Here is a 68,822-nt window from a genome sequence, read left to right on the forward strand (position 1 = left end):
AAATATCTTTCTCGTCGAGAAGAGCCATAGCTCTTTGAGTATCCAAGGAGTATTTCCCGATCACCTACAAACTCGATTGTTAGTTTTTAGATAAAGAAGAACGACATGAACATCCGATTACCTTCAAATTCATATTCTCTTCGTCGTCATCATCTTTGCGTATGAAAGTTTTCTTTGTGTCCTGTCTAGGCCGAAATCGAAGCATCTCAACACAATCCTCCAAGTAATGTAATTTCACAGGGTGAACTCTGCCAGGAATATCAACTACTGGACAATTGCCAAAGTAGCGACTGAAAAGCGAAGTATCAATAGTTGCTGACATCAAAATGATGCGAAGTTCTGGGTGCTGGGTCACCAAATCACGCAGCATAATGAGTAAGAAATCAGTATTTGTATCGCGTTCGTGAACCTCATCAACAATAACCTAGATATTTTAAATAAGCCATTATTTCCGGGCGTTAGTAAATATGGTAAACATCACATAACGTACATGAGATACGCCTTGAAGACCCCGTTCTAATCTCCGGAGAAGTACTCCAACAGTACAGAAGAGGATTGATCCGTATGGACGAGGCAGTGTGCTTTCAAACCGGACGCTAAATCCAACTGATTCTCCCACTTCTTCCCGACGCTCCGACGCTACACGTTCGGCGACGGATATGGCTGAAATTCTTCGTGGTTGCGTTACAATAACAGAACACTGGGCGCCTTCCTTACAACGTAAATAATCGTCCAGAATGTACTGGCATACCTATTTACAGAAAAATTGCTATAAAAATAATTGCATCCTAATTTAACTTGTGGTATCACGCTGACCTGTGTTGTTTTGCCAGAACCCGTATTACCACGAATTACGACGACAGAATTATTGTAAAGAGCATCCATAACATCATTCTTGAAGGCATAAATAGGTAAAGATTTGCGCTCTTCTAGTGCCTTTTGAAAATTCTGATCTGATTGTAAAAGACGCTCTTGTCTCTGCCACAAGTCTTGACTAATCGTATCCAATGAATTCTAAGGGGGAAAAATTATACTGTACATTCAGAACCGAGATAATTTGAATAATACCGTAGCGTAATATCCTCGTTCGATTCTACTAGCGGTCCATGTGTTCCAGTTGGCAGTAGGAGGAGACCACGGAATGTCAATTGACCCATGGCGGGAATCAATATCACCAAGGCGCATAGATTTTGGTGCAAGTCGCTCATCCCACAGAGTTTGCGGTTCGGATAAACCCTGTTTCTAAAATATACCAAAAACTAATCGTGAGCTTTGTTTTCTAAAGCAAAGACTATCGTTTTCTATGATAATTATAAATGTAGATTGAACAACAAAAAAGATCTCGTTCGCAAATAGTACCGCCATTCACAAACTAGTTTCTGGCGCACCAAAGTATAAAGGATTGTAAAACACATTTTACTGTTTGTCCTTATCAAGTGGGAGGCCAATACTCAATGAACGAATGGTGAGAGTATTGCTGCTGAAACCATTAATAACCAACGTACCCGGCAATACGTCCGCGGTACAATTTTTGGAAAGCCCTCCTTACTTAACAGGAGGTCGAAAGAAACCTTATAAAACTACAATGAAAAAATAATACATACTACTATTTTGGGTAGCAGACGGTGTTCCAAAATGGTGCGATTGAGTTCCCTCTCCAATTCATCGCGAACAATGACGGGGAAGGGTCTGGTTTCCAATTGGTTTTTTTTGCTACCACTAACCAGAGACCCAGCCGGTCCGATAAATTTCATTTGGAATAATTGTTGGACGATCGAAAGGGCGCAAGCTTTAGAAGCCAGAACCTTTGTACAAGCTCTTTCACGAGCATATATTTCTAGAATAGATAAACATTAAGTATTAAAATAAGATAAGTTTAAGGCAAATGATTTCAATTTACCTCTGCCACGGAAGACAAAATGAAGTTCGGCGAAAAAACTCCTGTAAAAATATTTGATTTTTTGTGCCTGTCTAGGTTAATTCAAACACACCCAATTTCAAGCATTAAAAATAATTACTTTTGATGATCAGGCCCATAAGATTGGTACACATAATCTGTTTTGATTCTATTTTCCGTTAAAAAGGGATGCAGTTTAGCTTTCGCATTTTCTACAGAGTATCCTCCAGGATTGAATGGAGCTGCTTCCCTCCCTAATTGGGAATCTCCATCTGTTCTCTGAACATGTCTTCCACTGATGACTGTGTTACCTTTTCCATGAAATGTTGACATTTTGACAATTCAAACTTTGCTGTGTGTACATGTTATATGTATTAGGATTATTTATCCAAGGAATGTACATACCTGAACATCCATATGGTCCCATTTGTTTTATTATAGTAAGTGTATTCCTATTTGGAATTTCTTCTTCTCTCATGATTTGTTGGCAAACCAAATGTGCAACAAAGCTGTTGGCAGCATTGGCTTGGGCATTTCTTTTCGAACTTGACCTTCCAGTTGCAACAAAACTGAATCCTTGAATGAAAAACCAAAGAAATGTAATTAAAAGAAGATCCACACACTTGTATAGTGCTCACCTCTCACACGCAGCTCACAGTAGTATCCACTCTGATCTCCTGATGACACAGCAAAAATTAAGCAAATCATTAGACCACTGCTGTTTTATTCTAGACTGTAAATATAGGGTTACCCATTGAATTAACGACGTAAACTGGTGGAATTCTAAACTTTTTCATCAGGTAAGCATACAAAAACTCTTTAATATCTCGTTCCCCTTTGTTCTCCATCTTTTCTCAAAAATGTATGTATATCCAAGAATCGTTACAAGTTTGAACCACTAATCACTCTTCAAAACACATTAAATAGTTTGATAACGAATTCCTTCTTAACCGAAAACTACAACTGTCACAAGTGTAGAAAAGATCAAAAGAAAAGAATGCTTTGATTGTTCTCTAGAGTCGTCTGCAAGACTGCAAGCAAGTCAGTGTTTAGGGTTTAGGGCTAAACAGCAGAAGAGAGTGGTAAGTTAACTTCCCTCCCTTCTAGTTCTCGTTCTCGTTAGAGTAAAGAACCACTGCCATGTTAACTCCCCCTCTCGGAAATTTTCTCAGAGTCAAAGCTGTTCCCAATATCGCGACCGATAAGTGAAAAACGTTGCTAAGATATCGATATTGACACTAACCCTACCTCCGCGTTGCCCTACCCCTCGGCTACTCCCAACACCCTCTATTCCCGCTGCCCTACACACCGCTGTGGCGCCTTTCACGAAGCGTCTGGGCAGGCTTCTAGAGAAAAAAGGCAATGGCTTTTGGCTTAGGCTTATGGCAATGGCTGAAAATGACAATGAAGGGCTCCTCATCGCGCTCGCCAAATGAGTGGTTATGCCAGTATTCTATAGAGTCTCCGCTACTAGGCTCGTCTGAACGAGGCCATAATTACCCGCCCTTGTTTCTGATATGATTAAATAGTTAAAAATAGAGGGGGAAATAAAAACATATCACATAAAAAAAAGTATTTTAAAAAATTTATAAAAGGTCGGACCTATTGAGTTATAGAGTTGCAAGGGCGCTGCACCTTAGCCGTCATTGCTACAGATATACTTAATTAAAAACAGGGAGGGAAATAACAGCATATAACAAAAGAACAAAATTATTTTTATTCATTTAATAAATAAAAATAAATAAATAAAAAAAGTAAAAAAAAGGTAGGACCTAGAGGAAATTCGCGAGCAAAAGCGAGGGGTCGGATTTTCTGGTCCTATATAGGGATTGCAAATGAACATGCTGAGAAGAAGACCAAAATCCAGAAAAAGCTGCCGAGGCAACACAGGCATACCTAATCAATCAATGTAATTAACCTTGAAAAGAAGGGATAATATCAAATCCCCCCCCCCCCCCGAGCTGGTGTTATATTCTCGGTAACCCTTGTTACTTGCCAAAAAATCGATTGCTGTACAGTTTTCGACTAAGTTGCTAGATGCAGTAGGTTATGATTATTGCTTCCGGGGAAGGCTACTAATTTATTGACGAAGGTCTAACACCAGTCTCTCTCAACACAGAAGGTTATAAGAAAACAAAAATTATACGCTGTCTGTTCCGGGTTGTTCAACAGTTTTTCATTTTTTTTTGTTTTATCGAATCACACAGAGCCTTCTGATGCATTGAGGTATTTTAAGTTTCTTAGGAAAGAGTAGACGAAGTCAGAGCATTCACGCTTTCATTTAGCGGCAGTGGGATAGCCACGTTATCAGTTGCGGGAGCCGGGGCAGCCAGGGCTGGAATAGAAGTCGCTTCACGGGTTCGTTCGTTGGGAAACTGTGAATGGCCCTTTGACCGCCTTTGACTAGAAAATGGTGAGTTCAAGAGCTTTGAAAGCAAGGGCCTCTTTGTCCACCCACAAAGGCACAAACCATCAAGATTCTTTTCTCTGAATTTCTAAACAGTTCAATAAAATTACAGTTTAATAAAATTTACAATTGTCTTCATCATTCTTAAATTGAAATATACCAATTGAGTTTATAAGAAGGCTCCAACGGCAGCTGGTTCATGTCTTGCCACATCCTGTCTTTAAATATCACGTTAATTGAAACGGAAATTTGAAATTTGAAACTGATTATCTGAATTGAAGCCAATTCCCGACCATAGTCTCACCCAAGGAAAAACAATACAAAACAAATAATAATAAACCAGCAACAAGAATCCCATGATCCGAATGTGTTACACAAATACAGCATAAGTGGAATGATGTGCCTTATTGTAGCCTGAATCATTGGGTGTAGCACTATGGCACAACCCAATCCGGCCAAGCGCTGGAGATTAATAGAACCGTACCGTGCCCACTTGAGATTGACGACATTGAAACAAGTCTGCATCCTGTTTATGAACGTGGAACGGTCTAATAAGGCTGGAAATTGACTTTAAATATATTTTGCTATGGTTGATTAAGGATCATTCATAGCAAATATTAATTATCCCAAATAATTAATATAATTTGCTAACCCCCTAAAATTTAATTAGGAATATATATGTTTATGAATTAATTTCGGTGTTCTGTTTTATTACGATTATTAACCCAAGACCAGTGCCGACTTAGTTATAGGTTTTTTTTCAATAATGTTAATCAGTTAACAGATATTCCAGAAATGTGCCATTTGCATTAATGTTTTTTTTTTCACCCTATCCTATTTCTATGGTTTGTGATTTTTAGATTTTCATCTTGCTAAGTACACACGTGAAGATTCATTGCTTGTTTTTTCTGGTGCGTTTTAATCATGAATTGATTACTGTATTGACGAGGTACATTTCGTTTTAAACTTACGGCAAAACTGTTTCGAAATAATTATTTCTAGTTCAAATATCGGGTATTTCTTGTTTCAGTTTTCTTGCGATCCATATGGCGAGATCCGATTTAAAAATTGTATTTATTACATTGCAAAAAAAAATCGTTTTGGGACATTATTCGTTGGATTAATTACGCATCGTAGATTTATTAGCAAATAAGGTTTAATTCATTTAACTGGAGATATACGTGAGAGGATACTGTATACTCTTTGGTGGTTTAAAAAAGGAGCTTAATTTTGAATCGATTAAGCTTGAACGACCCGAAATATTACCGTGAATACGGGTGAATAATAAGGATTCTCTCTCGGCACAAGTACACCATTTTTCCAGACAAGAACAAGGTAGTTGAGGTGTATACGTTGGTATATACAATGTATCCACTGAAAAGTATTACGAAAAGATATCCGGGAAAAAAAATCATGCGGGCCCGCATTGAACCCACGAATCAACACAAAGTCAAAGCGGCAGTATCCGCAGTAAAAACCTAAGGGACTTTAAGCAATGTCAAGCTTGAAATTGACCCATTCTTTTGCCGACTAACGTCATAACGAAACCTTGGTTCAGCCGTTTCGTTTTAAGCAAGAGTAGCTAGGTAAAGGATAGAGAAGAAACGTGATATGGGTAAACTGTTGGGCTACGTCCCAAGAATTTGTCGAGTGTACATTTTATTATAGAGGAGAAGCCTGGTTAATGTTACTGAAGGAGTTACACCGACCACTAGGCAGTGGAGCACTGAACCTCACAAAATTTAACCGAATCTGGATGTTGTATATATAGCTGTGCTATGCAAGAACTGTAAAATAAAGGTAAGTTCACCCAAACTACGCTTAAACTTCTATCAATTAAATAGTGACAGCAACAACAAAAAGATAGAAATGGCAGTATTTTTATATTATGAAAACAGTAACAACAGGAAGCCTTCGAGCAAGAAGTCAAGGAGCACATACCGGGCGTGGCTGATTTGGTTACTTGACAGTTATCACGTTAGATGTCTCTAGTGATTATTAGGTAACCACAAGTGTGTGTTTACAGTTCAGACACGATTCAGTCTCGAAAGTGACTGATTGTTATTACAGATATAGAACAATTAGATACAAATTTAGAAACAAAATACAGTGATGTGATTACAAGTTCCACGCGTGTAATAAAAGGTAAGGTTAGTTCATGTGTATGTGCATCTAGAGCAGCAAATTAGAAACAGATGGATGTAGTTAAAGATGAGCAGGCGCGACCATATTTTCACTAAACGTTTCTCGAAGCTATTAATTTATTTCGTTGTTATCGTTAGATATTATGTAGCTTTCAATAATTGTTACTATTGGTTATATTCTTCTCAGGTGGTGTTAGTAATTCTATTTATATTATTTACAGAATAGAAATGACCAATTATGACAGAAGCGGTCAGGTGGAAGTATGGGCTAAAGAGGAATGGCACCCAGCGACTGCAACTTTAAATGGTGATGCCGGGTGTTTGTTTATTACACTAGAAAATCCTTCAACAAACCAAAGAGATGGCGCAGAAACTCTCAACACATCAGCAATTTCAGCTGAACAATATCGAGATTCATTGGCCAATCAGAAACGAATCGTCCGTATAGTTAAATCGGACAATACTGGTTTAGGCATATCAATTAAAGGCGGCCGAGAAAACCGAATGCCCATTTTGATTTCTAAAATTTTCAAGGGATTGCCAGCTGATCGAACTGAACAGCTTTATGTTGGTAATATCCTTAAACTTTTACTGTTCTGGTTCTAAAGAGAGTAATAATCGTCTCAATATAATTTTTCTTCTTAAATAGGGGATGCTATTCTGTCTGTCAATGGAGAAGATTTGCATAACGCAACGCACGACGAGGCCGTTTCTGCTTTGAAGACCGCTGAAAATACTGTTGAATTGGAAGGTACCGTGTACATAGACGGATACTGTTGGAGTTATCCACATCAACTTTTCTTTTATTGATGAACTGGAGAAAGTTGTCGTGGATAGACTCATTTTCTTCCCTTACTTCTTTCATTCCGTTAGCTCTATCAGAACCTGTCCATCTCTCAACGACCATGTAATATCGTATAAAACAGGTTTGATCATATTGAAAGAGTGTCTGCTTGCATTGCTCTGGCATTTTTTTGCTCGGTTGCGTGTATTATTATTCCGTCACACCTCGCATTATCAAGTATTCCTTGAAAAGTAATTTAGTTTGGCTTTTTTCTTTCACATTTCTTGTTGGTTTGTTTTTGTTTTAGTTTTTGTGCAAGTTTCCGAGTTAGCTTTTTTTTTTCAGTTTCTACCCATTTCGTTTTTATTTTATTTTATTTTTATTAAGTTTCACCGCCTGCTTCCCTGCTAGGTTGATCACCAGTATCCGTCATATAGATGACTTGTTTGATGCATGATCCCTTTCTCGTTTTTTATTACCTCCACGATCGACTCCCTCGCTGGCCGTTTGTGTTGTGGCTTAGTGGTGACATCATTCTACATTGCAGTGAAGTATCTCCGCGAGGTGACGCCGTACATCCGAAAAGCTTCGCTTCTCAGCGACATCGGATGGGAGTTGCAGCGCCAATTCCTGGGCTTTTCCCACGTCGCCCAAACATCGACCAAACCGGATACGCGATCGGTCCCTCTCCTCTTTTGTTACCTAGCCAGGCGGCTGAAAGCGGCAAAGAAAAATGATCACCGTATTTTGGAAATTCATTCACCCGATGGATTACAATCTTGCCTTCTTCGTGCACCAGACACCACGCAAGCATCCCAATGGTAAAAAATTTCTAATCATTTTTTAATGATTGAATTTTGTTTTTTAAATAAAAACCATTATTACTGTCAGGTTTGTATCCTTGCACACGACCCTTTCGGTGTTATCTTCACGTGGTTTAGCCGAGAATGGGCATCGGATTGCCAAAGCATTGAACACGGCTTCCATACGGATGTGGGGTTGGCTGGCTCTCTTGGGTCACCGACCTAAAGACGCCCAGAATAGTGTCAATATGGATAATGGAAGTTTGAACAGTCATGGCAATGAGCCATCATCCCTGATGAGCGAAAATTGGCAACCGGTATTTGTGGCCTTGACCGATCGTGATGTCTTGCTTTATGACTCGGTACCGTGGAGTATTGATGGCTGGACAAAGCCGAGTGCTCGCATACCACTTCTAATGACCAGGTATTATTATTATTATTATTTCTAATTCCATCTCCTAATCTATTTGAACGATATTTATCTTTTCTAATTAGGTTGGTAAGCAGCAACAAGAGCAATTCGGAGGGAGAGTACTGCACCTTTTGCATTCGTACTGGAACATCAAAAGGAGTAGTCAATCGCGTATTCCGTGCGGAATGCGAACGCGATTTAACTTTGTGGGCCCGTGGCCTTGTTACAGGAACACATAACTGTGTCGTTGCCATCAGAGAAGCTGCTTGGGGTATTATAAGTTTTACATTATTATTACAAATTGTAGAATCGTAATTGATTGAATATTATTTAGATTGTTTGTGGCGAGGACAAGAGGCTCGCCTTTATCTGCACTATGAAGACGGCTTGAAACTGTATCCAGCTAGCGAGATGCAGTCTGCTGAACGATCTAACACGTTGCCTGTTCCATTTTGGAAAGCTTCCTTTGGCAATTTACGCCATTCAGCCGATGATGGCGTGCGCATTTTGTGGCTTGATATCGGAAATGAAGAAGGGGAAATGGTAAGTCATCAGAGAAAAATATTAGTTTGAAGAAAAGAAATGCTTTAATCCCGCCAAATTTGTTTTATCTCCAGGAGTTGGACATGTTAACATGCCCGAAGCCGTTTGTGTTTACTTTACATTCTTTTTTATCCGGTAAAATCAATCGTATGGGGATGATCACGTGATTCCCCGGCGAAAGATCTTTTGCAACTATTTCTTTCCATCAATCATAATTCCGTTTATGCCTGCCGAAGACAAAAGTTTATACCAAGAGCGAAGACGCCAGTTACGAGAAGTAAATATTCTATTTCTTGTCAGCTACCGTGTGAGAGAAACATACAGCTAAAGGACCAGTCTACCTGTCAAAGTTAGATTGGTCTATATCATTTTGTTTACAACACTTTATATCTTTAATACACTGTCTGAGAAAATTTACAAGTTTTTCTCAACACCTCTAATTAGGTTATCTTATATTTTGATAAAGAAAAAAGAGTGTCATTGGTAGTTTATTATATATGGGTCAATCACGCTCCTGATTTCCAGACATCTCAAGATTAAATCCCCGGTCACGTAGAGAAAATGAAGGGAATTTGACTTTGAGGCGTGTGTATGCATAGGAAAAAATATATAGTAAATAATATTCTTCGTGGAATGTTTTCTACGAACCCAAGCATTATTTCTACTACGAACTTGTAAATTGTTGTTGAATATTCTTAAAAATTTACATTATTAGTGTTGCTGGCCGTCTAACTAGATGGCATTTGTTGTCGAGTAGGTTTGAAAAGGAACAATTGTGAGCACATAGCTTGGAGAACCGCCATCACATCAGTTTTTGAAAGTACGTATACTTGGATTTCGGAGATTCTTGCTGTTTGATAGACAAGACGAACATTTCAAATGATTATGCAAAGTTGAAACAAGATGAAAACTGAAATGGAAAGGATGCGCCGACAAGCTATTGGGGCCTTTTAGCAATTCCTATCGCTTTTGGCGATATCACGCAAATGTTATATGAACCATCTAGAAACAGGAGCAAACCGGCTCGAGCTGATTTAATCGAAAAATTCGTATTCCTCAAACTGGTTTTTTTGCGGTTGATTTGATATAGACTTTTTTAAGATCATTTGTGCTGAACAAATATGAATTTTTCAACAACTGGGTAGCATGCTTGTTTGATTGCTCACTATTAGTTCAAACCAGATAGGACAAGCAGGAAGGTCAGCTCAGCTTATGAATAGAAACGAGCTACACGTGGCAGTTCCTTTTTTTTTTGTTCACCTAGAAATAGATCCGCATCATGTTAAATCGACGAGAACGGAAATACGAAAACGTGGAAGCGCCAGACATTTTATCGTCTGATGCCTAAAAGTAAAATAACTAAAAATACCAAAACCGGACAAAGACGGTACTATCTATAATGTGGAGAATCAAAATGCATTTGATCATTCCATGTATGTATTTCATATACCGACCAAGGTTTACTCATTTCGTGTGGTACTCATCCCGCCCCTTGATAGTCACGAACATCAGGCTCTATCTCGTGATTTCTAAATTCTGTTATACACAGTGAATGTCAAATCAAAGTTACGTACTCCCCCCCCCCCAGCAGTATCGTTCACGTGTCAGCAGAGCAGAGTTCAGCAGAGTACCTCTATAAACGAAATGAAAGAAATTTTGTTAAATTCGGGAATTTCAATGACGTCGACAGCAAGGCGACAAGTTTCCGTTGTGTCAAGCAACAATTCCTTTCAATTCGGAGGAACGCCATATATAATCGATCATCATATTTTTATTGGAATATTTGCACTCCTTTTTGCCATGCAAAATATTAAAATTAATTACCTCCAGTCATTCATTCCACATCCAATTCCCTTTTTTTTCTTTTTGCATTTCTTCCGAGTATATTTTCTGTCCAATCGGTCGTCTGACAGGAGAAAACTTTTGAGTACTAATATTATCCAGTCAAGGGGGTATATAACGTATAAGCGCTTGGATACAAGGAATTAAGGCGCCGTCATGACTGCTGTTTTGCGGCCATACCAGCGGTCGGGAGCCAGTCTGTTGCTGGGTCCCGTTTCTCCCGTTTGTCTGCTCTATGCATGTGTGTGTGCTGTGTGTGTATTGCCAACTTTGTTGCTAACTGTGCGAAAGTCCCGGTTACACCGTCTCAGCAATTTTGTGTTAACATGCTGCAGAATATTACTTGGTCGCCCCCCATTAAAAGCCATTGTTCGTTTCTTTTCAAAAATTTTTAAAAGGTCCGGGGGGCGAATGATTATTTCCCCGATTTAGAAATTCGGTTGTTTCAGATTCAACAGAACTTGTCTGCTGTTATTAATTGCCGTAGTTCGAAGAATCAGTTGCTGCAGGTTTTTGAACCATTATTCGAGCCAGTTGGTCCTTTAGGCCTAAAATAGGAAAATCAAGTTTGTCTTAGCATATGCAAGCAGTACAGCCTGAAAACAGAGAGACGGATCCCAAAGCGAGATAACAAACACACGAGACGGGTTCGGTTATACAGCCGGCCTGCTTACAGGTGATATGCTTGCCTATCCTTATTTGGGCATCTCTCTCTCTCTCTCTCTCTCCTTTTTTTCCGAGAGGGGGAGAAAAGTTCGTACCAAAGACTTTAGGTCAATAGCATCTCCATAAAAAGATGAAAATCATTCCGACGAGGGATGAGCCTGGAGTTTCTAGCGACGTTTGAATAAATAAATGCGTATAGAAGATGGTAATCGATATTCTAGACTATATTTTATTTTTCCATGGTTTGGGGTTGCTTGCCAGTGATTCAAAAAGTGGCGACACGTGCTCAAATTATTCTTCTGAACCCGTCGTCATCACATTGAAGTGATTAGCTTTTTCTTGGAATAACTCGATTATTGATATCGATATGCTGTAGTTGCGTGGAAGTCCGTTTTTCGGTTGTACGTGGTGATATCGCGCAAGGCGAGTCACGAGGGTCTTTCCAATTAAAAGGCAATCCATGCGCAACTTGCAGCAAGAGAAAGTCTAAAAAACGAACAGAAAAAGAACCAAATTATAAGGCATCATCGTATAGGACCAGAAAATATAGCAGTGTTTTGAGCTGGGAACTATTTCGGGGTTGGAATATAATCGATCCTTGTCCCGGCTGATGGATGAGCAAAATGGACCCAGCAAAAGAAGAACGTATATAACGGGTAACGGCTCGTCATTTTATGTCTATCGAACTAGAAATAATTCCATCAGCATCATCCCAGCTATTTTTGAAGCGCAGACGCATCTTGTATACTCTCCTCCGTCTATATCGTGTGTGGCCGTGCTGATCCTGCAGCACATGTGCTGATCGGTCACGTGTCGCAATTCAATGGCCCGGCTGGCACGGTAACAAAAAAGTTATATAGATTCAAATTAGGTTACGGGATCTATTAAATTTAACCAGCCGAAGAAGAAGAATAAGACTCTGATGAGTGTCCGTCCCTGACAGAGCGACCTTTTTTTCTTGTTTTTCAAATGGGAAAAACATAATAACCATTTGAATGATGAAGATCTTTCTGTGGTGGTGGGGGAGAAAACATTTTTTGGGTTGACCTCTTGATGACCTTGTTCTTCCGTTTAGACTCCCCGTGGTGGTTGGTAAGAGGAGCTAGGGAAAAGATGTGGTGGAGGAATGTTTTGACTTTCAAAGAGGCTTTGTCCAGAGGGCCGGGGGAAAGATTTTGTTCGGTCCCACCCAAATCCTACACCTCCAACCCCAACAATTTTGAATTTTGAATTTTGAATGCTGCTGTGATTTCTTCTCGCTGAGTGTTGGAAATTCTGTGCCTCTACCACCAGGCAACCCCACCAGCCCAGCCAGACAGACATCAACATATTTGGGATTTTTTTGAATTTGACTTATTTTCGTTCAAACAAACGGTTTTTCAACAATTCCTAATCGGGAATGTAATAGAACATCACGTGATTGGCTCCTGGTAACAAGACGGGTTGTGCAGAAAATTTGGAGGCCAAAAGGCTGGCTGGCCAAAAGATTCGGACGGCCTTGCTAATTCCGCAAAACGCCCAACACTGCTGCACATGAAAATCACGTGATTCAAACTATACTACTATTGGGATCAATTCCCCTAGTCTTGGCTTTTATCTTGATCATACATTTGATTCATTTGAGATTATCGGTTCGCTAACCCACGACGAGAGAAACTCGGCATCAGTACAATATTTATCAAGTGGGGCGGATTTCTCTTCTTCGGCGCCTCACACGGCGGACCACGGAGGGATCACGTGATCAATTGAACCATAGCAACAGCAGCTGCGGGAGAGACTTTCGCGCAACCGGTCCACACGTGCGTGTTTTTTCCTTTTTTCCCACCTCTTAATAGGGACGTTCACCTTCGCCAATTGGAGCCGACATTATTCGGTAGCGAAGAAATGCCACTATTTAGCTGTAACAACTCGACAGCATTGCTGCGTCAGGCAACGTGCTGTGTTATTGTTTTGAAATTGTCCAATCTATCAAAATCCACGTCATGTGCATGTGGTGATTTTCCGCTGAAAAATCTTTGCAGGAAATCTGCTTATACATCTTTTGATTCCGAACCGACGCTCAATTGTTGCACGGCAAGGTACGTGTAGTGCAGTAGTAGCTTGTTTTTATTTTTGGCCGAGTTGATTTTGTTTTTAATTTTTCACGAGCCAAGAAATTCCATAAAAAAGATTAAGAGAAGAGTTTGTTGCATTGACAATGGCAATACGCCTAAATTTACTGATTGTGTTTATACATTTATTTCATTTGTTATTTTCAAATAAATTGAGAGTTGATTCACACATGATTCAATCTGTTTAATAACACAATTATTGACATATTGTCAACAGATGTGTAATCTTATCGTGCGTTTGCTGGTCATTGGTCCGCGCAGCACATAACAACCGCGGCCCGCAGTAGGTACCTTACAACAACCACGACTTTAATATTATTTATTTTGTATTTTCTAGTAGATTTCGAAAATGTTTTCGGGTCCCTCGACTGGTGGACTCGACAATTGAAAAACGAGGAAGAAGTCTGGGAAGGGGGGAAATGTCCACGCATGTGAGACGCTCTCTGATTGGTCGACTGGCTCGGTTCACGTGATCTTCTCGTGTGACGTCACTGAACCTGAGGGCAGAGCCAAAACGAAACTTTTTTTTCGTGTGCTCTCAGTGTGTCAGTTCGTCTCCCGTCTTCGGGACGTGTTGGTCGTGTGTGTGTCGAATTGCGTTAGTGTCTTGGTTGTCAAAATTGAAAATTTACAAAAATCGGGACGCCATTTTTTCGTGTGCGACACACAAAATCACCGCGACAAAACACACACGGCAGACATCATCCCTCCCAACTTGTACTAGTCGACACCAGTGTGTTTGAATGGTCAGGACATTGTCCTTGCCCAGTTTTAAAACCCCAACATTCATGTGGATGTAAGTATTCTTTGACTCTTGAACAATAATAGTAGACTTTGATTTATTTGACGAGAAGTAAAGTTAAGTTAAAAAGATGCTGTTTGGAGGCCTACGTGTTTCATGGCTGGGCAGGAGGGGAGAGGGTAGATTCTGTGAAAAGAGAGGTAGGCGGGGGGGGGGGGGGTAGGGATATTTTTGCATGACCTTGACTGACATTTGTCAAATCCGGACGTGATAAGTCCGATTTTAGACAACCCAAGGTGCGTGAATTCATGTCACGGTCGACTGTGCGAAAACGGTAGAGAATTACGTTTCAGCCGGTCTACTCTTGTGTGTGTGTTTTTTTCCTAGAAGAGAATATAGTAGACAAGACACACACAAGAGAGAAAGTAGTGTGCAATTTGCTCGCCATGTCACATTTTCGGCCAGGGTCGGCCTTCGATATTCTAATAATCATGCTCAAAATATTGATCCATATTCTCTTTTGTCTGTATTGTGTTTTTTCTGGAAATAGATCGACAGTTGCCAAAAGGACGTGGAAGACGGGAAGTTATGCAAGTGGATGCTAAAATGTATCTCGCTGCTAGTCCCCCACTTTTCGTCAGTCCGCTCATGGGTCCGCTAGATGTCAGCACTGGTCGCCGTCGCCAACCCTTTACGTCGTCTTATCGCCTTCGCCAACCCGCCACCACCACCACCGTCGTCAGCTCGTTGAACGGAATCAACAGTCTTGGTTTCGATTTTAGCGCCATGACGCTGTCGCCGGCATTGATGAGGAGCGCAGCTGCTGCCGGATCCATTGGCCGCCGCAACTCACCCCTCATGTGCAGCCAAATCCGCGGCGCTTCGGTGGTGGCCAACGCTCCACTCCGGTCCTGTCTGGTGGTCCGGACTGATGCGGCGGAATCACCATCATCACCACAGGAGGATGCAGCCATTTCGGAGCCATCGTCGCCCGTCAGCGAAGATGCGGCCGAACCGGCGTCGCCCACCAAGTTGAAGAAACGGGTCGTCTTTGCCGATGCTAAGGGACTCTCGCTGACACAAGTCAAAATGATGACGGAACCCAGCGATTGCCCGCCAAGATGGACGGCCGAATTTCTGGAGCAGGTGACGGGTGGTGCCTCGGCGGAAGTTGCAGCCGATCGATGGGAACTGACTTTTGCTCAGCCGGCCTGCGATTACTTAGACTTCCGATCCCGGCTGGACAAGCAGAATATCTCGTTGGAAAATGTCCTAGTCCAGGAGGCGGACCAGCAACTGGTGGGCACCGTCAAAGTCAAGAATCTGTCCTTTTCCAAGCAGGTGACGATCCGAGTGACTTTCGATAACTGGGCAACACAGACGGACGTGGAGGCTACGTTCGTGCCCAGTGGGCCCCAAGGTGCGACCTCGCTGGCGGCCATCAACTTATTCGACACCTTCTCATTCAAAATCTCGATTCCGGTGGTGGTGCCTTCTAACCGTATCCAGTTTTGCATCCGCTTCAAGAGCGACGCGGGAGAATTCTGGGACAACAACATGGGCAAGAACTACGTGGTCATCAAGCCCATTATCGAGTCCATCAAGATTAGCGGAACCAACCCGGCCCTCAGCTTGAACAACGCCGGGTTCATTAACGGTCTGACGGCCAACTCGAGGCGGGCCGTTTCCGGCAAATACTCGGACCTGATGTCGCCCAATTCAAAAATCGACTACTGGGCCGAATTCGCCAGCTGGAACCACTTAGTCAACGATTCCCCCTATTGGTGAAATTTACAAAAAGAAAACAATTGCCAATACGGGGCTATTTAAGTGTTTTAACAATAGAAAAAGAAAAAAGAAAAACAATTAAGTTTCACGAGTGTATGTGTGTGGCCCGAGACCACGGAAATTCACACTTAACTAGCCAATGGTGTTCCCGGTCGAGGATCCCCCAACGTACCTGAACTCTTCACTTGAAAAAAACAACAAAACAAAAACAGCTCTCTCATCTTCTTCTCACCCCCGACACATCTTCTTTCATCACACACAAACACACACACACACAATGAAGCAAGAGTGCATAGTTTTCAACGACTTGGAGAGACCCTCTTCCTGCGCGGGATTCCGTTAGCCTTAGCCTCTGAATTACGAAATGAAAAAGGGAAAACAATTATTCACGTTATTCAATTGTGTTATGTTATATCCGTCGTGCCAAAAAAAAAAGTTATTTTGTTTTTTTGGCTCATGTATGTAAGAGGATGTCAGTGTGTGTGTATATGGCCATTTTCAAGTTTTTCCGTCTCTCCCTACCGCCCCATTTTTCGCTGAACCATCACAATGTCTGTGTGTAGGTGAGTGTATATTTCGTGCAGTTTGTGCTTGTTTTGGAATCCCGAAAATCTCTCATCCCACCTGCCTGCTGCTCCTGCTGTTAGTGTGTGTCTCTCCTTGTTTATACTTTTTTTTTTTTTTAAATACTTGTGTCTTGTAGATTTTGTTTTTTCGCCCCCCAATTTTTTCTTTTGGATGACGATGATTTCATTTGGTGGTAGATAATGTTCAATGAATTTGTTTCGGATTTCATGGCAGAAATGGTCTCCAATTGTGTGTCAAATATGGGCTGTTTATCTGCACAGGGCAATACCAACTTTACATATACATTCATTATAAATATTAATTTACATGCGTCATCATAGCAATCAATTTGATGTTTTCATCATCACCTATTTACAACCGTCCTCCCATGCTCATCTCTTACGCGTCTGAATATTGCGTGCTTGTGACCATGTACGAGGCTAAATCAACCAATCGGGATCATTTGTCGTTTTAAATCAGAAAAGAGAGCCTTATATTGACGATGCTTTTTTCCGTGTACAGAAATAATCTTCCAGCGAAGTGAAGCTCTTCTAGCGAATCAATTTACGTCTATTACGATACAAGCCGATCACTGGTGTATTTGTGGATTTTTTGGGGAGCCGACTCTATTTTTGTACGTGTCACACAGTGCGCTATCTAGTATGGATGGAGTATATATTATATATCGTTGTCATGATTCATTTTGTGATACAACAACAACATGTTTTTCTCTCCTTTCCCCCCGGGTGGATTGTTCTTGCACTTCGTTCAGCCCGCAATAATAATAAAAAAATATACAGTTACACATACCGAGTTTCTTTTTCTCTCTCGATGGAAAAGCTAATACCCTCCGAGCTATATTCACTTATTCGGAGAAGCAACGTCCTTTATATACAATACATATACGAGAGAAAACGGTTATCATGAAGCCTTGAAGCCTAATCTTGAGTGGTGGATGATAGATCGTTGTTAAGATAAAATTATACGGTATAAGGTGGGTGTTACTAATTACATCCGAACATGTTGAATCCCATACAAGTTTTTAAATGTATGCAACCATTTCCGTATAGATAATTTTTGTCTGGGGCCTTCAAAAACAAAAATTTTACCCTTGCGTGCTCATTTTCCCTATTAATCGATTTTTGATATCAATCGATATACTCAAACGTCATAAACAGCTGTTAAAAGAAAATAGCCTTTGGCAGATCGGCGCAGTTGACGCGTGTACAAAATCGAAAGCAAATTTGATGTAGATGGACGAACCTCTAAGTACCACCGTTCATCAGTGACGATCATGTTTAAAATTGAATCGTACGTCACGCCGCTCATTTTGAGCTACGTGGACAAGTACATAAAAAACATAAAACCCGAGGATTCACAGGTAAGATGTCAACATTAAGATAGCCAGTTTCAGATACAAAAAATATTTTTAATTGCCACAGGTTTCTCTATGGGGAGGAGACGCTGTGTTTCACAACTTGGATTTGAGATTGGATGTACTTGAGGCTGAATTACATTCTCCTTTCACGTTTTCTAGTGGACACATTCATGAACTGAGAATCCATGTTCCTTGGACAAAACTAGCATCTGAATCGATTGTCATTACTATAAATACCATAGGTAGCTTAAAATAAAGTTCCATTTTTTGTTTATTAAAATTATTAACTTGATTAATTACCCAGAATGTACACTCAAATTAAAAAGCACAGAGGATCGTGTGTCAGAAAAATCCAGTCAGAGCCAAAGAGTGAAATCAAAAAGGTCTGCCCATTAATACCTTCTCAATGCAGTTTTAAACTTTAATAACTTTTAAACTTAATTACAGGCAAGAAGTGGCTGTAAGTCCTCCTGGTTACATTCAATCCCTCATGTCAAAAATAATTAACAACATTAGTATTGTCTGCAATAATGTAATTCTGAAATATTTGGAAGAAGACATAGTCCTGTCACTCAATGCTCGCACAGTTTCCCTCACCTCCGTAGATGGTAAATGGGAGACGGCCTTTACAGGTGATTTCACGACCGTTATTTTAAAGATAGAAATCGAATTTGTTACATTTTTCGCCATCTTTTACAGAATTGGCCTCCCCAGATTTCACGTCGAGAAAGGCAATAACAGTGTCTGATTTGACTATTTGTTTGGGTAAGTTCTTATTAAATTGGTTTGTTTTGTACTTTATTAACTACATTTAAATTTGTAGACCAATGCAACGCTCAAGGAAAAATTCCCACATATCAGGTTTAATTTCTTTGATCAAGGTTATTTACCGACTTCCTCTAATTCAATTTATATTTGACAGGAACCGTTTCTGTATAGATGCTCGTTGACTGTGCGATTGAGCTCAACGTATCCGAATGCCATTGGAGCACGAGCATTAAAAACGCGCATAGATTTTCTTTTCCCCAAACTGGATTTTTCTTTGTCAGATCAACAAATTCCCATGTTCATCCGACTTTTCAACTTGGCCCTTGCATTATACCTTGGTGACTTCAAGAACAAACCGGACAAGAAAGAAGAAGCAGATGATAACACGTCCACCGTCGTCGATGACACCAACGTTGAAGAAGAAAACTCTGAAAATCAATCGTGGGCAGGCTGGGCTTGGGGTTATGTCCCGGCTATTTTACCCGTCTGGGAAAACGATGCGGCAGAGAGTGGCGAAGTCTTACCTTCTGATCGGGAAAGAATCTTTCAATTTGGCGTCTTTATTGAACGTGTCAACTGGACTTTCAAATGGGCCGAATTAATTCGCGACGTCTCCATCTCATCCGCACCAAGTCGGCTTCGATTCCAGCCTTTCTTGACAGCTCGAATGCAAGGTTGCTTTCTCCAAGTAACAGTGGCCGGAGTCGAGTGGGTCGACGTCCAAGGAGGTGTCAGCCATTTGATGCTAGAGCCTTCTTCATCGTACTGCCTGTGTGGAGTTCAAGAAGATACCACTCTCTATTACCTGCAAGGATGCGAACGCTCTGCTTTCCTTAACGAATCACTCTACGATCCAATTGAAAAGGTGGAACAGACTGTGGAATCCAAGCCCAACTTTCAATGGGAGGATCACGTTCAAAGAATTACAGAAGCAACCCTCCTGGAACGCACTCCAGCATTAGGATTTGATTACCTATATCAGTTGGAATTACCAGGAGACATAACGTCCGAATACCTGTCACAATTGGGATCAGAATTCGAGTACAGCAATCTGCCAGAAAAAGCTCTTTTCCGTCTTGCCGTCAGTCCACTGCAGCTTAAAGTTTCCTATGGATTAGTCCACCGTCTTAGCGCCTTACTTCATGCAGCTCATAACTACAACTATCCAGATTACGCTGACCCCGAATTGGAAATTATTCGTCGTTCATCAATCCCCCCGGACACTGACCAATTGTTAAACTTGGGTAGTAATTTGCCCAGCAGAACGTACCAAGTGGCTGTGTTGCGGCCTCTCGTTTTCATTTCGGTAACTCCGCCTCATCCGACTTTCGATTTACAGCGACTTGTTGAGCGCAGAGTCATCCGGATGAGAGATAACGTGAATTGCACTCCAACGGTATCGTTGCCCGTCTTGAAGTTTGCTTGTACCTGTGCTGACCTCCAAGTTGTCCGGCCGATGTATCCTATCCGCTTGACAATGGCATTGCAATCGCTTCCTTCACCTCCAGCCAGTCTAGTTCAGCAAGGCCACACCATGGTCCAGCTCAAATTCCAAGAACTATCAACTGAATTAGTGATGGAAGAGTTCCATCTTCCTCTGTTGAAGCCGTGCAACGCTTCCGCCAGTCTAAAACTACTGCTGTTGCCGGAATTGTGGCAAACGGAACGTGTCATTTTCTCCTGCAAGTTGGAATCGGAAAAACTGGAATTGCTGGCCAGTCGACCCCAAATCGATTTCGTGACATCAGTCTGGAAGACGTTGACGGATCCGGTTACATTAACTACCCCTAATAGAATTGTATTGTTCGAGGTTCTAAATCAGGCGGCCCATCCAACTTTGCAGCTGAACCTAAACGGTTTCAGAATGGACTACATCCGAACAGCATCTATGGTATGCGCGGGATCGTCCATCAGATCGCTGAATGCTTCCATCTTGCAAACGAATGCCGTGCCTTTTTTCTCTCACACTTCAGATCCGCATCGTAACAACTTCACCGAATGGTTGATTCAATTCCCACATAGTCTCATCCAGCGCAAGGTAGAAGCCCATAGTGCTGCACCGGTTTTTGTTTTCAAAATGTCCTCCTTCGATGTTCTGCTGGATGCCGGTTGGCTGAAATGGTTGAATTACCGTTCGGATGCGTTGGTGGAGAATGCCACTTCCATAGGGCCGGAAGAAGAAACTGAAACGCTACAACCGACTTCCTTCCGCAGTAATCAATCCAATTGCGCTCGCGATTCGGGATTGAGCAGTTCGATGGATGGTCAAACTTGGCGAGCATCCAGCTTCCAGCAATCGACTTTAACCAAATCGGCCGAAGAAACTTCATCAACTTATGAACCAGTCGACTGGATAGCCATCCGGAGACTACTTCAGCGTTCGATTCTCCACATCGACATCCAGCCCAGCAGTCTCGTGCTTTCGGGGGATTCAGGAGAATTGCGACTCCAGTTCCAGTTACCTGCCGTTTATGTCTCTTGTCCGCACATCCGCACATCGTCGTTAACATTGGAGGACCTTCCATTCCGAGAAAGTGGATCTTTAGTTTCTTCTTTTCCGTGGACAGTCAGCTTTCAACATTTTGGATTTTCTTCCGGCCTTCACTTCGACAGCCTACGTCCCATTTTGGAACCCATTTCTCTGAAAATGACGATAGCTTTGAATCCATCAACTGCCAATAGTCCAGTTGACCCAGTCAAGTGTACCGATATTCGACCACCAAGCATCGATTTGTGCATCCACATCGACATGAATGCCATTGAGATATCGCTCGACGTTCAGCAGTTGCAACTCTTATGCGATAAATTTGCTGATTTATCAAATTGGTTGGGTGTTTCCACGTCCAACAGTCCAACCATAACAACCAGTCGATCCAATTTCGAAATTGGGTTGTGGCTTCAGTGGGCCATGCCCAGGTTTGTCCTGGCATTAGAAACACCGTCCAGTAGAACTGTCCTCGATATGGAAGACGTCACAACTTCTGTGGATTATCAACATCGTCAGTACGCCAAAATTAAGTCGCGGTTGACATCGGTTTCGGTGAAATTGTTCACGAAAACCCAAGAGACTTGGATATTGGAAAGCAAGACGAACGGCATCGTAATGTCTTGCGTTGACGATATTACCCGTGACTTGTTACCATCCGGTGCAGTGGGGAAAACAGTGGCCGTTCCGTCGATATCGACCGCTCCATCAGATGCCTTCCAGCCGCAACCAGCCAGCAAAAATAGTGTGGGAGGAAATGCTGGAGGAATATTGACCCTGACATGGACCCGAGCTCAGCGTCAGGACGTACACTCAAAGTGGCATTCCAGAGGTCGCCGGAAGAGCAATCAAACTGAAGAGGAGGTCGAAGAGGTCGTATCGCCATCTGACCGTTATTTACACGAAGTTGATATCGCCTTGGAAGCTATCGATGTTGTATTGACGGAAATCCTCTTGGACCATCTTATACAGCTAGCCCAACCAGCACTTAACTCTTTATCTCGAATCTTGACGCCCACTTGTACTCTTCCGGCCAGCAGCCATACTCTTCCGTTGATTTTCGCCACCAGCAAAGGACTTCGAGTATTTTTGGTCCAAGAAAAGTTCCTTCTTTTGAATTTGGATGGTGCCGAACTATCCCCTCATGTTCAGAATCCCGTTGGCCGGAGTGTCCAGCTCAAACCGGATTTGTACGACGAAGCAGAACGACAAGGATTGCTTTTTATTCCTGGCCACGATGTTGAAGATCGTCAATATCAAATTGATTTGTCTGGCCTCTCTTTCAGTTCAGGTTATTTGCCAAAAATTATTTTTAAAGGAATGTACTATATTAATAATAAATTATTTGCAGGATGTTGGAGGGAAGTTGAACGAGCCAGCTGGGTTTGGCGGACGCTCAATCCAGCTTCCACTCTTCATACAATGGCGGAAAATCCAGCGCTGGAATGGAACGCTCGTCAAGAGCAACCATCGGAGCCAAGTGTTGGATTGACTCCAATTTTAGCTCGCTGCTCTTTGCGAGTTATCTACGCTCCTCCGATTGTCAGCCTGGAACAGCAATGTCTCGTTGCCGGGCAAGCCATTGAGGTCAACGCTTCCAGCGACATCCAGTTGTTAATTGATGCCAAGCAAATCGATTATTACATTCAATGGATGAATATTCTTCTTTCGGCAGCTACGAACTTGTCTTCGAAAGAGCAACAAGTGGCCGGATTTCCAGCTCATTCATTTTTTACTTCTAACCGAGTTTGTGTCATCATCTACACGTCGCAGCCAGACGAATTTCTGCCGTTTGCCTTGATCAATCTCATCCAGCCTCACGTATTGATCAAAACGGCTGATCAAGAAGTACACGAAATCGCCGTTTACGACATTCGGTTACAACTACCTTGCTGGGCCGATGGATCACCTGTCAAGAGTTGTTTGCTTCCGGATGAAAGCATGTATCCAATCAGTTTGATAGAAACGCGACTCGGTCAGCCGTCCATCATTACTGGAGTTCCACCTTCTCTTTTCCGCCTTGAAATCATTTCTGCTCGCCAATTGAATGTGGAACTTGGACGCCCTTTCAAATTCATTCTCCATGCAGACAATATTTCGAATCTCCAGTATTTGGCTCGACAGTTGGAAGCCTTCCAAACAAAACAAGAAGATTCGAAGCCATCATTATACCGGCAAATTTGCTTGAAAACGAGCCAAATGGTAGTGGAAATACCGGTTCCCTCCGCCGTAATCATCGCCGGTCTAAACGATATGCTACTGGATGTGACTTGCCAATTGGACACAAATGAAGAAAAACGAGAGAAACTAGAAGCTAATTTAATACTGAATGCTTTCTCTGTCAAAGCGGAAATGGATCAAAACATTAATTTGCAACTATGCGATCCTTTCAGTCTCGATAGTCGGATCCAGTTGTTGTGGCCACACTGGTTATCTAATAAGCGCGTCTTGGTACGTGCATTTTGTCGAGCCGACAACCTTCGACTTCACGCTGGGCCTCGCCAAGTGACTGTAGCCACGGCTCTTACGCAATGGATGTTGCAAAATTACTCCCCATCTCAAAATGACGATCCAGCTCCAAAGGATGTCGTCGTGGATACGGATGAACAACATTATCAGGATGATTTGAGAACTGGTACATTTGATTTCCAGGTTCGGGACACCACCTCCCGTCCTTCTTCCGGATGGATGCAAGCAGAAGAGAAACCACGTCCGTACCAGGTAGTTTTCAACGTTCAACCAGCCTCCATGTGCTGGGCATACCCTCAACCAAGAGCTCTGACTCGGGTTGATGTTTATCCGATTCCTCTAATGAAAGCGGATGGAGCCGGTCAAGATGCGGCACCTGGAGTCGAGCAGGTTGATTGTACCTTGGAGTTTTGGGATCACTGTAGTCAAGAATTTCGTATTCTGAGGCGTTTTTCACTGTCTGAAGTTCGTTTCACTCGAGTTCCTCTGCCCAGCATATCAACCAATCAAACAGCACGCAACGTCCAGGATGACGAGAGGAGAGCGGAGAGGGAACTTTTGGAGAAGCAAGTGGCTTTTTCTGACATGTGGCGAATCGTTATGCATTTTACCGAAGAAAATTTGCCGGAAAATCGGCCCAAGAAGATTATCGCTGCTCCGCCCAGTAATATTTCATCTTATCACATTGACTAAGATTCGTCATTTTATTAATATTAATTTATGAACTAGGTTTAGTGGCCTGCACTAGAATTGATTCATACTTCAACGCATCCATGGTGCCCGATGTCCAGCTGGGTTTTACTTTCAACCACATATCGTTATCACTCCGCAACCAGCTGATCACGCCGCCTTCATCTTCTCTTGATGGCCAATTCCATCTGGATGGAACGATGCCAACTGATTTTCCTTTCGCAACTATAAATTGCAGTTCCATTTCTGCCAATTTACGATGTCGATTGGATGAGACGGTGACTGCCTCTTTGGATTTGTCTACGCAAGTTCAAGCGAATCTCATCAATTTTCGTTTCCTCGTCGACGAGGCTATCCTCGAGCCAACAAGTATTTAATTTGATTAAAATTCTATTTAGTCTTTCTCTAAAAATATCTCATGTCTAGGTGTTGATGTCAAAATCCTGCTGGATGAGAGTAAATCCGTGACCGCTTTGATTTCGAGTCATAGATCTCTGGATTTCAATATTGGCCAGTGTAGCGTTCACACGTTGACGTCGTGTTTGAATTCGTGGAACGCCCTTTTGAACGCCGACAGCCATTTGTGCACATTGTACACGCACTACGTAATACGGAATGACACCCAAAATGTTTTGCGTATCGGTCAATCCGGGACGGGCGAATCTATTTTATTGGCCTCACGCCAAGCTCACCAGTACGCCTGGAAGGTGATGGGCGAAAATAATCAATTGCACGCATGTATGGAAGGTGGAAGATGGCGTTGGTGCCAACCTTGTTCTATTGACCGCCTTGGTACTAGTATCCGTTCGGTGGTTGACAGTCGACCTAAACTGCCACTCATCTGGACCGTGAAAGGGCTCAATAGTCTCCAAAAAGAGGTCACCATTCGTGGCCAGGTGCAAGTCGCAAATCTGTTGCCCCACGCCCTTGAAGTCAAATTGGTTCCATCCAAAATGGAACCAAGTGGTGCCATCGTAGTAGGAGAAATGAGAGGTCAAGTCAGCGCTTCGTCGATTGCTCCTTCATTTGTTTTTCCACTGGAACATCTGCATGCTGTTAAAGTACGCTTGCCGGGCAATACGTGGTCCGGATTGATTCCTCTCGTTCAGGTCGAAACCAAAACAAGAAATGTTTTATTAGTTCGAGGTATGTTTTTATTAATTTATTTAATCATAAAAAAAAAAAAAAAGATTTGAATGTTTTTTATTGATTGTAGTGGCTCAAAAGGACAAAGGTGATTCGCTGAATTTGTGGTGCCACATGTGGACAGAAAAAGTTGATCAGCATAATTCAAGATTATTGGTAAATTCTTTTAAGTTCTGAACCTAAAATTTAAAAATTTTGGCCTAAAGCAGAACTAAGAACAAAAGGTTTTTTTTTTAAACAGGTTCTCTTCTCTCCACTGTACATGGTACGATCGTATTTGCCACAACCGCTACGACTACATTTGCGAACGCCCGGACTCAACTCGTCAATTTTCTCAGAGATTGAAGGACGTGGTAGTCAATCCGTCCTTGAATGCCCGGGCAGTGTTGATCACGGCCATCAGCTGAGCTTTCAACTGAGCTCCACTCTGCCGGAATCTACTCCACCAGTTCCGCTGTCATGGACGATGGCCTCGCAAAACGTCACACTATCCGGTCAGCAAACTCCGTATATCAACGATTTGCTTGAAGAACTATTCACAAACGACCAACTTGAGAAATGGCCCTTCGCTGAGAATGTGGATTTTATCGACTGCTCGGCCGATATACCACAACCCAAAACGGACGTTCGAGTCACCTTCTCCAGCTTACACCAACGCTGCCATTCGCTACTTGTCGAACTGAAACCTTGGGCATTGGTGGTCAACCACTCTGGCATCGATTTAGTATTGAAACGAGTCAATGATTCCGCCGGATGTTGGACTCTTCCCAATCGGGCAGTCATGGCGCCACCACCTATGAACGACGACACCTTCCAGATTGGCTTCATTGAAGATGGACAACTTGATTCCGTGTTCTATTCCCAGCCACTACTTTTACAGGATCAGGATCACTTTCATTTCATGTACCGACCGAGAGTCGAAGGCGCCATCCCTTTGGAAGGATTCTGTACGGTTCAAATAACTAAAAGCAATGGAGCAATGTGCTATTTGACGTTGACGTCAAGAATGCACGAAGGAATCCGCATCCTGTCCATCCAGCCAACGTTCCGCATCCACAACGCCACACCCAGTCTGTTAAAAATCGGATGTTTAATTGGGGACAGCCTTTTGGCTTGCAAAGCGACCCTTGTAGAACCCAAAGATGAGTCCCGTGCCATTCCTCTGTTATTTTGGCAGAGCACAGGAAAACATTCAGAGAGTCTCTACTTATCCATTCGACTTTGTTCCGACTGGAGTTGTCCAATCCAACTTTACCATCCTGGTCATAGTTCGCGGAATTCAAATTCTCATCATATCAACCCACAACGCTACTCCGTTTCTGTCCCGTTGTCTTGTGGGAGTCTTGAATCCGAAACATCCGACAATTGTCCTCTCGTCATTACTCGGCTGGAACAAAGTGGACTAGTCTATCTGTCTGTAAATGTCGACCCTGATCCATTGTGGGTTCTCATCAATCGAACCGAATTGACTTTGGCATACGGCCAGGCTTCTGATAGCGTTCCCGGTCATCCGGAACCGGATTGCCCCACCTTTAATTGGCACGGAGTGATTCGCTCTAATGAAGCTGCTTTTTACACGCCACCCTGGGGTCAGCTGCGCTACACTGACGTCTCACCACCTGTAAATCTTCCCAGATTGTTGTTGGCTTTAGAAGAGACTAGCCCGAAGTGGAGCAATCCTGTTCATCCCAGTCACACCTACGATCAATTCCTTTGCTTGTCTCCAAGTATCGACGTGATGGTCCGGATGGTTCGGACGAGTACACCTAATCAAACGGCCATTTACATTGAACCGGTTAGTCGTGTCGAGATATCTGCTTCCGATATCAGAGGACGAATTGAAATTCCTCCTCCCGTCGCTCCGCCCTCACCAGTACAAGACGTTACAATCCGACCACCACGACCCGCTCTACGTTCACCCTGTAAAACGGAAAATGAATGTAAAGTTCTTCATGATTTGGCTGGTAATCAGTTGGTCAGGATTACCAATGCTGTTTCCGAAGAGAAGGATTTGAATTTGACGGTTTACTGGCCTGAAATTAGCGTTTGCTTTCGCGATGACACGACTGCCCAACGCCGAGAAATGTCTCGGCTGACTGTGGATCACTTTCTGGTGGATTACTTTCAAAATTCTTCGGTCCGACGAATCACGTCTCGCTGTGGACATGTTCAAATGGATAATCAATTGTACCAGCCGCAGTCAAATGCGCCGGAAGCAAGATCACGAGATGAAGAAGTTCAAGGTTTCGATTTCCCCGTCATATTTTTAGCCCAGAATCCTCCCACCTGGCAACAGAAATCGCTGGCGAAATTATTGGATGCACTCCGACAAAGTGCGTTGGTTGTCTTGGAACTGGGCTTGACCGACTCTGGTCGCCCTACTTCGCTGGATTTCCAATTGGATCCCATTTTTCTCTTTATTGAAGATCGATTCATCGTGGCCGCCATGGATTACCTGAATACTTTTTCATTCAGCACGCCGACTTTGAAGAAAGGCTCCAATCAATCATCCGAGCTTGTCTCATTTCCGGATCGAGTCGCTGAAGTGTTATCCAGCCTATCAGTCTCAGTCAATTTAGATCAATTGAAAGTGCGCGCCATTTCGCTTGACTTGAGTCTCCGCAGTTCTGTCAAACTCTACATCGCTCTGGATCATTCCCCACTCCGGCTGGACGCTTTTGAACGCTCGTTAGTATTGACAACACCATACAGACTGGGCCAGACATTAGCCATGCATTACGTGTCCAGTGCTCTCTTCAAAGCCGGATGGGTTGTAGGATCTATGGAATTGCTTGGATCGCCCACCGCCTTGGCTCGGACGGTTACCCTTGGCTTGAAAGATTTCGTTCGGTTACCGTATCAGGGCATTTGGCGAGGTCCAAGAGGGTTCCTCGCCGGAATTTTCAATGGTTCGGCTTCTTTGGTCAGTCACGTAACAGCCGGAACTGTCACATCCGTCACCCAATTAGCAAGTAGCGTGGCTCGTAACGTTGATCGACTCTCCTTTGACTTGGATTTTCAACAGCGAAGCGAAGAAGGAAGAAGGAAAAAACCGCAAGGTAACTATTTTGCTATTTATTTATTTTGCGGTGATGTGCGATAAATAAATATATTTTTTAAAACTATTTTTTTAGGTTTGGTTCAAGGAATCGGCTGGGGTCTCAGCGCATTGGGATTGAGCTTACTTGGAGCTTTAGGTGGATTGGCTCATCATCCACTTCAATCGCTGATTGAAGACGGAACAGTAAGTCCGCGCGGTCTGGCAGTCGGACTAACTAAAGGAATTGTAGGCGTGGTCGCCAAACCTATTTCAGGAGCAGCCGATCTGGTTGCCCAAACTGGCCAAGGCCTCTTGAGCGCAACCCAATGGAGTGAACCCTTTCAAGCTCGGCGACCTCAATTGCTCGCTTCCAATCAGCTGGATTTAATATGCTCTGGACCGACCAAAATTTTATGGAAATTGAACGACGAGACGCCACCGTTGACAGGCCACCACACCAAAGCTAGTCGGATCTGCTGTTGTTTAGAGGCGATGAGAGCACGTGTTAATGATGCTCTGCCCATTCGCGAGCAATTAGCGCCTGTGATATTGCTCGTTTCCACCCAGAATTTTTGTGTTCTCAACGCTGAAGATGGAGAAGTACAAGTGGTCCTAGATTTGAATGAAGTTGACTGCTGGGCTCACAAAACTGACCCAACTCTGATCCTGGTCAGACCTACTCCTTTGAGCGCCCCAGTGCTCGTGGAAGCTAGGCGCGACGATGACTTCAATCCCCATTATGATTATCAGCGAGTCAGCGAGTTTGTTAGGCTTACAACACCATATTTCTTACCGGAAGCTGCAGTAGAGACGATTCAAGATGTGACGACCAATCAAACATCTTCTATCGCCACAATGGAGTTTTTCCTCAATCCCACTACCAAGGATTTCTTTATCCAATGCTTTCAAATGGCCAAACAGCAAAGAAAAGGGGTTGGCTTTGCTCTGCTCTGATGGTTTTCTTGCTACGTAAACACGCCTTAAAATAAGTTGTGACTTTTTATTTCCCTTTTCAGTAAAAAAAAATTGTCAATTTCAAAATTCTGAATAGATTCAACCTTATCTGTTGGTTAATGCAGGCTATTTATATATTCTACTTGGTATCGATTTTTTTTAATACTGTTAATTACTTGTTTCGGCTAGTGCCTCCAGGATTATTATTAACATGTTGTATGAATCATTCCTGTGATGATAGCTCACGCGAGTTAAATACATCGGTTACGTAAAATTGAAAGTAGTTGAATGTTTTTAATCATGAAGTAAAAAATTTAGATTGAGAAAACTTTGAATTGAAACTGACATTTGAAACTGTATTATTTTCAATACCAAACAAGGAATGACGAACAATTTCATCGTTCAGCAATAGATGATGAACAAGCCTCTTCAATCAATCTTGCAACCTCCTTTGTTTTCAATTCTGATTGCTGAATAAGTTTTTTCACCTGTTTCTCATCTAAAGTACATCCTCCTATAAAGTCAAGGGAAGGTTATGTCCAAATTTAAGAACATCATAGAAATTTTTTACCTGGCTTATACATATGTGTAACTGAAGTACCCTCCATGGTAATAGATGTTAATCCAGCAGCCAACTGCTCCTCTTCAAATGTAGGATCACTGATCAAAATACCACTGTTCAAAATAATGAGAAAACATGATTTCATAGAAGTTTCTTCATGTTTGTTTTTTTAAGCACACACTTATCAAATAAGGAGAATGTTGATGTAACTGGCTGCTTAATTGTGTCAAAACTCATTTTTTCATCTGGGTTGGAAACTAGTTTGTCCATCTCCTCATCATAACTCACAATGGGAAGTTTCACTGTAATGAATCAGTGAATGAATTAGATTATAGAAAATAAAACATAAAACTTTAGAATAGAATTACAATTTTTCAGTGCAGCTACTAATGCCATCACACAAGCATCTAGTAAACTCCCATCAAGGTTAATGCAGAGTAGATCACAATGAAGAACCCAAGCCCATTTTGAAACCTTTATGCACAATGTTTCCAAGTCCATAATAATATTGTTATTGACTAATTCAGCTATAAACTGGGTAGCAGCTTGAGCTGTTTCTCCAGGAGGGCCAGATTTTATTTGTGAAGAACATAAGGATGGCAGTGTCACATTTGGGATGATGAAGCCTTTAGAAGGCTCCTCTCTTTCTGGAGCAGCTAGTTCCTGGATTTGATAGATTATTGTTGATAATAGTTTTTGAAAAAAATAGTTATGAGTGTTTTACAGCTTTGATGCCACAAATGACAGTAGTATTTCCACATTTGACAATAGCTGAGCCATCAGCTGTTCCTATGGAACCAGCATTTAGAGTCATTTTTCTGAATTCCAGCAGTTTCCGACCGTCTGGGCGTGACTTGCGATCAAGGAAAGTCTTGTAAAATTCCAATGGTTGCAGTGTTCTGAATTAAGAGGTTGATATCAAAGTGCCCGCAAAAAAACTTCATAAAACATGACTTACTTGTGGTCAGTTGCCATGTTTAAATTTGTATTGGAAATAGAATCAACGCATACAGTGACGTGATGCGTAATCGGAAACACTAAATTGTAATTAAACAGAACATATATTAGTTTTGGAGTACTGAGTTTACACTGACGTAAGTGAAATAATTCATTACCAAATTGAATTTCAAAGGTTCAAACAATAATAGTAGGTAGCAGACGACGTAAAATCTAAAAGCATGGCCAAGCAACGTTGTCAGAAATTAAAAAGTGTGTGTTGCTTACTTGCTTAGTTGCTTCCTGTTTGCTGCTGTTTCCTGTTTGCGAGATTAAATAAAACCGATTGGCAGAAAATCAGCAGATAACACTTGAAGGATATTTGTCCTAAATATATAGGAAAAAACGTTCGACTCTCGAAATACCGGTCACCTTTAGAATTTAATGAACTTTTTTGGCATCAATATGGTAATGGGGTTGTAGACAGAAATAGTTCTGTCTGACGGCAAAAAATCGGTAAATTCTGTGGGAACAAGACAACTTGATATCGTAAAACCCAAAAGGTAAAAAAGTTTGGAAAATACCGAAAATCAGTACAACAACGGTTCATATCGCACAATTAGTAGTTTGCCTTTCAAATCCAAAAACCTCATTTATGTACCTCATTTAGTAAACTGTTAACTAGCTCAAGTCAGGAGTTATTTTACTTATTTATTTTTTTACAAAACAATTTGTGCATAAAGAATGCTTGAGTGAAAATGGTGTCAGGGAAAAATGTCGTGAAATAAAAAACAATTTGTGGACTAATGTATACAGATGCCATCAGTAACATTAGATGTTATGATTTTTCAATCGTGCGTACCGTTTTAGTACCTTAGGAAAGGTGACATTCCACAGTTCAAAGTGAACTGTATCCACTTGGCCTGTTCATTCTTAAAATAAATCCAAGGGATGGAATCTCTCGCAATCCCGCGACAGTACACGCGTGTAGTGCTATTGTTCAGAATATGAGGCGCGTACCGCAACAGCCTTAAAATAAAGTTTCCCGTCGCATACGCCGGCCGATTAATATATACTCATAGCGAATTAATACGGAGTAGAAATTGAAATTTTTCGGTGGAGGGTTTCGAAATGTAATTTTAAACGTCCTCGGGTGGAAAAGGCGAGGTCTGCTGTGTTCAGTCATATCGAACCCCAAGGACATTCTTTGTCTGTTATTCAGGAAAGTCCTCATGGTCGTTCTTGAGAAAACCCTTTATTGATGACGGGGACGTTAGCTCTTTTTAAGTTTGCATGTAACAACACCTTCGCCGTCCGAGGAAAAAAAATTCATAAAAGAGAAAATCAGCACATAGCTACCGAACCAAAGACGTCTTTACTTTATAGAAAGTGAGTTAGTAGAAGCTGCCAAGGTCGAGTTAAAAACGCAAAAGCTTTCGTCGATTGCTTTAGTCATGGTTGAGCTTTATTTCGACCCATAAATGATCAAGCTCAAACTCGATTTGATTTGATTTATTTACACCTTTCTTATCATCATCATTTTGGACAGCCAAAGATTTGATTAGAACAGGTTTTGTCAACTACCCAAGTCCTCCACTAGGTGGACAACCAATCGATTCATTTTTTTCTTTCAGGTGGCTCTCTCTCTCTTTGATACACACACACCCGTTTTTGTGAGAGTTACACAAGGAGCAGTTACTGGCTCTCCCACTAGTCTCCTTCCAGCCACCGTCACGACCGAACGCTGGCTGAACGACGATATGATCTTCAATTGTATCGACCGAGTTGTCGGGAACGCTTTGACTCAGTGCCAACTATCGAACTGAAGCCGTCGTAGGATTTCGACCGAAAGAAATTGAGCATTGCTGACCTTTTTACTAGAGTGTTGTTCATTCTGCGCAGACGCTACAATTCACGACAGCGTGGAGAAAAAAAGGTTTTCCCCCCAACATTTTGCTAGAATTCCTCTGACGATTCGTGAAACAAATCTGTGACGTGCGCAACTTTCTTATCTGGGCAGCAGCTTATATTTTTATCTTGTGCAGTCGGTGTTGTTGACGACTCGCTTGTGAGTTGAGTATGACACATTGTCTCGGTGTGGTTGCGAAAATGAAGAGTCAGTCGTTCGTGGATTGATTGTCGTAACGTGTTTTATCTCTAAACGCTACATATCGACGGCGTTGGTCGATATATCGTGCGACTCAGCCTGGAAAAGTCTGCCTGCTGCCAAGACTATATATCGATCAAGCAACAAAGACGAATGGTCTCGAGATGGGACAATCACTAAGCTTAAACAATCATCAACCCCCCAATAGCCGACTGACTTCTCCGACCTCTCACCGACAATCCCTTAAGCGCGTACACAGGTAAGGCTGTCGATTTTTGGAGACTTTCATTTTTCATTTGTTTATTCTCAATTTGCTGCTCGATTTACAGTGAAGAAGTCGGAGATGGGAAAAGAACCAGCATTTCGTTGCCCGCTTCGCCTTCCTTCCGCAGAAGAGCTGTTAGCGCCGATCCTCAGCACGAACAACTCGAATCGCCTAGCAAATCGCCTCTGTCGTTTGATTCGATGCTGAAGAATTTCGAAGAGTTTGCCCAACATCAGTGGCCGACTTGGGCCAAACGAAGAGGCTGGATCGCCGACATCGCTCCCGAAACTGTTAATCCATCCACTGTCGCTACCGATGACGGGAGCGGCCGCGTGATTCAAGTCGACAAGGATAAATGGATCTTCCTACGTCCCAGAAAGAAATGCGCAACATCCATAAGTCCCATGGTACAACACGCTTATCACAGCAATCTAATGTGTAATCTATAATGACTTATCGGAGTTTCTTTTTTTCTTTATTTAAAATCAAGGGAGTCGCTAGCATTCCAGTAGAAACGGTCATCGAAGAAGATGTTCTACTGGACTGCGCTGTGGGCAAAATGGTGGATATCCTGCACATCGACGAAACTCGAATTGTGACTGGAATCAATGGTCAGAGATCACGTCGTAGCAGCGGCTATGCCTCTGCTTCCAGTTCACCGTCTGCGATCAAAAGAATAGCTGAGCCCTCAACTGCATCGGTCGCCATCACAACTGCGGGCGGTCATCTGGTGGTCCCCGAAGATTCAAACGATGATTGGAGGTTTTCAAGCCTTTATGAAGTGACTCTTCGTTGGATGTTTGAAGCCGATTCTTGCGACTTGATGAGCGACGCCTCCTCCAGCCAGCAGTCATTTGAAAGCAAGGCCGTTAGTAATAACCAATCCGTCCTGAACGATTCCGGAACTTCGTCCCTCGGAGAAATGCGTCCGACCGAGGAAGATTCATTTCTAGCTGCTACCGAGTCGTCGTCAGAAACGATTCGAATTTACTTGCACTTCTTTTGCCGACAAAAAAACAAGTTACCCTCATTTATTGATTTCCGTCCTATCCCTCGTCCGACCTATGACATCGCTGCGGGTGTTTCTGACAACGCGGTGGTTCGTGAGCGACAAATGTATGCTCTTGTATTTCAAGACGGAAGCCCCGGCCCCCAGACTTCATTTCCGAGGTAAAAGTGCGTTCGTCTCAAATAACCATTCGTAAGTCGTAACCAATGTCCGGTTTTCATCAAACCGGATACAACCGGTCTCTAGAAAATGGCTAGAGGGGGAGCTACACTGTAAATCTAAATCATCACATCGTCGGCTCAGACGAGCGTCACGTTCTCGAGGCTTTACAGAATCTGGTCAAATCGAGAACGATTTCTTGAGGTGAACTACTTCGTTACGCTGGTCAATTGGCACCTGCCTCGAATAGGTTGACATTTTCTTCCTATTTCCGCGAATTCTTTGTACTCCTGCATCGATTTCTTTACCATTTGTAGGTGGATCGAACTAGACTCCATCAATATTCTCGCCATAGCCTCTAGTTTTTCAGGGTCCTTTTTGTATTGATTTCCTTGGGGAGTTTGAATTTTAAAACGAGGGTGCCCACAGAGTCAACGTTCTTACACATGCTTTTGTAACTCCTTATCCCCGTTTCAGAGATATTGCGTGCATCGAACTGGTACAACAAATCGTGGAAGCCCATCCTCATCTTTCAGGTTGGGAACCAAAAAAACTGGCCATCTATGAAAAAAGCTGGCAACCGGGAAAAACCAGTCGAGGTACGTAGTCATACTTGCGTTCGTTCGTTATCTGTTTGAATCCTTCTTTCGTCATACTTTTTACCTTCCCTCTCTCAAACGAGTCGGACTCGATCGTACTAAATTCCAGAATACCAAATCATGTTGTATTTGCTATTATTTAGCTCGACTTCGTCGCTTGAATGATTTCGATTGTCCGCTTCTACTTGCCCAACATTGGCAGGCCGATGATACCAATCTCGATGCCTCTAGCTGTGCCAAAACTCTAATCCTTCAAGAAAGCCAAAATGGAGACATTCCGGTAAAATACCATTGCGGGGCTCTAATTTTCGACATATTCCATCGCTAAACTATAAGCGGACCCATTTTTTCTTTGTTCTTTCTATATTTCAGTGGGAGGAATTTACAGTGGCTGAACTATCAAGTTTCCTTAAGGTTTTGGAACGTGAAGAGAAAAATCACGAAATGCAGATTCGCGAGAGATACCAACTACTTAACGAGCGGCTACGAGAAACTATGCAACTTTCGAATCCAACAGCTTACAAAAGCATTTCAAGTAATCAAACCAACCACTTAGCAGTCTCAAATTGAATTTTAAAGAGAAACATATAAATATATGATGTTAATACCTGCTGATCTTATACAGAATCCGAGTGCTGTGATAGAAAGCTAATAAAACAATGTTGTTGATTCAAATTCAGTCATTCTTTTCCCAGTTTTTGCTTAGTAGTACAGACAAATTCAAAATCTCAAATGTCACATTCTTATGATATTTTCCTTATTTTAATTACAAATCAACGAACCGATTCACGAGAGGATACGAATTATTAAAAAAAAACACGATCTAAGATAACCTGATGAGAAGTTTTCAGACATTAGTCATACTCAGTTTTGATATATATAGGTATTAAAGCATTAAACTCGTAAAATTTCAAGGGATCGATTGTAGCAAATGGCAATCCAATCTGGTTGTGTTGCTCCCCACTGGATTTGGTTGATTTCACCTTCAGCCGCTGTGTATGCAAGTATGGGATCTTCAATGGCCCGCGGCATTTGCTGGATATCCCATATCAAGGCTTGATGGTCATCACCTAAATTATTACAAACCAGATCAAATCGGATCAATTATGTACAGCAATTGGCAGTATAAATCGTGTACACGGTACTTGCACAATTCTAGTTACAAATAAAAAATATTTACCAGCTGTGCAAATATGACAGGAAGAATGTGGGGCCCAAGCGATGCCATTTACACATGCCCTGTGATTACTCAAACGAGCGACGGGAGTACACGGCACTCTTACATCGAGTATTACCACCTAACATTTGTAACAAAGAAATTTGTAACGTGTTCTCTATTTGAAATGAGGTGAAAAACCGAAAATACTTCACAAGCATCCATGGATATCGTTGCTAAATAAGAAGGGTCCTGTCTATTCCATGCTAGTCTTAACAGAGGACGATGCTGAGGATCTTCATAGATGATTGTTGAATGTTCTAGGTGTCTAAGGTCAAACATTCTCACGGACCCATCAGCGCCAACAGATGCAAACATATCTCGCCCGCCTCCTGCCCGGCTGAATGCGATATCATAGACCTCTTTATCGTGTGCGATTAACTGAGTTTTTACGTGTCCTGCTACACCAGGGCCACCAACTCGACCAACAACCTTTAAGATAAATAGTTTGTTATAGAATAATAAGATTTAAAGAAGTTTTAAAGATATTGCTTTACCTGTCCAGTTTCCAAACCCCATATGGTACATGTGGTGTCAATACTAGATGTTCCAATAAGGTTAGGTTCAACTTCATTCCAATCAAAACTTGTAAGAGGAGCACAGAAGTCTGAGTTTTTGTTCTAGAAATTGTTTTCAATGAAATAAATTTCTTGTAAATAATAATAATTCATGTAAAAATTACATTGTTAAGGAGGCATTCTAATCTTGTGTCTGGTTCTCCTGCTTTCCATATGCGTAGATAGTCCCCACTTGTAGCCAGTAAATCAGGAAAAACACCTTTCTGATCACACACTTAATTATTAAAATTTCTTTAACCATATTTGAAACAGGATAGTTCCATACCGCGTCAGGAATCCACATAATTTTTGTAGTAGGATATGGATGATCAAAAGTACTTTTGGCACTGAATTCTGCTGAATCTTCATCTAATGAAATTACTTGAACTTTGTTGTTGTATTCTTCTACAAAACTTCCAATAGCCAATCTAATTTGTAAAGGATTTTGAGGTTAGTCAAGTTGAATATTACATTTCTTAAACATAAAATACATAATTTTAAACTTCCTTCCTCACCTGAATCTCTTATCTGGACGCACTGACCAATTCATACTGTAAAGAGTCCATGGTGCTTCGTACTTGTAAATTTCCTTTCGTTTGGGAGCAACATTTAGCCCCGCCATTTTTTAGAAAACGACACAATTCCCGGGAATCGTGATTAAATATGCAGAAGTGTTAAAATTTCTTATGTTGGCAATTTTAACCGGAATGACAGTGGACCCACGCAAACAAATAAACCTATCTATTAACTTAGGCCAGACAACCATTAAATTTTCTCACACTGAAGCTGTACACCAAGCGGTAGAAGTCTGAAACGAAAGTCAGAGTCAAAATCAAATACAGGCAAAATAGATACGATATTTTGAAGAAGAGCGCCACCACCGCTAAATATTGTCTGCTACCGATCGCTGCAGTAGTGCAGTGCTTCAACGTTCAACCGTTCAACCTTCAAGTAGTAACGTCGCAACTACAATTTGTGAATATTGTTATGTAATAACTCGTAATTTCTTGACAACTTTTCAGTCTCGGTCTTAATACTTTTAGATTTAAAGTAATTGCGATACTATAGAACGAACGAAACATCATACTCCGTATGTTATTATTCCTTTTTAATTTAATAAACACAATCGACTTCTCATGACCGAATTGGTGAATTATCAAAATATTTAGAAATCTAAAATATTTTGTCATTCATGATCAGTTATGTGTACATTGCTTCAAAAATTTATATTACACTATTAACGATGCCTCTTTGATTGTGTACAGAGAAATGGCAACATCAAGCAAAACAAACAATGAAATTGAGTCTTTAAATGCTGAAGAATTAAACTGGATTCAGTTAAGAGAGGAAATTGGATCAGAAAGTTTGAAGAACCAGGAGACATTCAAAGAAAAATTCAACAGAAAATTTTCTGAAAATCCTTTTGTTCCTATTGGGTGTCTAGCAACTGCAGCTGCATTGACATATGGCCTGTGGTCCTTTCGTCATGGGTATAACTTTACAAATTGATTGTTGTGTGGTTATTGACCATAATATATTTTTTAAAAATCTGTAATTGTTTGAATTGATTCATTAGGAGACCCCAAATGTCACAAAAAATGATGAGGCTCAGGATTGCAGCACAAGGATTTACAGTTGTTGGCCTTATGGTTGGAGTTGGTGTTGCAAATGTGAAAGAAAATGTGTAAACTTGTCTCTCAGTCCCAATGTATCATATTATTTAGTACACATACATGAGACTTCTCATAGTATAATACATAAAAAAAACTCCCTCAATCTAGTGGGATTAAATGTATGGAAATCGCAGTTGAATTATTTTGCCACTCGACAAGGCCTACTACTACAGTAACGACCCCAATCGCTCGTCTTTTCATTTAATCAATTTATATTTTAAAAAACGTCTGCAATGTAGCAAATGCTAGCTCCAGGAAAAAAATAATTATTGTTAATGAATGATCGGAATGACGCGCATTTCGTTGTTATTGCGCCTCAATCTTTCGTTTCCTTGCTTAGTTAAGAAAACCAATACAGGTTTCACTACTCTGGCCGTTTGGTGGTACCACGGGGTCGGCGGCACACAGTGTTCAGAAGATCAATAGGTGATTTTTAAAAATCTGAAATGATTTAAATCACAATTTAAATCACAATTTAAATCAACTTAATGGCTTTATTGCTGATTTTGAGTTTGATCTATATAATTTTTTCTTTCGATGAGTTTTCTGTGATTTTTCGATTTTTTAAAAGTTACTTTTTTACAAATCAAAATTCAAAATCACAATGTAAATTTTCACGAAAAAAGTGCTCAGTACAGAGATAAGGAGATGGGTTACTCTATGTAAAGTCCAGCAGTCGACATTCCCCCCCCCCCCTCCCCCTACCTAGAAGACGAATTTGACTGCGCTTCTCCTTTCGGTGAGCTCCGGAAGCTTTTCCCAGAAGTTCTTCCCCCTTCCTGGTTTGAACCCTACCGCCCATACTGACAAGTAAAGCAATGCTTCCTTCTCCTTATCTCTGGTTCAGTAAATCATATTTTTTATCCGGATTCACATTATCGATCCGATGAAGAATCAATTTTTTTATTAAAGAGTCCAAGAGAGTGATTTTCTTCTTTTAATTGTGCTTTTACTTCTATTCAGTATTTTATAATTTAATCAGATTCAGACGAAGTATGAAAATGTATTTTATGAAAACTAATTTTTTGTGTGATTTAAAGCCCGCGAATTTAATCAAAAATCGAAATCATGATTGATTGATTGATTTTTCATTTTTTTCGGTGATTGATTAATTTTCATTTACATTTTAAAAAAAATAAGTGATGGATTGATTTTGATTTAACTTAAATTTGAAATTTTTCTTCCGAAAATTGGTGGCACCGAAGGTCGGACGTTTCCACTCTAGAAGATAGGGGGAAAACTGGCACGCAGCACTTCCAGCGCAGGGTTGGAGTCTACCGTGGAGACCATGTTGCAGTCGTCAGCCAGAATATAATGGTTGGACCTTGAAGATTCCGTATACATCCGCTTAGAGCCGGATTGTATCCTATCCTACTACTTTTTCCTAATCCCCTTCTTGCCCCAATAGAGCAAACCAAGAACGCGTACCCTAAACATGGTAACTTTGGGGTAACGTGGGCCATATTTGGGATCACGTCGTTTTTGTACTCTGTGCAATTCTTATAGTTTTTTTATGTATCTAAGATTGCGGCCTGTAGTTTTATGTTCGTACTAAAAAAATCTGTAATGGTAATAAAGTAAGAATTTGAACGGGGGATTTTTTAACAAGCGATTCGCCACTCTAAGAGGCCGTTTTGGGGTTTTTTATTTAGCGGAAATCGTCGCTGGGGGTTGTAAAAATTAAGTAGTAGATGGGCTTTGTGTAAAATGTTTCGCTAAGTTGATTGGTAAAAACCGCAATCGCCTAGCTTTTGTAGTTTGGGAGATATTAAAAAAAAAAACTGAGAGTGGGTAGCCAAAATTTAGACTTTTTTCGGTTTTTGTGCAGCAGTTTTCTCGTCAACTACTGCACCTAAAAATATTCTAATTGTTTCAAAATGATGGGATAGCCCACCCTTTCAAACAATTTTAATGTTTTTTCGTTGCTCGGATCAGAAGCCGAGATATTAACGATTGAAATTTTGTAAAAAATTAGTGCTACGCAGGATTATTTCTGTATTTGATTGAAATTAGAGGCAAACCTACAATAAAATGGCATCAAAAGATAATAGGATTATAATAGGATAGTAACGATATTCTTCGTAGTATATGCGGCCTCAACATGATGTATAGGATATAATTATGAGATTAATAAGCAATGTCACAATTTTGTTATATGTATACATAGATTTGAAATACCAGTAGGTCTATTGGCTTAACAAAATGTTTTTTTTTACTTTCTAAAACTTAACTCATTTAGCACATTAAGCATCGATTTCAGTACTAAAAAGGTGGTTGTCCTGAATAAAAACCCGTCAAACATCTTATAAAATTAAAGTAAACAATTTTTAATTTAAGAAAATGTTCGAAGACAGTGACTACCTTGTAAAAGAATAACGACGTAATATCGTAGACAATGAACGTCAGATTTTTTTTTTATTATTTTTCGTGTAGATTAAAAACCCATAGTGGTAGACCGGGAATTCCCGTTACACCTTGTCCAAGTTATTTTTCTTAACTGACACAAATTCACTTGTTTTTTCATCCCCCACGCCGTGTTTTCTCCCACTCATAAGCGCGCGTTTCCTCTGTTTAACAGAGAAAAAGGCGCGCGGGGTGGAAACAGGGGGGAGAAAGGGACAAACACGGACAAAAAAATTAAAACTCTTTTCAATTTACGATTGACAACATTTCAACAATCTGAAAATGAATATTTTTGTTCAGCTTATGAAGCTTTTCATATCAGAGTTTCCCATGTCGTCCTACCTTAACTTGTTCTGTAGTTATCTCCCTTCAAAGTACCCTAATTTGCATATAGCTCTAAGGAGTGTTCCCAAACTTAGAGCTCGATGAAAAACTTACATTTCCCCTGATCAGAAAAATATTAAAAAAACAATTATCATTGTCCTACCCATGATGGCTACAGCCAGAAAAATCGTCGCTTTCCGACGAAAATTGGATTTTCGGGAACTCCGAGAAAAACGCCTTTTTCCATAAGGTTCTCTCGCGCGTTTCCAAAATTTAGGTAGCTAATGTATCTGAAAGGAAGATCATAACACTTAATTTAGTGACGAATGGAGCGTAAAAATATTAAATGGCAACAAGGTTTTGACAGATAAATAATCCTAGTAATCTTCAATTTAATTGAAAAGGGAATAAGAAAAACATTTACCAAATTTATGATCAAATTTTAAGAGCTATTTCAACGTTTCAGAAATTCAGAAAGCAGTCTCGGTGACCCAAGAATTGTAAAAGTGCAACCTGAAAGACAAAGGGAAATCAGAAAATAGAATAAAAGATGAAAAGTAATGCCTGGGAAGGTACGACTAAAACATGGGTTGCCGGCCACCGCCACCCAGACCAATGATTACACAAGAGACAACAGAAAATGACGAGTATAATATGTTTCACAATAAACAGAATAAATAATTACCAAGTGAGATGGACAGTCTACAGTGAATACACCGGATCCAACAAGAAAGATATCAGAAAAACTTGGAGTCACAGTAAAAAAGGAGTCGCTCTTGATGAGAGCTCAAATCAATCTTGATCAAGCTCAAGTACAGCCCCTTCTGTCACAATTGCTAGCGGATCAACAGGTGGTTCGGAAAAGATAACCGCAGGCCGAAGAATTGCAAACCTCTTCATTGAATCAGGCAAAGACGACGTCTCAGGCCTACGAATGTTGATTACAGCGAAACCGGAGCTACGTCAGGACTCAGGAATTTGAAGCGTTACTTTATTCAAAGAAGTTCAAGGAAGTAGTCGAAGAAGCAATTGGACTTGTAAGTGAAGATTTTAGATAATCTAATTGGCAAACATTATTAAATAGTAACAAAGAAAATTGCAATTATGACGATAGTTATTACGATGTTGATACCAGTAATTTGGCTAAACAAAATATTAATTTTTAATGGTATTAATAAAATGAAATTTTTTCAAGATGTAAAATCAATAATGAATAAATCTGTTATTAAAATTAACAATCTTTGGTTTTATGGGACATCTAATGCAGGAAAGAGTTTGGTCGCCAATTGCATTGTATAATCAGCTAGATTCTATTGTAATATTATGGACTTTGACGAACGAACCTCTTTCCCATTAAATGATGCTCCGGGTCAACGGGTTTTTCTAATAATCAACGAGCCAGATATTAGAGATAGACGAATTGAACTAGTTGAAAACATAATGGAAGGGCAAGATGTAGCTATAAATGTTAAAAATCAACGAAGAGTAACTTTACCGCGTACTCCATTAATCTTTTGTTCGAATAAATTATTGTATCATTTTTGTATGCAAGAAGCTGTTACAATTATGAACAGATGCTATTTGTACACGTTTAAAACTTACAATGAATTAATTGAATGTAAAAAAAACTGCATCCATTACTTTGGTTTAAAATTCTTAAAACAGATAATTCTGATTTAACAAAACAGCTATTAATTTCATTAATATTTCATATAAATCTTAAAAGCGAAACATTTTCCATGAACGATGTACGTACTCTATTCTGAGAAAAAGTTTTTAGACCATATCCACCAAAGAGGTAAGCTCCAGCATCAACACAATCATCCCAAATTTCATCGAGTGCTCCTGATGCCGTTTGTTTTTGAACGTCCTTAGGGCATGTAAAATCCATTTCAAATATTCCTCTAACAACTACATCACAAGCAATTGCAGAATAATCATATTTTTTATCATATAAGGGTAATGGAGGAACATGAATCATAGCACAATGAGAAGAAGTATTGGGGTCTGCTTTAGAATATGCTGCAACACTGTGCTTATATGGAGCAGAATGCGTAAGCTAAAATTTTGATGCTGATGTCAAATTTATTCCACTTAATGTCAATGCTCTTAATTCACGATTTAATACACATAATTCTTTCATGGTAGGGTAGTTGAGTCCAACAAAAGATATACTTGCAACTTCTTCTGTGGCATAATTTGCTGTTTTGGTGTATATAAATCATTAAATGCAAGGTCTCCTGTAGAATTTCTTACATAATATGGCCACCCCATCATAGGAAATTCAAGGCGACCCGAATTCAATGCATGATGATTCATAGATTCATACAATCTATCTGCGTTTATTGATCCTATTCCATTTGCTCCTATATCTGTAGTCATTTTGCAGAATTGAGGAAAGAATTTTTTCAAGCCATTCTTATTCCAAGCTGTAATAGCTTATCCCAAACGAATTTTACGTCTGTCTTCTGTTTTCTCAGTTAAAGGGTCAACATTATAGTAATCTCAATTGTATCGCTACTAGCTTGTAAATCAGTAATAGTTATGGAGTTGCTTCGTAAATCCAATTATAGTGTCTTTCTCTATCATAGCTACATTTTCCACATAATTTTTCTGTCAACATTATTCATACGAGGACCACCATCAGTATATGCAAGTCGTGATTGATTAATTGTTTGATTCTCTTTGTGTCTCATAGCAGGAACTGCTAAATTTCCTCCCAAAAACTTATTTTGTTCTAAGGCATGTTTGCTAAATCATTTCTAGCTCTATGGTTCAAACACATAGAAGGAATATCAAGTGGAATACATTGTGCAGCTACTCTTTTCTCTTTCGTAAATCTATGCAATACAATTTTCCCAGCTCCACTTGTCACATTATAAGTAATTTGAGTTCGATCAACCCAACCTCCTTCGAAAACTGATGAACCGCATGCATAATCCAATAAATGAAAGTCTCGTATATAATAACATCACAAGTGAATGTTTGTCTCTTAAGACTAATCAATGATCGTGGTGGTCATAAATTCATGGAAACTCCACCAACGAGTTGCCCAGACTCTGTTGTATTTTTATTTGGCATTTCTTCTGTTAAATTCAATTCAGTACCATCTGGTAGTACAACAACTTCTTTTTTAACTTCAGTTACAGTTTCCTGTTTAACAACAAATGATTCAGGCTTTTCTTCAACAAACTCTTCTTTGTCTATTATTTGTTTTGTTTTTAATTCAGTCTCGTCCAATTCTTCTATTAATGAAACTTCTGCAGGATATTTTATACTTTCTGTATTGTCTTCTGGAACAACAACTGGTGACTGACCCAATTCCTTGGCTAAATGAGCTTGATATTCTGTATTATCCTTTTAATTTCTCAAATATATACATTTTGACCGGTGAAATCATCATGAATAGCCCAAAATTTATGAATAGGTTTTAAATTTACATTTGCTAATATTCCAGTTCCTGGTTTTTGAATGAGCCGTCAGGTTGTAATCCACGATCTTCTTCTTGATATTTAATAGATTCTATATTCTATTTAATATAATTTGGAATCAACACCTGTTGTTTTCCAATATTTACATATGTTATAATTTGTGAATTTGCTGATAGGGCGACAATAGGAAAAGGAGCTGATGTGTCACTAGATTGAGCTTCTGTTAAAATAATGGGATATATTCTATCTTCTTCTCCAACGTATCCCCAAACGAAATTACCAAATCCTTCTAACTTCGGATCTGTTATGTATTGGAATCTTGACAAAACAAACTCCCAGTTTTGTGTTTTGTTAATTGATAGTGGACTATTAAACCATTGAGATCTAGATTCTGGATGTCTTCTATTTTGAGCTCTAAACTCTCTTTCTAATTCAGCCAAATCTTTACTTGATTGTTTTGATGCATTATGTTCTGCAAATTGACTACTCAGAACTTAATATCGAATTTATTTCTGAATAGCTTCGATTTGTTTAGTTGCTTCGTATCTTGAATAACGCATCAATTTATGATGAATTTCGTCGTTTGTAAATGTAGCATTCCTATATCCTGATACTATTTTTCTACTATCCATGGAGTCGACATTCTGTTCCAAAGGTTTTTTTCAGTGAAATGATGAGTCCTATCTTTAATTGTCATTAGTCCTTATAGTGTAGGTATTACGAAATATTTTTTATAATGAGTTGGACCACTCCATCCATCTCTCCCCATTCTGTCCACATTGTTAAGAATTGTCTTTCATCGTAATTTTCTGAAGTTAAAGTTCGTTAACCATATGAATAGTCATGCATTTGTGCAACGGCATCAACAAATGATACTGGTATAACATCCGAAGTAAGTTCGTTTCCGGGAACTACAAAGTTATATCCCGGCCATAACACTGGTCCAGTAACGTCGGATAAACCTCGTTTTTTATATCTATGTTCATATTTTCTTTCCAATTGCATATTTAATTCATTCCATGTAGTATCTGCTGGAGTAATATTCGACGAAAAAGAATTAAAATTATTTAATATATAATAAATTGCCCAATCGACATCTGCCGCTTCATATTCCTTCCGGTAAGTAATAAATTTCCATTCAGAATTTCCACTCGGCAATTTTGCTGAAATCATACGTATTTCATCTCGTTCTCCAAATACAAATTTGGTTAATTCAATTTTTTTATATGTCAGAGTCATGAGGTATCTTTCAAATGTAATTCCAGGAGGTAAAACTGTTAAGTGTTCTAAATGTTTATGAATTAATGGTGATGCTACTTGAGGTTTTGCCCCAAACTTTGCACAAATGATTTTGATTTGAGCATTTTTTGTGTCGAACCAATCTGGCCTTTCGTAATAAGGTAAAGGTAATTTGTCCTCGGGTTTCGATTTTACTGCAGGTACAATTTGCCATTCTGGACCATATTACATCTCAAGGGTGGATTTTGAAGGTCAACGTGACGGTTGAAAAGGGATAAAGCTCTTTCTTTGCCTCTTGACTTTGCTTTAAAAATATTCATTTTCATCAACAATTTTTTTTTCACTATCTCACGAACTCGCTCTCTCATCCTCTGTCATTCCTTATTGCAGTTACGTGACATTCTACATTGCTCCTACTCTAGGTTAATTTCTGGAGATCTAACCAAATCTCTTGTTGCACTTGCAATGCTGAGAAATTTGGATTGTAATATAAAAATCTGATTTTCGCTTAAAATCGTTTTCTTCGTGTTTTTGTTCTCCTTAAACAGCGTCGCATCAACACTTAACGTAAAGATATCATTAAAGTTTATAATGAATTTTATCCTATGTCGAATGAATTAGTTTGAAAAGTAATTTAGCATATCAACCAAAAGAACCAAAGGCCATTTTAATGAACGAAAAACAGGAATCAATGGTACAACTCGTGTTGTAATCACGTACTATTATAATAAACTAATTATTATAAAAAATATTTAATGTCAATGAGGAATGCTGCTTTTCAGTTTCTAAACTTTTTCTGAATTTTTCAGATATAAAAAATTTAAATTTAGTAGAAGTTTTTTGCTGTTTCATTCAGTCTGTTCTATTCATGCATTATTCATACTTTAAGTTTTTTCTTTAAGATGTATGAATCTGCTTATATGAATCTGGAAGTTTTTCAAAGTGATGATCGCCATTAATGGAAGTGAAGCATATTTTCTTATCAACTTCAAAATCTGTAGAAGAAATTTTCACACCAAACATACTTTGTACGTCTAGGTATTGTTCAATTTAAAAAAATATTTAGACCATACCATTGAGTTTTTACTAATTAAAAACTATTTCATAAGTTATTAGTTTTATCTTAGGTTTGAAACGACGTTTGACCCTACCGCAACGGGATTAATATGAAAAAAGCGCGAAAAACATACTTAACTTAACTATTATATAATTTAATGTAGTAAACGTATTTTCTCTTTAACTCATTTCCCCTCGGAAAGAAAATGTTTTACTTACGAAAAATTGTTTATCAATTTGTTACGTTACTTTCTTTTGTTGTTAACGAAATGTTACTTTTGCTAAATATTAAATAAATAATTTTCTCAATTGCAAGGAAATCTTATTTGAGGCGAGCATTTTCCAAACCCTTTCCTTTTCCCTCAAACTCTTAAGCTTCCTAAAAGATAATAAGATGAAATATATTAGTAATTGGAATTCTACTGAGAATACATACAAGATAGACTGGAATAAAATATTTTTACCTGCAACTGGCCAGTGGGGAAAAAATTGGAACTGCCATTTCGATTCACGATTGTCATCATCTCCGTCGATTGCAGGTTATTGTGAAATTTTTTAAGTACTCTTGTACAAAATTTTTTGGGTGAATAAAAAACCTGTACCAAAAAGTAAACCCAAATACAGACTGAAAAGATGATGGGGATTCACAAATTACGTTCTATTCCGTGACTTCCCGTTTTGGACAAAAACTGTGCATACTAAAACATATATCTATGTACATATGTACGAAATTAATCGAGAGGGAGACAGAGGGAGACGTGAGGAAAACTATATGGAAAAGGGAATAACCGGCCCGAGTAACACAAAACGAGGATCGGGAGGATGGGGGGGGGGATGGAAGATTTATTTTTCATTAGATCACCAACAATTTACCTTTCTATCTTTCTATATTTTAGATGCACTCACCGCTGCTTGGAGATCATTTTTCAACCTTTTTTTATGTTACAGTTACTGTATTTTTACAGATTTAAAGGCTAAAACCATTTTATGAAATTCCAGTTTCCGTTAAACGCAGGAGAATCATTATTAATGACCCCAGAGTGAAGACAGCACATCTAAACTGTACCCAGAAACCTAATAATAATAGACTGATGTGTTGGTGAATATATTTTCAGACTCCAGCTGCTAATTGTTTGGGACGTAGACCTCTGACATTCAAAAGTGATTGCTGAATAGACACGGAATTTTTCTTTCATCATCTAATAATGTAAAACGCAAGCGAAATAAACAAGATTTCAATTCATAAAACAATTGATTTCAGAGTTTGTCCGAGTACGAGATAAACTTTGAAATCGGGAATGAAATAAATTTTTTTTGTCATCCCATTGTAGGAGTCGACTGCGATACAAATCTTGTTTAGAGGGAACAACGTGATTGATCACTTTATTCTGTACGAAAAGGACAACTGAGCCTGAAAAGTACGTAATTATACACAAAGTAACATCCCCACTGCTTTTTAAAAGGAAATAAGACACTGCTGAAAGCTACACTAAGGGAAAAGTAATAAATGAATTCGTTAAGCGCTAAAAGAGCCCCAACACTATCAAGAGAATGAATTTGAAGATGTGCTACAGGCAAAGGAGAGAATGACGTCACAAGTACACCTTGTTCCGAACGTACTACCGTAGCGTTTCTCACATACGCATTGCACACTAAAATAGTGTAGTTGCTTCGTCAACTAAAATTGTCAAACGAAATATTTCCTTATTCATTTTTCAATGGAAATAAAAAGTTCTTTCAGACTTCCTCCGGTATCGCGTGCATCTGTCTAGGATTGTTTTTAAAATAAAAAGTAAATTGAAACTAATTATCCGCGTTTCAACTGTTAATCTAGTACTAAAATTTGTACTAGAATGTGGAAGCGTATATTTGGAGAGAAGTGAATCAGAGAAACTAAATCCGAAGTGATTTTGTCCAGACCGTCTTTAATTTGGTCGAAAAGGAAATTGAGCTCAAAATTGATATGAGGGATGGTAGAGCGACACTGTATCCTCCGATATTACATTTCCTAGGTGGGTCAACGTTATTTCCTCCCCATTAACAACACGAGACGTCATTCCATTCCATTCGCACAAAAATAAAACAGGGTAGACACGACACGTCGAAAACGAAGATTTGTAAGCTACTATTGAGTTTCCATAATTCTGGCTTCTTTCACTTTTACTTATTTGTTTCCTTAAAGATGGGAATCCTATGTGGGTATTTTTATGTTATTGTCATTTGTTTCATATAACATACATCTTTGCATAGGGAAATATAATCGTGGAAAAAGAGTTGATGGTGTATGGGTTTTTGGTGGAGTGGAAAGAGGAACTGGAAGGTGTTTTCTAGAGGTTGTTCAAAATCGCACTGCAACCACTTTGCTAGCTGTCATTAAAGAATGGATTAAGCCTGGAACCACCATAATTTCAAACTGTTGGAAGTCATATGACAACATCAAGTAATTTTTATTTATTTTATAATTGATCTTAATCATGTTTTGAACTATATTAAGTTAAACTATACTATATTATACTATAATAATACTTTACTTTACTTACTAGGGATCATAATGACTACAAACACCTCACAGTAAATCATAGCATTAATTTTAAGGACCAAATTACTGGTGCTCATACGAATCAAATAGAGGGTTTATCATTACTAATTTCGTAATAGAAAATAAATTAAGCCATTTTCCATTAGGCCTATGGAATTTAGCAAAGAAACGTTTGCCAGAAACTAATAGAAACAAAAAAATTTTTGCTGGTTATCTGGCCTCATTCATGTTGCACAGTAAGTGGAAAAAGAGGATAGATATTCCTTGTTTATGAAATACGTAGCAAAACTATACTCCAAAGATGAAGAAGATGTTATTGAAGGTAGTAGGACAATGGCTTAACGTGCAAAAACACTGTAATATATTCTAATAACATGCTTCGATAATATTGTTTGTTAATATTACTTTACTTTACTTAACTTCAGTAATGTGAACTTCAGCAATGTTTCTATTGATTGGCCGAGTCAAAAGTTGATTGTGTTGTACTCTAAAGTTTTTTTCAGAAATATGAAAGTAACCAGCATTGTTAATAATTTCAAACAAATTATTTCACCTGTGTATTATATTGTAATTTCATTGGTACAATGCTGTTGTTGATTGTTTCATTTGAAGTAAAAGAAAAAAGTCTTGTTGAAGCAATGGAATATGTGTCTTCGATTGTCTATGGAAGTATAATATATTAACGTATTTTATAAACACATTTCTCTATACTATTGTTTCCATGTTTTCGTTGCAAGTGTGCCTAGCTGTGGATGGGGATGAAGTATGTAGTGGTGTATCATTTAGTAGTTCATGCAATTCAATAAAGTTGTTGTTGTCTATTTCTTTCTCCATTTTTGAGTATCTGAGTTATAGATTTAGATGAGTGACCACCGGCGGGCGTTGGATAATGGTTTTTTAGGGACACGGGACACAGAAAATAAGGGAGCCCACATTATGCATTTGTCTACGACTACATCATTATTTTTATTGCTTTTGCAGAAAAGTTGAATGTCATTGTGGGATTTGAAAGTAAAGCAACGTTGAGAAAAGTTGGTCAGTTTAGGGCCTTTCTGGGATGGAATTATTTGGAAATAATTCTATGGACAGTTTGCTTATGTAAACTATTGGACTCGTAAACAGGCATAGAAGTTAGACACAGAGTTATGGCGTCTGGAAGGTTTTTACGGCTTACACCACTTCATGGACAACCAGAAGTAATCGCGGAAAAGCATATCATCAGGTGCAACCCATGCAATCGCAATTTTTTCTATATTATTTCTTTTGCTGATTTGAAGATTCCAATACATTTATTATAAACTTTTGCAATTGAAATTTTTTTTATTATTTGTGAGTAATGAATCAAAAGATTATTGTCACCTTTCATCCCCCGGAAATTCCATTACCAGAAAACCCGTTTCCTTCCATTAATTACATCCCCCGTCCAGGAGGATGTGGGATGAAATTGCCATATAATTGAAAAGAAAAATTTGATAATTATTTTATAATTTTTCCCATTGCAATTATCAAATGGGAATTTTATCTTTCCTAACCACGATCAACTCAAACTTAAAAAGAAAAAACGAAGGGACGAAAAGGCTGAGTGCTCGGTACAAATTACGATTTGTCGAACAACAAGGAGCTGACCGAGAAATGTTGGGTGTACTTGGCATGAAGGACTCGCCTTCTTACTCTTTCAGTTGCGACATTATTCACCAATTGGAAAACTACGTACAGGTACATAGGTTTCGAATAATAATCATAATAAAATTATGATTAACCTGACTTATTTTAGGTATTTTACCTTGTTTTTAAAGATCAAGGGTGGGATGAAAAGTCCGGACCAACGAATCCCGAATTGAACCAAATATATCGTCGCCGGCTTCTTGATCCAGAATTAAATCCTGATTACAAAAAAATATGGATGTTCTCAGCACTCTCAGCTCTTCTCGCACTAGGATCATTGAACTGGAATTCAAAGGACACTTTTCGCATGATGGAGAACTGGTTGAACGCGGAGAAGTAGTTTCAACTTTTGAAGAGCTCGTTCTGGATATTGAATGTGTAAGTAAACTTTTTAATTTTTGCTTTAAAGCACAACTTAACCTAACCTAACGCGATAGTTCATTTCAATATTTTTATTCAGAATGATATTAGCAAGATTAATACTTGGGAACCAAAGAAAAATTAATGAAACCCCGGGCTACAAGACACCATCCAAGAAGAGGAAGTTATCCACCAAGTGATGTTTGATGTTGACGCCAAATCTAATTCCCCGCAAGCTACATATTCCACTTTCAAAACGCATGTAACGTTTTACAAATAAATTGCAATCTCACAAAGAAAAAAAACTTAACTCTAAAATTCAAAAAGATCATAATGAAACTGACTGTAAAAGTAAATTCCATCAAATGCCTACCGTATAAGAGCTAATTCATCTTCAATTTCTTCTTCTAGGCTTTTTCTACAAAGAGTTTCAGCTTTGCATAACTGGGCCTCAGCTTCAGCGTTTTTACCTTCACCAAGCAAACGAATAGATTCGTTGTAAGATAACTCGTAGCTGTCATCTCTTGACATGGGTAGGCTTGTTTTCTATTTGATAACAAAATTACATTAAAAATCTGAAATTACTTAATAGAAAAAAAAATCAGTGATATCTTACTGTTCCTTCAAGACTAAGAGAAGCTACAACTGCAGACAAGTTTGTTTCACGTTCTGCCTCATAGTCGTCCTGAGTGTTCTTGATTAAATCTTTGTACAATTCAAGACATTCCACAAACCTAAAATTTATTATTATTATAAATGTTTAAACTGATGAATAAAATCACTTAAAATACCTTTCCATGCGGTACAAAACCTGAGCTTTCAGTTCCTTATGCTTCGCTTCAGGATTGTTCTCCTTGCTAAGCACAGCAAATGATTCCTGAGTTCTGTTTAAGCGATACAGGCAGTAGGCTTTCTCAAATGTCATAGAGCTAAAGTTACAACATGATTGTTACTAATGAAAAGATAATCAAATATCAATAAAATTACTCTGAAAGAACAGCATTCTTGTTGATTGTAGACAATCCATTATTGTGGACGAAGAGTTTTGAAGTCGCTGGAAAGCAAAAAGGCATCAAGTGTTCGATGTGATTCCTTGATCGGGCAATACTATGCTCTGCCGGCTGGAGGTGTCAATTAACCTAATTAAAACATTTATATTAGAACATGTTTACATTAGAACATGGAACATGCGCATTACAAGATTCTAATAAATTACTGTCCAAACGATTTCGAACACAATCATCTTGAAAATGTTTACAATATGCACGCCATCTGTTGGGTTTTTCCGAATTTCCTAATATTGTTGTCGTCTGCTGATGTTGCCTGCCCCCCTAGCTGTACTGAATCTAACTGCATACTAAGTCCATCAAAGTCGTCACGAAATTTAAAATGGTACTTTTGTTACAACAGTGGCTAACAATTGAAAAATTTGTCGAGTCAAACCCGCAATCTCGTGTTGCTGTTTTGTTCAAAATACACAACAAATTACGATTACTGGAACAACAAGGAGCCGACCGAGAAATGTTGGGTTTACTTGACATGAAGGACTCCCCATCTCACTCTTTCCGCTGTGATATCATTCATCAATTAGAAAACTACATACAGGTACATAGGTTTCAAATAAGCATAATAAAATTATGATTAACCTGATTTATTTTAGGTGTTGGACCTTGTTTTGGAAGATCACGGGTGGGATGACAAGTTTGGCCCAACGAATCCCGAATTGAACGAAATTTACCGTCGCCGGCTTCTTGATCCAGAACTAAACACTGATTACAAAAAAATGGATGTCATCAGCACTTCGCGCACCAGAATCATTGAACTTGAATTCAGAGGACACTATTCGCATGATGGAACTCTGATTGAAAGCGGGGAATTGGTTTCAACCTTTGAAGAGCTCGCTCTGGATGTTGAATATGTAAGTCAACTATTTAATTTGTGCATTAAAGCACAACCTAACTCAACAGGATAGTTAATTACAATATTTTAATTTAGGATAATCTTAGCAAGATACACTTCTGGGAGCCGAAGGAAATTGATCAAACCCCGGGCAAGAAGACACCAGCCAAGAAGAGGAAGTTTTAACAAGTGATGTTGACACTAATCTACTTTCATACATTTTCCACTTTCTTAAAGCATGTAACACTTTACAATAAATTGCAATCTTTGAAAAAAAAACCTCTACGGTTGGTGTTCTTCTTCCACAAATAAGCTACTCGCACTCAAGAGACATCAGCAAATCCTGGTACACTACCTGTTACCAGAGCCTTTATTCTAGGTAAAATGACTGTTGGTGTAAGAGCATGGGCAAGATAGGATCACGCTTGACCATTATCATGAACATTAGAAAGAAAAGGAATGGAATGGAATGGAAGGAAAACGAGTTAAATTTTTCTCTAATCCGGAGATACCATCATTATGTCCAATTTGAACCTTTGCCTCTTTTATTTCAGCTCAGGAAAACTCCGATTGGGCAACGCTCGTCGACTATCTATCCTACTTTGCTGGCCAGTGCAGCCGATCAGTGCACGGATCATCGATTGCATTGATCAGAAAGATTAAAATTAAATCGATAAGGATTGTGAAATCTATGAAACAAAATTTCGCATTTCAAATGTTTTATTTATGTATAATACATTTATTATTAAATATATTAAATATATGTAGTATAATAGAAGAAGGAAGGGACTTTACAATTTTTTATCGTTCATTAAAAATACATTAAACTATCAAGCGAATAACCGTGAAAAACTGAGTCAGCATATTTTTAAAACCCAACCCATTATTTATGCAAAGACCCCATTGAATGCCGTGAAACGTGAGGTCTTTTCCCGACCATTTCTTTAAAACAACTGGGGTTTACTGGTGCAAAATATACAACATTGCCAATTACAATTTTAAATTTTTATGTATAGTCGAGTAGCGGATGCTGAGTTGCGCTATGTCGCAATCCAGGCAAAGGCAGTCTTGCCGTTCGCACAATTTTTTTAGCTGTGTGGACGCAATCCTCAAACTAGTTTGGGAGGTGTGGCGCTCAACGTTTTACACTCTGAATTGAACCGCTTATTTCACCATGACATCTAGTGCTGAATTTTTACACCTCTTGGTGAAATGACATAATAGGGTGTTTGCATATAATAAGAGATCAGGTGGAAATCAATATAATTCGAATCAGTTTTTCACGCTGATTCTCATAGTATTTTATTTTATAATTCGAATCAGTTTTTCACCCTGAATCTCATAGTATTTTTATTTTATTTTTAAAGTTATTATTTCCCTTCTTATAGTTGAGATAAACTCCCCCTCCCCCCCACTTAAAAACGCACCCCACTCCATTATTGGTGGACGACCTGACCTTCATCCAAATCACCCTTTTCGTGTTCCTCCTTTAGGCCCTTAGGGCAAAAGAGGGTTGTAGGCAGAACGGTAGAGAGGGGGAGAGGCTTGGTCACGCTGATTGGCTGATACGTTTAAACGGAAGATTGAGCGTTCACAGCTTAAACTGTAGCGTTTTTTCAGATTTTTGACATCAGTTTTTGGGCAAACCAGACCTTAAAAAAAAACTAATTGTTCAGCACGCAAGATTTTGCCCCCCTCTACAGAGATCTCGCCCCGTTTTTTTTAACCCTTATTAGCAGACATATTGGCAATTGAAAAATCTTGAAAATTTTTCGTCATTTTCTGAAGATTTTCACCATTTACAGACATAATTTCGAAACTCCATCTAGCAGCCGATTTGAAAAAGCAAGGGAGATCTATTCTTCTGGCCATTAATTTTTTTTCGAATTCCAACTTCCCTTGCTTTTTTCAAAATAAGCCTATTTGATTATTATTATCATGACTTAAGTCATGACTCAAAATTTGACGTAAGTCAGTCGGTGACGTTTCTAACACTGAGATTAGACACGATAGAAATTATTATACCATACTTGCGCGGACATTTATGCACATGTCTTTATCTGTCTTTCAAAAGTTTACCACAGGAAAATATAAATTCTAATTTGATAACTATTGGCAATAGCATCAAATGCAGGCGATTACGCAAAACAGGTGTTGCTTCTCATAGAGTTTGAGCTAAGTGGTGGCACATATACTACTAACGCCACTGGCATGGAATAAGTTAGATAGTGTCTTATAGATATGAAAAAGAGATCCATGATAAGGTATTTGCTTTTTTAACCAAATATGGAGAGACTAATGATATCCGGGCAAATAAAATTGGTGGAAAGCAATCATGTAATCTTATCGTACACGGAAAGTAGTTTTTAAATGTTACTTTAAAGTTTATTTTTTCTGTTCTTTCGGTGAAAACGTTTTCACAAGGGTAAAACATCGAAATAAAGATACACGCTAGCACAATTGGGCTCGCTAACATCTTGAATACCTCATTAAAAACCAAACATTCTTCCGGCTTGTACTGGGAATGGAATTACAAGCCTTCTGGCCAATGAATAATGATTCTTTAGACCCACATATTGCGCAACTATTTTTCAAGAAAAAGTACAAAATTTTGCGCTACAAGAACACTCAAATGTTGTCCATTCCACACATTTGACCGCAACAGTCATACGTTTTATTACGTATTTCGTGTGTTTTTTCAACTTGTTTTTTGTTGTTGTAGGGTATTACTGCTCGTCGTTCGGATTCAGAAAAAACATTTTGAATCCTCATTTTCCATAAATAAACTGCTTGTCATCCCTTGGACTTGTAAACGAAGGAATTTTTTCTATGTTGGACTTATATCTACTAGTGTTTAAAAAAAACATTTTGCCAGCTTGCTATTACATCACCAACTAGTAAGAAAACAAGATTGTGTCGTGACTCACGATTCATCTAATCATCAATTTTAAAAACTTTTTACCAATGATTCCATTGACGGCAACAGTGCAAACAATAGCTGCAAGGTAATGACGCTCTTATTAGCGGACTTAGTTTATATCAAGAACTAGAAAATACATAAATAGTTCTTTTAAAACTGCAAGCCACAAACTGTTACGAGACATGCCTTTTCGTTGGAATATTTCTAATGATATAATGACGGACAATTTTTTTTAACACAAGTCTTTTATACGTTATACGAATATTGAATAATTTTCTGTTTCATTCTTAAAGAAATTAGTATTACTTGTTTTATTGGTATCATTGATTTTAAAGCTGGCCGTTCAAAAATAATATATGCTTGATTTCCAAACAAATAATAATATGATTTGAATTTCCCAACAAATGCAAAATTGAGAGGTACATTTGAGATTTGGTGAAAGATTTCTTTCAGATTAGAACTAAGCTGCATTCCCCCAAAAATGACTTTGCTTCTAAGGTTAAGCAGATTTTTTATTTTCACTTTAATCCTGCAATTGCAAACATTTCAGGTTATCATGGTGGTTTTAGTGGTAGTGAAATAGCCTAATTTTTTTCTATAATTTTTTAAATACTTTGAAAGAATATTTGCATGCCATTTTGAAGCTTTTGGAGCAGCAGAATGTAATTCCAACCTCAACATGATTAAACAAGCTGCAGCGACTCATTTAACAAAGCAGCATAACAAAATAGAGATAGAAATAAATAGATATATCCGATACAAAATTACTTTTATCGTCTCATTTACAAGATTTGTTGTGCAGTTTAAAAAAAATAGTGGAAAGAACTGCTTAGATGAGATTCAGCCTAGGTCCAAGGTCTTTCTATAGATATATATCACTCCACGAAACAACGCGGGGCTCTTATAATGTATATAATGGATAGCTTCTGGAATTTTGTCAAAAAGCCAGACGAAATTTCAACATTTTTCCAAAAATAAAAAATAAATCAGACATTCTATAATTTTTTATATTTTAAAATTTAAGTATTATTCAAATATAATACTAAAGAAAACTTAGAAACTAGAAATTTACCAGGGTTGGACACGATCACGTTTTTTTGTTGTTGCGCTGCAATCCCAGGGAGATTCTCTCCCTAAATTAACCCCACTGCGATAACCGATCAAATATCTCGGTATGTTTTACGATGGAATCCCAATCAACGCTCCGATCAAAATTTACGCTTTATATTTTGAAGAAAATAAACTTGTTTGCTAAATGCTAATGTTCAACGCATAGAAACAAAATGGAAATGAGAATCTTACATGCTGAATACTTTGACTCATTTTTTTAGAAAAATTACTATTTCAAATACTACCGATCAGAAAACCTTGTTGCTTTTGCACCATAAAAATTTTTCTTATATTAAACAATAAAAATTTCCTTTCGCAGAGTAGATGGTGTAAATTATTCGCATCGATTCGATCATGATCCCTTTTGGGGGTTGATGGTTCGATCAAATCACCTCTCATTAATCGCTGATTGAAAGGGGTATCGGAGCGGAAATTGAGCGTGATCTGTTCAACTCGGGAAGAGGGCGTATGAAAAAAAGAGTCCCATACTTTTATCTTCTCCTTGTTCTTCCCTTGGGTCAATTGCTCTTTGGATTCTTGCAAAAAAATGTAAACAACACTTCAACAATTTTTTAAATAATAAACGGGAATTTAAAAAAAAAACGATAAATGCCTACATTTAAAAAATCCCCGTTCAAATTCTTACTTTATTTTTACTATTATCAACTCTAATATAATCATGAATTTAGTAAACCTGGTCCAACACAAAACTTCTTGGACACTACTAACACAATAAAAAAAATGTATTCTCACTGAAGCTTACTCCAAGGAAACAACTTCCGGATCATATTTACATCCCTGCTCAATGCTCCCGCCCCACACTATTAACCTAAACCCAAATCCCAACTGTTGCGCATTCGAAGAATCTCATCTGACAAATATATTTTTCGGAAAAACACCAAAAAACTAAAAAAAGACTTTTTTAATATTGGTTACCCTAAATCCCTAATTAACAACTATATAAAATTACTATTTTCGTGATGATGCGAGACAAATCATATTCGAAAGTCAAAATTTTGAGTTCCGCGGTCGCCAATGAGTACCGTAATCGTATGCTACCATCACCTACGACTCACGAAACGATATCCACATTGATTCGTGGATTCCGAAATGAACATCCTTAACCAAGTACTGCCAAGTTACCAATTACTGAAGAGATTCTTGATACATTTTATACCTATCTTTACTAAACTAAGCCCGGAAGAGATGGATTGCGTGCATCGGTTGTTTTGTGGCGAACAGTTTGGAGAATTTCAATGGAATATCACACTCTTGGAAGATTTAGTGATATCGTCAATTGCGTAGAAGCGCCGTAAAATACGTTACGGATCCGTCACTTCATCTGAGTATTCTATTCAAGGGGTGGGGAAAATGACCAGTACAACAAAGAGGCTGAACGAGTAGTTGTATCGAATCCAATTACCAGGCGTACCCCTACTACAGCAGAACTTTCTAAGAAGAATCTGATGGAAAAATACACCATCCGAGAGATTGTTTTCTAAACCCATGGTTGTGCACATGCGGTTGGATCCTTACTCGTGTCTGGTTACATGCAGCCCAGTTTTGTGAACTAAGTTGGTATAAACACAATCAATTTTGGTTGTAAATTTCCACAAATACAAGTAAACGATTAACAACTAGATTATACTGAAAAACATGCTCATGTCTGGTTACATGCAGCTTAGTTCGGATGTAATTTAAATTAACGCATGTTCAAAAGTTATTTCACTAGATTTTCGTGAAATGTAGTTAAATGGCTGGCTGTAGCTCATGGCTGGTTACATGTAGCTAAAAATAAGGAGTGGAGTGGATGAGAAAAAAACACCGTAAAAAGTTTTTTGCTACTTTCCTAACTCATGACTGTTTATACATGCGGTTGGATCCTGACTCATGTCTGGTTACATGCAGTTCAGGTTTGTGAACAAAATTGGTGTAAACACAATAAATTTTGGTTGTTGATTTCAACAAGTTCAAGTATTTGCATTTATGACGGTTATCACTATCTTAATAACAGATGGGAGGAGTTCACAAGATTTTGTTCTGAGAATTTTTAGAGCCTCAAAACTACGTTGAAGTTCATCACCACAAGAGAATAGTTGGCTCATTTGCATCATATTCGAGATTGGTCGACCTAGAATAGTGAATTCAGGAACAAACCTCAGATAACAAGAGAAAATTACGAGAAAGCTTTGCACTTCATTTACGTTCAGTGGGATAGGAAAATCAGGCAAGGCGGAAATTTTTGCGGGATCTGTAGAACCTTCGCTAATAACAATAAAAGTCCCGGGACTATAAGGGACTGCTCAAGGAAAGAACATTTAGACAGTTTAAATTTCAACCACGCTCGTTCGATACGTTGGAGGACCAATTCTAACAGAGCTAGATGATGAGACATGGTGGGCGCTAAGATGACGCGCATTCGTCAACCCAAAAGAAATCGCCTTAAATTCGTATACATCCGCGCGTGGTGATAAAATATGCCCGATCTTGTTCATAAACCTCGACTTGCCATATCCTACCAGCAAATCCAATATGGAAAAATAACGCCATCCCTCGATTTCAACGTACCATGGATGACCAAAATGTATATCCAATCGTCGAATATGGAAAGCAGGAATACGTTGTTGAGATGTTACCGTGCTAGCAGGGTCTCGATTCGACTAATACCGTCGTCAATTCCTGGAAAGGGGAAACGTCTTTTGATGTTATTGTTTTTAATCAGCTGTAGTCGACGCAATATCGCTATTTCCCATCCTTTTTTCTTGAATAATACAACCGGCGAAGCTCACAAGCTGTTGGAGGGAACAAAAAAGTTTTCTCTCAGCATAGTTTTAGTTTGATGATGATAGATTATGTTGATTATTGATGATATAATAATTTTACCTTGATTTGATGATTCGCCCACTCGTTCGCCACGTACTCGCGGGGGACTGATGGAGAGGGAACTGATGGAGAGGTAAATAGTCCCGGAATTGTTTTTGTGTTAACCGAATTCGAGAGACCCAACTCATGAGATGATGTAGCGATAGCGTAATGGTTCTTTCGTGGTACTCATCCACTATATCTTTCTTGATCGGACTCCAAAATGACAACGGGGTATCGGTGGTGAAGGCTGGATCACCGTCAGGGATATCGTCTAACACCTGTCAAACAGGGAGAATCTTTCCAAAGAACGTTGGAAAAAATTGAGCTGACGAAATGAAATTAGTCAGGAGAAGACGGTGTGTTCCACTAGCACACACTCGGTGGTAATAGAAGCTACCCCATCAAATACCCCTTTATTCCCGCCTTTATCGATGACGGTTCTACAATGTGATACGTTGTTAACAATGTGTCACAATTTTCCTCTTGGAATCTCCTCGTTGGTCGTGGTCACATTTGAGAACGATTCTACTCCAACTTCATTATAATGGATTGAAAAACACCTCAACTGAGACAATGCATAATTTTCAAACCAAAGAGCAAACCCATTTATTTCACTCATCGCCTCACAACCCAAACCAAACACCTTTCTAGGGGAGAGTGGGGTAAATTGGGACAAGTTTTGTTTTTCTTCATTAGGTTTCTCCCAAACCAATGAACAAATTGAATTTTGTTTGTGATTTTACTATTTCTGAGTCCTTCGTTATTCAATATTATCAAAATGATCAAGCTGTTAATGCCAATATTTATCAGCTCACATAAATTACCCTAAATGAAGGTAGGCTTTGTGTTTTAAATTGTGTTAAAATTAATTGCAAACCTCCGCGCTTTGGCTACCTGACTTCACTTTGTTTTTCCAACTTTACTCTTCAAAATGAAATATGAGGTTTTCATTAAATATTTTAAAGACTAATGCTTAAGAATATATATATTTATACATATTTATAGGTGGCCCGTTGTCATGTGACGAAAAGAAGTTTACCACAAACATGTGAAGAAATCTTTGAAAAGGCACTAAGTGATGTTCTTCGTGGTGTTCATTTAATAAGACCGGCTGCACAGAGCTGTACTTTCCCTTTTTAGTGATCTTTTTCGCTATGAATTGCCAAAACGATTTTGTCTTTTCATATTTTGTTATTTGCAGACATCTTTTTCTTTTTTTTCATGCCCTCTAAATAATAGATCTATGTCAAATTGCCAAATTACATGTGTTTACTTTCATATAATTAACTTCATTGTTTGTATGTTTGTTTTTTTTACTTTAGGAGAATTATCTAGTCTCAGTTAAATCAGACATGAATACTGACTTTAGTTTTGAATCTTCTAGAATGTCATTAATGACTTTGAATAACAGTAACAATAACGTCCACGATCCACAATGGTGTACTCAGGATCTAGTGGAAGTTACTGGCCGTGTTTACTTTCTTTTAGGCTAATTTTTTTTCTTTGTAGGAAATCTCAAGTCTGGAAGCAATTCTTGGTAAAATATCTGTCCATTTACAAAAAAAAAATTGGAACTTGATTCTCCCGTTCCCGATGCGGCATGTTGTATTCAGGATCTAGTGGATTTGGAAACTTCAAAAGACTCATTGAAAATGGTAAAGAGGAAGTTACTGGCCGTGTTTACTTCCTTTTAGGCAAATTTTTTTCTTTGTAGGGAATTCACAGTCTTGAAAAAATTTATAAAGCTTACTCTGACTGCACCTCAGACAAAAAATTTGAACTTCTAAAGGCTGAAAAAATTACGAAAGAATATAACAATATACTTCAACACTCAAAATAGGCCTACTGCACCTCGACCAAAAGACTTAAATATTACACCAAAATCTAAAGGGAAATTAATTGCTTGTCCCTTTTGTTGTTGAATCCAAGAATGAGGTTGTTCGCCATATCGATTCGATGCACACACCCAAAAAACGCGTCTAATTTAAATGCGAAACATGCTTAGTACAGCGTTACAGGCTCAGTACAGATTGATTAAATCTACTGTTGGAAGATACATCATGGATGTGGACGTTTAGTTCCACCAACAGTGAAATCAGTAAAGTAGACTCCTTAAGGACAATATTACCCGCCAATGCGGGAATAGAGTTGGTTACCTATATGAGAAGCTGCGCATTACTGAACCATGGTCCTACAACCAATGAAACTCGCCAGCTTGCTTTCTTATTCGTGACTGCGAATGGTACCAATTCCATCAAATTGGAAGCAGGGAAAAAAAGCTTCAATAAAAGGGTTGCATTCTTTTATAAAACGACACAAATCCCTTTCAATTCAAAAAGTTGAGCCCATTAGCCCGGCCTGAGAATTTGCATTCAACAAGCCAGTGTTTTGTTTAAAGTCGTAAGTCAAAATAAAAATTAAAGCCCAATCAAGTCTACAAATTTAGGCGAGACAAGCAATCCCAAAGTTGTGCAACCATCCAAAATTTTATTGCACAAAAAGGGACGAAGCAGATAATAAATTGTTTGTGTCCTCTTTAAAAATATGCCATACATAAGTTTATTAACTTAATTATTTCAGGTCCAGCAGACGGTTTCAGATGAAAGACGGGATAATTTTTTTATGTTGGCCTTCATATGTTCCGACGGATAATTAATTCCACCTACATTCATCTACCCTCGAAAAAGGATGAAGCTCGAATTTTATGATAAGGGACCTATTGGATGCTTAGTATTCGGTAATAACACAGGTAAAACTTTGTATTGTGTGAATCTTCTTTCTATTGACTGCAATATTTACATGTTAATTTCTGTATGACTAGGGGAAATTTTTTGAGTCCTTACATATTTTCATGGTGATGTCAAATCTACAGTTGATAATCCTGTACTCTTAACAATGGATAATCACGCAACTCACCTCTTTTGTCCAGCCTTTAAGTTTGCAAAGGAAAAATGAATAATTTTACTAACATTTCCTCCACATTGTTCTTCTGCTTTTTTCTTTTTCCACAATATAGATAGTGTAAATTGATCGGAAGCTTCGCCGAGAAAATGTTTCGCATCGATCAAATTACGAACCCTTTTTGGGGTTCATGGTTTGATCAAATCACCGCTCAGTGATCCCTGATCGATCAGGTGATTGGAGCAGAAATTGAGGGTGTCCTGTCCAACCTTGCGCCGAACCAGCGGTGGAGCCACCGAATCCGCGATCGGAAACCGCCAACCCTAGTAACCTAACAAGGAGTCGTTTTTTGGTTTTTCATATTACAGCTGACCTAACTACGAATGTGACCTTCACAGTGCACAATGGGAAAGCAATAGCACAACGCAAAACCAACAACGTGTACCCAAGCTACGGCATCAACCCTCGCAGTGGGCATATTTGGGATCGCGTAATTTTTGTACTGTGTTTATTTCATTGGAGTTTTCGAGGGTTTCTTTTAGATTAAAGCCTGTAGTTTTATTCCAGTTCGTAAAAGAAAAAACTGTTGAGGTAATAAAAAAGTATTTGAACGGGGATTTTTTATGTCTTATAATAAAATAATACGAAATTTCTCTGTTTTATTTGCGTATAACGAACGGTTACTTTTTTTCTAAATCAATTTTTATTGTTTGATTTTTGGTTTATTTCTCTTTTGTAGTAATCTATTTTTTGTTTTTTTGTTGTTTTTTTATTTAGGGGGAATTTCTTTTAAGAATGTTACTCCACACGGATTTTAACATAGGACACCCATATAGCCCCACAAATATTACCAACCTACATCTTTACTGTATGCATTTATTTTTTTTTAAAGCTAAACTTCTGCAGTTTTATCGTCCCAACCGATTATATGGATTTTTATGAATATATATACAATATGGATATATATTTTATGGATATATATACAATTTTATGGATTTTGACCGTCATTTTATGCCCAACGGGCTAATAATGGGGGTCAGCGCCACCTATGGCCCGAAAAACCAACACTTTTTTACTCATTTTATGCCCGTTGGGCATAAAATGAAGGTCAAAATCCATAAAAATGACGAACTTTGCTGAATTGTTGCTGGCAAAGTAAGAATTTAAGTCCTCTCATTTTCACACAAAGTATTAATTGATATTCCTTTAATACTTAAAAAAAAACGGCTACTCTACGAAATAGCAGATTTTTGCTTCCGATTTTTGAAGTCGGAAAGTTTTACACACTTCAAAGCTAAATTACTAGACTTAGAAATAATATTTAAAAAAAACAAATACAACCAAACGAAAGCTCGTGAAAAACTGAGCGATAAACTTATATTTAAATTTCTTATAAAATTAAAAGATAGGGACAAAACTTAAAAAATTAAAAAAAAACGCCGGTAAAAAATCCTCTACGGCAAAATGAAAAAAAAATCGATTTTCATTTTGCCAAATCTCGGAAAATAATGGTCAAAAAACGAAAACAATTTGGAAATCAGTGTTTCATAACAATATGAATCCACTGTCTAAATTTAAAAAAAAATCGGTGACTTACCCGCGCCCAAGATCTGACGGATCGGCGTGGATTGACCCTTAAGCCATGTTCACGCCCACTTAGTAGACCCTTTTCAAAGTTTCTACTGTTTCACAGATTTTTATGTGCTTTTTATACTAGCCTGTTGATCTGCTGAGCTAGTTGGAGCCACTTGTAGTTCGTGGTAAGCAACGCAAGCAGGGCACTTGGTGTCTACGTTGAAGCAAAATTCTCGCTTACAATCCCAGTTACCATGCCGCTACAATGCGCATTAGTTGAGAAGCCGCACGACTTTTTTGCCGTAGAAACTTCAAAAGGAAGAAAATTTAAAAAGACGACGTTGCCGAATGAGAATATAAGTGCCAAGTTTTGAAATTCATAATTGGCGATGTAATTGCTGTATTTCCTGCTGAATTTCATTTGTCTGTTAATAGCAGATTGGCTATGATTGGCTAGTTGTCTGCACGGAAATAGTTATTCAATAAAATTTTCTTTGTCAGGTTACGGGAATCGTGATGGTAGGGAAGCTTACCAAACGGGTTTCATGTTAGCCCAAACAACAATCTGGCGCGAATCGAGGTGCTTTGCTGCCAAAGCGTTTTTGCGTCCTGCGCAAATGCGAGAAAACCTTCACATCGCAATTCATTCACACGTCACGTAAATTCTTATTGATCCTAGGACTCGTAAACCTACGCTGTCAAATTCAAAAGCAAAAGAAAAATCTACATAATCCAGGCTACAAAAGAAATTGTTTTATCTGCTGGTTTCACACCCCACAACTTCTCATGTTAAGTGGAATTGGCCAGGCTGAACACTTGAAAGGGTTAAATGTTCCCGTCATCGCGGACTTGCGTGTCGGAGACAATCTACAAGATTACATTGTCGCTGCCGGCATGGTCTTCACCTTGGAACAGCCCGTTTCTAGGGTTCAGATTATCTTCAAAAACCTGACCAGTATTTTACGCTGCGGCTTGTTCTATTCGGGTCCGTTGACGGTTTCGGGTGGTGTCAAGGGACTTGCCTGGGCCAACACTAAATACGCCCCCGTTCCCGCGTTCACAGACGTTTTCTCCGATTAAAAGAAAAGATTATAAAAACCCATGCATGTTGTACGACGACTTTTTAAAAATAAATTTCCCTTGCGCGTGATTTAGTTTTTGGCCGATAAGGTTAAAAATAACAGAGCATATAGATAATATAGTTACCTAACAGATGTGAAGAGAGCAATAAAAAATAACCCAGGAAAGTGGCTCTATGAACTTAAATATAAATTTTTTTCGATGCGCGTGATCTAAATATTTTTAAAACTCATTCAAACTTTCAGGATATTTTTTAAAGACAAAATCGCATCCCAATCTCAAAGAGAAACCCGATAAAAAAAGTCGAAAAATGAAACAGACTAGGCTACCTGCATTCAGTCATGTATTCCCGTTTTGTTGCGTACCAGAAACATTCAACTATAAAACTGGGGCAGGACAAGTTTTTAGTCAGCCTACAGTAACCTGGAGCCCATGTAATATCCAGCAACCTCAAATTCAAGTCCCAACAGGTATTATCACATCTGGCCAGTGGAAAACACGAATAGCAGATAATTCTCCAGGAACAGAGGGAGACATATAGTCATGTTGTGTGAAGCTGAAGAAGGGGATGGCATGTCTGGAATTTTCCATTATAATTTCCACACAACTAAAAATAAAAAAACTTCAACATTCAAAATTAATATTATGACGTTTATTTCCAGATCCAAAACAGCATCAAGCTACTTATTGACTAATAGAACACTCCTCAGATGCATCATATGGGCTTAAAGCTTAGAATCAGAAGCTGTATGTAGATAATTTAGCTTATCTACTTTGCGACATTAATGGCATTGCAAACAAACTTGTACACCACAGGGTAACAAATGTTTTTATTCAAGTTTCAGGCAATTTCTTTACTTAAAGTTTACATAGGAATTGGAAAAGCCAGAAGCTGAGGCTGATGTAGATGATACTGGGTCAGTATTGGAAGACTGTGATCCAGAAGACGATGAAGGTGGTGGGAAATACGTTATTTGCATGTCCGAACCGCGAGATACCCTCATTCTTCCTTATCGACACTTGTGTCTCTGTCAACTATGCGCCGACAGTCTGCGGTATCAAGCCAATAACTGCCCTATTTGTCGGGCCCCATTTCGTGCACTCTTGCAAATTAGAGCCTTGCGCAAGGTTCAGGGACCACCTACGGAAGTGGGAGGGCTGGCTACAGAGGCTGGTCTGGCTTGCATGGCAGCCAGTCCAGCCTAGAAGAGCGCTGACCCAGCAATCCCAACAATATATAAACCATCGCTCTCTCTCCCTTATGTCTTTCTCGTCCGGCACTCTCTATCTTGTATTCCTCTCTAACTCAAGTCAATACAATAGTTAAGACACCCACTGCATTTGGTGAACGTGCCTACCGACACCTGGTGTGTTCGGTACCTATGATCTCCCGGTAAGACGTATTATTCCACTTTAAAAGAATTTGTTAGTAAATTGGAACATATGTAAGATGGATCGATTTTTACAATCGAACATGCGCCTCAACTTAATATTGGTAAAAATTAGACAGTAATGTAGTGCCGTTAAAGTTATAAATAAGTAATACATATTTGTTGTCAATTTTTGCTATTTTTCTTTTTTATCAATTCGATTATATATGTTGCTCATGTGTTTCAAAGAAGACTTTCCATTAGTGCTACGCAGGATTATTTTTGTATTAGATTGAAATTAGAGGCAAACCTACAATAAAATGGTATCAAAAGATAATTGGATTATAATAGGATAGTAACGATATTCTTCGTAGTATATGCGGCGTCAACATGACTTATAGGATATAATTATGAGATTAATAAGCAATGTCACAATTTTGTTATATGTATACATAGATTTGAAATACCAGGAGGTCTATTGGCTTAACAAAAATTTTTTTTTTACTTTCTAAAACTTAACTCATTTAGCACATTAGGCATCGATTTCAGTAATAAAAAGGTTGTTGTCCTGAATAAAAACCCGTCAAACATCTTATAAAATTAAAGTAAACAATTTTTAATTTAAGAAAATGTTCGAAGACAGTGACTACCTTGTAAAAGAATAACGACGTCATATCGTAGACAATGAACGTCAGATTTTTTTTTATTATTATTTTTCGTGTAGATTAAAAACCCATAGTGGTAGACCAGGAATTCTCGTTACACCTTGTCCAAGTTATTTTTTTACTGACACAAATTCACTAGTTTTTTCATCCCCCACGCCGTGTTTTCGCCCACTCATAAGCGCGCGTTTCCTCTGTTTAACAGAGAAAAAGGCGCGTGGGGTGGAAATAGGGGGGAGAAAGGGACAAACACGTACAAAAAAAATTAAAACTGTTTTCAATTTACAATTGACAACATTTCAACAATCTGAAAACGAATATTTTTGTTCAGCTTCTGAAGCTTTTCATTTCAGAGTGTCCCACGTCATTCTACCTCAATTTGTTCTGTAGTTATCTCCCTTCAAAGTACCCTAATTTGCATATAGCTCTACGGAGTGTTCCCAAACTTAGAGCTCGATAACAAACTTACATTTCCCCTGATCAGAAAAATTTTAAAAACAATTAGCATTGTACTACCCATGATTGCTACGCAAATTCGTCGCTTTCCGACGAAAATTATATTTTTTGGAGTCCGAGAAAAACGCCTTTTTCCATAATGTTCTCTCGCGCGTTTCCAAACTTTAGGTAGCTAACGTATCTGAAAGAAAGATCATAGCACTTAATTTAGTGACAAATGGAGCATAAAAATATTAAATGGCAACAAG

At 39.0% G+C, this 68,822-nt stretch overlaps 9 protein-coding genes and 1 non-coding gene across 15 annotated transcripts in view; 6 read left to right on the forward strand and 4 right to left on the reverse strand.

The window, feature by feature from the left end:
- LOC124349338 (ATP-dependent RNA helicase A-like) overlaps window positions 1-3,488 on the reverse strand; it is a 5,782-nt gene extending 2,294 nt beyond the window's left edge. The window contains exons 1-11 of one of the 2 annotated variants that reach the window (XM_046799818.1): window positions 2,649-3,484; window positions 2,536-2,574; window positions 2,303-2,473; window positions 2,019-2,208; window positions 1,901-1,941; window positions 1,605-1,837; window positions 1,069-1,242; window positions 817-1,014; window positions 491-751; window positions 122-424; window positions 1-64 (exon numbers count right to left, since the gene is read on the reverse strand). The exon at window positions 1-64 is cut by the window's left edge and continues 607 nt beyond it. In XM_046799818.1, the coding sequence (XP_046655774.1) occupies window positions 1-64; window positions 122-424; window positions 491-751; window positions 817-1,014; window positions 1,069-1,242; window positions 1,605-1,837; window positions 1,901-1,941; window positions 2,019-2,208; window positions 2,303-2,473; window positions 2,536-2,574; window positions 2,649-2,745 (1,771 nt within the window). In that variant the 5' untranslated portion in view covers window positions 2,746-3,484. Of the gene's footprint in view, window positions 65-121; window positions 425-490; window positions 752-816; window positions 1,015-1,068; window positions 1,243-1,604; window positions 1,838-1,900; window positions 1,942-2,018; window positions 2,209-2,302; window positions 2,474-2,535; window positions 2,575-2,648 lie in introns of both variants that reach the window. The other variant, XM_046799819.1, reaches the window with a different exon arrangement.
- On the forward strand, window positions 1,423-1,539 carry LOC124351180. The gene has a single exon (XR_006921428.1). It is a non-coding gene; the product is annotated as a U4atac minor spliceosomal RNA (small nuclear RNA).
- Window positions 3,489-5,803: 2,315 nt separating the features above from the next.
- LOC124349339 (beta-1-syntrophin-like) lies at window positions 5,804-9,430 on the forward strand. Of its 4 annotated transcripts, none has more exons than XM_046799823.1 (8): window positions 5,804-6,104; window positions 6,670-7,019; window positions 7,098-7,199; window positions 7,756-8,053; window positions 8,124-8,459; window positions 8,531-8,718; window positions 8,782-8,990; window positions 9,065-9,430. In XM_046799823.1, the coding sequence occupies exons 2-8, from the start codon at window positions 6,677-6,679 to the stop codon at window positions 9,155-9,157; spliced, it is 1,569 nt and encodes a 522-aa protein (XP_046655779.1). In that variant the 5' UTR covers window positions 5,804-6,104; window positions 6,670-6,676; the 3' UTR covers window positions 9,158-9,430. The 4 variants fall into 4 exon arrangements, with proteins under 4 accessions (XP_046655779.1, XP_046655776.1, XP_046655777.1 ...); XM_046799820.1 differs by lacking the exon at window positions 5,804-6,104 and adding an exon at window positions 6,272-6,306; XM_046799821.1 differs by lacking the exon at window positions 5,804-6,104 and adding an exon at window positions 6,272-6,306 and having other exon boundaries at window positions 7,780-8,053.
- Window positions 9,431-13,963: 4,533 nt separating this feature from the next.
- Window positions 13,964-17,515, forward strand: LOC124351025 (protein phosphatase 1 regulatory subunit 3B-B-like). Its single transcript, XM_046801778.1, has 2 exons — window positions 13,964-14,405; window positions 14,902-17,515. The coding sequence occupies exon 2, from the start codon at window positions 14,940-14,942 to the stop codon at window positions 16,137-16,139; it is 1,200 nt and encodes a 399-aa protein (XP_046657734.1). The 5' UTR covers window positions 13,964-14,405; window positions 14,902-14,939; the 3' UTR covers window positions 16,140-17,515.
- A 377-nt stretch (window positions 17,516-17,892) lies between these two features.
- On the forward strand, window positions 17,893-29,910 carry LOC124349239 (vacuolar protein sorting-associated protein 13B-like). Its single transcript, XM_046799678.1, has 13 exons — window positions 17,893-18,087; window positions 18,149-18,326; window positions 18,389-18,467; window positions 18,532-18,716; window positions 18,784-18,849; window positions 18,908-18,945; window positions 19,007-22,628; window positions 22,689-24,470; window positions 24,536-24,865; window positions 24,923-25,642; window positions 25,713-25,798; window positions 25,884-28,701; window positions 28,777-29,910. Exons 1-13 carry the CDS (start codon window positions 18,001-18,003, stop codon window positions 29,634-29,636), a joined length of 10,851 nt encoding a protein of 3,616 aa, XP_046655634.1. The 5' UTR covers window positions 17,893-18,000; the 3' UTR covers window positions 29,637-29,910.
- Window positions 29,911-29,971: 61 nt separating this feature from the next.
- Window positions 29,972-31,436, reverse strand: LOC124349240 (exosome complex component RRP43-like). 2 transcript variants are annotated; one of them, XM_046799680.1, is made up of 7 exons: window positions 31,314-31,436; window positions 31,157-31,235; window positions 30,923-31,097; window positions 30,567-30,861; window positions 30,380-30,500; window positions 30,208-30,311; window positions 29,972-30,150 (listed from the first exon to the last, which is right to left on the reverse strand). In XM_046799680.1, the coding sequence occupies exons 2-7, from the start codon at window positions 31,171-31,173 to the stop codon at window positions 30,032-30,034; spliced, it is 831 nt and encodes a 276-aa protein (XP_046655636.1). In that variant the 5' UTR covers window positions 31,174-31,235; window positions 31,314-31,436; the 3' UTR covers window positions 29,972-30,031. The 2 variants fall into 2 exon arrangements, with proteins under 2 accessions (XP_046655636.1, XP_046655635.1); XM_046799679.1 differs by lacking the exon at window positions 31,314-31,436 and having other exon boundaries at window positions 31,157-31,305.
- A 1,369-nt stretch (window positions 31,437-32,805) lies between these two features.
- On the forward strand, window positions 32,806-35,948 carry LOC124351003. The gene is made up of 6 exons (XM_046801750.1): window positions 32,806-33,500; window positions 33,571-33,913; window positions 33,997-34,676; window positions 35,152-35,273; window positions 35,417-35,553; window positions 35,646-35,948. Exons 1-6 carry the CDS (start codon window positions 33,406-33,408, stop codon window positions 35,841-35,843), a joined length of 1,575 nt encoding a protein of 524 aa, XP_046657706.1. The 5' UTR covers window positions 32,806-33,405; the 3' UTR covers window positions 35,844-35,948.
- A 53-nt stretch (window positions 35,949-36,001) lies between these two features.
- Window positions 36,002-37,831, reverse strand: LOC124351004 (DDB1- and CUL4-associated factor 7). Its single transcript, XM_046801751.1, has 7 exons — window positions 37,562-37,831; window positions 37,333-37,474; window positions 37,172-37,270; window positions 36,987-37,109; window positions 36,640-36,921; window positions 36,454-36,571; window positions 36,002-36,343 (listed from the first exon to the last, which is right to left on the reverse strand). Exons 1-7 carry the CDS (start codon window positions 37,666-37,668, stop codon window positions 36,168-36,170), a joined length of 1,047 nt encoding a protein of 348 aa, XP_046657707.1. The 5' UTR covers window positions 37,669-37,831; the 3' UTR covers window positions 36,002-36,167.
- Window positions 37,832-37,911: 80 nt separating this feature from the next.
- LOC124351005 (HIG1 domain family member 2A, mitochondrial-like) lies at window positions 37,912-38,841 on the forward strand. The gene is made up of 3 exons (XM_046801752.1): window positions 37,912-38,035; window positions 38,312-38,536; window positions 38,623-38,841. Exons 2-3 carry the CDS (start codon window positions 38,316-38,318, stop codon window positions 38,732-38,734), a joined length of 333 nt encoding a protein of 110 aa, XP_046657708.1. The 5' UTR covers window positions 37,912-38,035; window positions 38,312-38,315; the 3' UTR covers window positions 38,735-38,841.
- Window positions 38,842-52,090: 13,249 nt separating this feature from the next.
- Window positions 52,091-53,020, reverse strand: LOC124348486 (signal recognition particle subunit SRP72-like). The gene is made up of 5 exons (XM_046798706.1): window positions 52,935-53,020; window positions 52,724-52,875; window positions 52,528-52,665; window positions 52,353-52,470; window positions 52,091-52,282 (listed from the first exon to the last, which is right to left on the reverse strand). The coding sequence occupies exons 2-5, from the start codon at window positions 52,807-52,809 to the stop codon at window positions 52,106-52,108; spliced, it is 519 nt and encodes a 172-aa protein (XP_046654662.1). The 5' UTR covers window positions 52,810-52,875; window positions 52,935-53,020; the 3' UTR covers window positions 52,091-52,105.
- Between the last annotated feature and the right edge of the window lie 15,802 nt (window positions 53,021-68,822).

This window comes from Daphnia pulicaria, chromosome 7, assembly GCF_021234035.1.
Source record: "Daphnia pulicaria isolate SC F1-1A chromosome 7, SC_F0-13Bv2, whole genome shotgun sequence".
NCBI lineage: Eukaryota > Metazoa > Arthropoda > Branchiopoda > Diplostraca > Daphniidae > Daphnia > Daphnia pulicaria.

Excerpts from the sequence above, each read along its gene's own strand:
- LOC124349339 (XM_046799820.1), top strand. The coding sequence starts at position 6,287 with ATGTCTCTAGTGATTATTAG. Across the intron at positions 7,200-7,755 it reads AAATACTGTTGAATTGGAAG|TGGTGACATCATTCTACATT; the intron begins GTACCGTGTACA and ends GTTGTGGCTTAG. Across the intron at positions 8,054-8,123 it reads ACCACGCAAGCATCCCAATG|GTTTGTATCCTTGCACACGA; the intron begins GTAAAAAATTTC and ends TATTACTGTCAG.
- LOC124351025 (XM_046801778.1), top strand. The coding sequence starts at position 14,940 with ATGCAAGTGGATGCTAAAATGTATCTCGCTGCTAGTCCCCCACTTTTC.
- LOC124349239 (XM_046799678.1), top strand. The coding sequence starts at position 18,001 with ATGTTTAAAATTGAATCGTACGTCACGCCGCTCATTTTGAGCTACGTG. Across the intron at positions 22,629-22,688 it reads TGGCCTCTCTTTCAGTTCAG|GATGTTGGAGGGAAGTTGAA; the intron begins GTTATTTGCCAA and ends AATTATTTGCAG. Across the intron at positions 25,799-25,883 it reads AGCATAATTCAAGATTATTG|GTTCTCTTCTCTCCACTGTA; the intron begins GTAAATTCTTTT and ends TTTTTTAAACAG.
- LOC124349240 (XM_046799680.1), bottom strand. Across the intron at positions 30,862-30,922 it reads TCATTTGTGGCATCAAAGCT|GAACTAGCTGCTCCAGAAAG; the intron begins GTAAAACACTCA and ends TATCAAATCCAG. Across the intron at positions 30,501-30,566 it reads AGTAGCTGCACTGAAAAATT|TGAAACTTCCCATTGTGAGT; the intron begins GTAATTCTATTC and ends GATTCATTACAG.
- LOC124351003 (XM_046801750.1), top strand. The coding sequence starts at position 33,406 with ATGGGACAATCACTAAGCTTAAACAATCATCAACCCCCCAATAGCCGA. Across the intron at positions 34,677-35,151 it reads CCCCAGACTTCATTTCCGAG|AGATATTGCGTGCATCGAAC; the intron begins GTAAAAGTGCGT and ends TCCCCGTTTCAG. Across the intron at positions 35,554-35,645 it reads GCCAAAATGGAGACATTCCG|TGGGAGGAATTTACAGTGGC; the intron begins GTAAAATACCAT and ends TCTATATTTCAG.
- LOC124351004 (XM_046801751.1), bottom strand. The coding sequence starts at position 37,668 with ATGGCGGGGCTAAATGTTGCTCCCAAACGAAAGGAAATTTACAAGTAC. Across the intron at positions 37,110-37,171 it reads TAGAATGCCTCCTTAACAAT|AACAAAAACTCAGACTTCTG; the intron begins GTAATTTTTACA and ends AACAATTTCTAG. Across the intron at positions 36,922-36,986 it reads GGGGTTTGGAAACTGGACAG|GTTGTTGGTCGAGTTGGTGG; the intron begins GTAAAGCAATAT and ends TTTATCTTAAAG.
- LOC124351005 (XM_046801752.1), top strand. The coding sequence starts at position 38,316 with ATGGCAACATCAAGCAAAACAAACAATGAAATTGAGTCTTTAAATGCT. Across the intron at positions 38,537-38,622 it reads CTGTGGTCCTTTCGTCATGG|GAGACCCCAAATGTCACAAA; the intron begins GTATAACTTTAC and ends TTGATTCATTAG.
- LOC124348486 (XM_046798706.1), bottom strand. The coding sequence starts at position 52,809 with ATGCCTTTTTGCTTTCCAGCGACTTCAAAACTCTTCGTCCACAATAAT. Across the intron at positions 52,666-52,723 it reads AAGAATGCTGTTCTTTCAGA|CTCTATGACATTTGAGAAAG; the intron begins GTAATTTTATTG and ends TTGTAACTTTAG. Across the intron at positions 52,283-52,352 it reads CTCTTAGTCTTGAAGGAACA|AAAACAAGCCTACCCATGTC; the intron begins GTAAGATATCAC and ends GTTATCAAATAG.